Consider the following 72089-nt stretch of genomic DNA (forward strand, 5'->3'; position numbering starts at 1 on the left):
TAATAACAATGAAACAAATCAAGAAAAGAATAATAAAACAAAACAAAATAAAATTGACTTTATTTTGCCTATGATTATAAAAAGGGATTTTGATAATCTTAGAAATAGTAAACGGAAGTCATATATTTATTTTTTGTATCTTACTTGTCACAAAAATATGTATTTTTTAAATTGTCACAAACGCAAATTATTAACTTCAATAAATTAAGATATATTCTTCAATATAATGGATCATATGTTTCTTAAGACTGAAATAAAAGAATTTTTTGGAACACAAGACATATTTCATTCTGAATTAATACATAGCAAACTTCCAAATTATGGAATGAATCCATGAAAAAAATGGTTAAGAGGTCATTATCAATACGATTTATCTCAGATTACATCACCATGTAAGATTGTATAATAAACGGAGGTAAATCAACCATCTCAATCCCTGTCTAACTAGACGACTGACACAAAATAACCCTCTCCTACGAAGTAGGCTCTAGACTCGTGATCGGACATCCCTATCTAGTGGGTACCACATTCCAAAAAGTAATGTATAAAATAGGGAATAATAGATTTGTGCTCGACCTGTATCATCCCGCAAAATGATCCATTTCGGATAACTTAGTTAGTTTAACAAAATGTATATTGTTTCTTGTAATCTATATCTATATCTATATATACTTATAAAGTAAGCATTTTTCCTTTCATCACATTCATTTAAAACTTCCATGACTTTTCAATTTCTTTCTAATAATAGTTATAGTTGGTTAATAAGGTTAGATAAATGTCAAACCTAAAGTGTAATCATATATAAACTAAATTTCAATATTAAAATATCTTTACTTCTACTTATAAATTTATATTTTTTAACTTTAAACATATTTTACTTAATTTATTAGTTTTAATATATTCTTTGATGTAAACCACTATTATTTTTAATATACAATTTTGGAACAATTTGTATTATATCATCATTTCATTTCATTTCATTATCATTATCATATCATACTCTATTATAAAGGAAACATTTTTCCTTACACCACATTCATTTGAAACTCCCATGCATTTTTCTTTCACCACATTCATTTGAAACTCTCATAACTTTTCAATTTATTTCTAATAATAATAATTATATGTTGGTTAATAAGGTAAATAAATATCAAAACTAAAGTGTAATCATATGTAAACTAAATTTCAATATTAAAATAATATCTTGACTTCTACTTATAAAGTTATGTTTTTTAACTTTTGATATATTATACTTAATTTTTTAGTTTTAATATATTGTTTGATGTAAACCATTATCATTTTAAACATACAATTTTGGAACAATTTATATAAAATACTTAAATTATTAATTTAAGCATAATATTACATGATCAACTTAAATATAAATTTTAATTTAACTTATACAACCCAAAAGATATTTTGTAAATAGTTTAAAGTGATAAATTATAGTATGTCTTTCTAATAATGATTATAATTTGGTTAATAAGGTTAAATAAATATCAAACCTAAAGTGTAATCATAAATAAACTAAATTTCAATTTTAAAATAATATAATTACTTCCATTTTTAAAGTTACGTCTTTAACTTTTAACATTTTATACTTAATTTATTAGATTTAAAATGTTGTTGTATGTAAACAATTTTCAGTTTAAAGCTACAACTATTGAACAATTTGGACAAAATACTTAAATTATTAATTTAAATATAACATTACAGTGAAATTTAAATATAAATTTCAGTTCCACTTAGAAAACTAAATAATATTTTGTAATAGTTAAAAGTAATAAATTATAGTCATAAATGCAAAAACTAAATTGTAATATCAATTTAACTAAAATATTTCCTAAAGATATTTTTATAATCGTTAAAACTTTTTAAATAAGTAGTTTAAAATAACTTATAATAACAATAATTAAAAAATAACTCTATATAAATGATTATATTGTTACATTTAAAATCAAAAAAAATAATATTTGATGTTTTAAATAATTATAATGATAGAAATTAAAAAATTAAGCAAATAAATTTAAAAAAATTAATTAACAATAACATCAACTATAAATAACATTAAACCATATATTATATTTAATTTTATAATTCAAAATTTTCAATATATTATATCAATTTAATATACGAATTATTATATCAAATTTAACAACAATGTTATTGTTATATTTAAAAAAAAACAAATATTTGTAAAAACTTCAACTATACAGGTGTTCCTGCGCAACGCGCGGGCATTCGCCTAGTATTAATATATTTGTGGCCATGTTTATTGGTATTCTAGTTTCAATTCTATTACCTATTTTATTCCAAAGTATAACAACTTAATGGTACTTGTATTGAAAATTTTATTTCAATATTATACTAATGATCAGTAATAACTTATTGAAATAACCAAGTTTCTAATAATATTAGGCATGACTTAACAACAATATTAAGTGTAACGTCCCAAATTTCAAATACCAAAATAACTTAACATAGTCCCAAAACTTCCAAAAATCAAGATTCAAATACTAATGTAATTATTATTAATAATAGCGGAAGCAAATAGAAATTTAAGTAAACACTTGGTGCGCTACGTCTTCCTCAAAACTTGTCGCCTTCTTCAAGTCTGAACTTTATCCTTTCCATTCCCGCTGCCACTTGCTACGTTATTTCCTAGGTTGCGTGCATTTAAAGATTCTAATGGGTAAGCCTAGGGCCTAGTAAGTTCATGGTTTTCATGCATATTGACGTTAATAAAAAAATAATGCAACAATTTATCAAATATATTTCTTTTCATTTCTTTCCAACCTTGGTGACACACTAGAGAACTACTGTCATTTTCAGGGAACATGTCCCTCCGCCGGGCACAACAAATATGCTTACAGCTATATAAACAGAGCGTAAGCTCTCCGCCGCGTACTAACACCCTGTATGACGACTAATAATAAGACCGTGTAAATACACATGTTCCCTATATATATGTCACCCACCATTTTCACCCTTTTATATGAAATAATTCATAAAATTCACATAAATAATCATAACAATAACAACAATAACATGTAATTGCAAATAATTTGAAATCAACTTTTCATGCAAGCAACCATAAAATTCACACGAAACTCACCTTGTTGGTGTTTGGTCTTAACCAAAGCTTGTCACGCTACACACTCCCTACATTTAACTAACATATTTTCTAAGGCTCCCTTCTAGAAACACTCTCTATGTGCTCGTTTGATTCCACTATTCACTTATCTCGTTAGGCTAACCAATAACTATACAATTTTATTATTCATATGATTGATATTAATTTTTGATCCAAATAGTATATTGCATCATTATCGAACTACGAAAGCCTTCTCCTTTAAATTATCATTTTATAAAACATTAATATAAATATATGAAAAAAATTGTGTGTTTAAATTTATCAAACATTTGAAAACAATTTAGGAACTTAAATATCTTAAAGTTAAGTTCTTGTTATGATACCAAAAAAAAACAAGTCGCCAAACTACAGGACCCAACCAGCAACATCAGATTTCAATTTAAATTAAACACATGCACGTCATATAGTCTAATTTCAAAATCAAACAAATTAGAAAAATAGAAGGATTGAATATGTATTTTTTTTTTTTCATTTTGAAAGAATATATATACTGCTAATAATATGGACCAACTTTTAACCCGCCCCCCCCCCCCCCCCCCCCCCCAAAAAAAAAAAAAAAAAAGAAAAAAGAAAAAAAAAGAAAAGACCTGGTAAGATGTCTTCCTGACCCATTTTTTTTTTTTTCTGCCATTTTCATAAGTACAACGACTTCGAATTTTCTCAAAAAAAATAATTACCAAGTATAGATATAAAATAACCATATCTCCATTTCTTATCAATCATATATCCACAATTAAGCATAAAAAACAAAATCAAATTAAGATAAATAAAATCTTTTATTGCATCCAATTTGTTTCATTTAAAATCCTTATCAATTTATAGTATTATCAGCCAAATCGAGACCCTAAGTGGAACCAAAACACGTAGCACAACCATATAAGCCTACTATAGCAACTATAACAAGTTGAAACTGATGAATCATACCTTAATTTCAAGAGGCACTCCGAAAATCTTCAAAAACTTGAACACCCCGTTTCTCTCTCGATTCCTCGTCTTTTTTGTAATTCCCGTGGGTTTCTCACTCGATTTCACAAGCTATATATAATGCCTAATTCAAAAACTGAATGAGTCCTCTTGTTTGCTCGAATTTACAACCATATTGAAGAATGACGGTTTTTGCCATTAATCCTCATAATTCTCTACTAATTACTTCATTATTCCCTGATTTAATCATATTATTATAATGATGTAGTCTAATTACACATATATTTTTATATCTTAAATTTAAGTTATCACATTAAGCCTCAAACTTTTACGAATCATATCGTTTGTAAGTGATGACTTATATATATTTTACTATAATTCATATTTATATATACATATATGATTTGTAAGGCATTACGGCGAAACCACGATGAACTTAGAGCCATAACTCATATGTCATATGACAATGGATCCTTCTTATTTATTTCATTAATATTTTTAAGTTTAAAAATTTACAATTTAAAGTCTCATGACGAGCTACATCAAGATGATGAGACTTTAAACTAGTTTATAGATATTATCTTCATTATAGGTTTTTTTCAACGAATTATGATTAATTAATGCCTAATGCATTCTTCAACAAATCAAAAGCCATCACTGCATGGGATTATTATTATTAACGAAGATATATCAGTTATCATAGAATCAGTCAAATATATTTTCTTTGCAAAAAAATCTTAAAGAAAAATATTTTATACGTGTGTAAATGAATATAATCTTCTAATAAAAATATTTTATGAATTATGATGAGTAAACGTAACTACCGTATGATTCGTAGGTTTGGTCGGTTCATTATTTTATGATCTGCACATTTGTATCCAATTAATCAAACATACAACTTGTTACTTCTTTATTTCTTTATATCATCATCCTCCCGTTCACAGGAGACAGTATTTTTAATGATCTGTCCATTCTATGATTATAACATTTAATTTGATATATTCTATTTATATAAAATAATACAATATCTTTGGCTTTGCATTGTTTAAAAGTTAAACTCTTCAACTCTCAATTCTTTAATTGAAAAAATATATGAATGTGGAAGGTTTTCTCTTTAAATATCCGTCCTATATGTTAAAGACTGAAATCATAAAATAATGATTTCTTTTATTTATTTGTTTTACATAGATCATCAGATTGTTTTTCATAGCAAGATAATAAAATTGAAACTAGTAACATTGAAAAATGAGAAAAGTTGCTGGTTATTTTACTTTCTCAAGGTCTCACTATTGATTTGGAATTTATCGGAATAGGTTGAATTTTGAAGAGATATTTTGTAAAAAACCCTTTAAAATTTAAACATATAAAATATAAATATATATTAAATATTTGATAAAACTAAATAGTTATTTATTTATTTATTTTGGGAACGCCAAATAAAAATATATATTAAATTACTCAAAAATTATTACATCTATGTCTAGAGTGGACTTGAACCCTCGACCTCAAGAAATGATGACAACACCGGATACCGTTAAATTAGAAGCGCTTTAGTAAAAACTAAATAGTTTTTAAAAATTTAAATGTCAAAAGTTTATATCAAACTAATATAAGTTATACTGGACTTATATTATGAAACCAAAACTGAAATATATTTTTGGCTTTACTTATGTTAAATTTTATAGTGGTTCGATATAAACTTTTTATATTTAAACTTTAAAAAAGTTATCTAGTTTTATCAAAATTTAAATATATTCCTTAATTAATACTTAAACTTTTCAAAATAAAATTAAAAAAACGTTTGTTAGCTAATAATTAACTATACTAAAATAGTTAAACATATAAATAATATGATAATTAAATTCAATTAATTTTTTTTAAAGGAAAATAAAAATATTTATATGTTTAAAAGGTTTGTATTGTAGAAATAATAATGTATCATATTTTCTGGATTCATTGTATATATCAATCGCTCGTAAAGGAATTTTGAGGTGATCATAGTCACTATATGCTGATATTATTTCCATGCAATTTTTTTTAAAGGAGAATGAAAATATTTTATTTGATTAAAAGTTTTGTATTTCAGAAATAATAATATTATCATGTATATTTTTTAATATATATATATATATATATATATATATATATATATATATATATATATATATATATATATATATATATATATATATTTGTATAAGTTATTATATCTAAAACACAAACATAAACATTTTAAACATTTTAAATATAAATGTATTTGTCTAATTTATTATATAAATATATTTATTTTCATGAAAAATATGATACATTATTATTTCTGAAATACAAACCTTTTAAACATATAAAATATTATTGTTTTCCTTTTATAAAATTTAATTGAATTTAATTAATGTCATATTATTCATCTGTTTAACTATTTTAGAATAATTAACTATTAGCTAACAGATGTTTTTTAATTTTGCTTTGAAAATTTTAAGTATTAATTATGGAATATATTCAAATTTTGATAAAACTAGGTAACTTTTTTAAAATTTAAATAAAAAAAGTTTATATCGAACAAATATAAATTTTACCATACCTAAAGCTAAAAACATGTTTTAGTTTTGGTTTCATAATATAAATACCGTAAAACTTATATTAGTTTGATATAAACTTTTGACAATTAAATTTTTAAAAACCCTTTTGTTTAATCAAATTTTGAATATGTATTTATATTTTATACTTTTATAATCTTAAGGGTTTTTTGAAAAATGTAACGCCCCGTTCTTAAAGTATTTAATTATGAGTCCCTGAGATTTAAGAGAAAGGGTAGTGTTGGTCCTTTTATGGGAAATGAGTTTTATCCGAGAAGGTTTCGGACTGGTGTATGTTGTTAGAAGCATAGGGCTTGTCGCCACCCTCGTGTGAATGTAAAGTCTATTGGGAGCGGGTTTAGAGTAGAGGAGTTGCGGCGTTTTGAAGATGATAATTGATTATAGCTCTTAATGGAAAAGTGGAAAAAGGGGTTCCATGCAAGCCATGCATGTGTATTGGAGTTTGGCTGGGTACGCCCAACGTAAGCTGGACGTACGCCCAACGTAGTAAAGGAAAAACGCGGGGGGCAAAGGTGAGTACGCCCAGCATACTCTCAGAAACCCCAAAACCCTAATTTTAGGGTCAACCACTATATAAGGAACGTGTTGGTTCATACCCTAGCCTCCATAGACACTCTTTTACCCCCAGAAACCCTAGTAATCCGTATTCCCTCCATTGTTGGGTGTGTTTGGCCTTGGAAAGCTCATTTTGGCAAAAGAAAAGCTAGAAGAAGAAAGGAGAAGTTGTCAAAGAAGGATAAGAACGATTGGAGCTTGTAGATCTGGAGAGATATCATCATTTGGAGCTTATTTGAGGTATAAAGCTTCTTGCTTGTCAATTATTTTGCATAGATCTAAGTGTTGTGAAGTTTTAGCATCTTTCTTGTCCCAAAAGTCCTCATCTTGATTCATGCTTTGTGTTGGCCGAGATTATTTGTCCTTTCAGACCTTTGGAGAGGTCTTGAGTGAGAAAAATGAGGTCCCAAGGGTTGTAGTTGTTCCATGTGTGAGATATATAGGTCTTAATGGATTAAGAGCTTTTTGGACGTCCCAAGTGATAAAGTTTGAGACTTTATGAATCTTAGGCATATTTGGCCTAAGGATCTGAAGTTTGGGCTTAAGAACCTAAGTCATTAAGAAGTTATGTGGACTTAATGAGTGGCAGGGTTACGCCCCGCGTAACACATGAGTACGCCCCGCGTAGCAGGCCAGTGCCCCGATCCTCAACTGCGATTCAGCGTGTACGCCCCGCATACCAAGGAGGGTATGCCCAACGTACTCCCCCTGATTGGACTTTAATGTTGGGCCTTAGAGTTTGGGCCGTTTGTGGGTTGTTGGTTTATGGGCCATCAATGGAAATTATGGATAGAGTATTTTGGGCCCAATTATTTTTATGGACCTTGGATCTAGGCCTATTTGGTGAGGTGGGCCCAATTTGGTAAATTGGGCTAATATTGGACTTTGTATAAGATTTGGACTTTGGCCTTGGCCCGATAAGTGGATGTATGCTTGGCCTAATGTGTATTTGTGCTATGTTGGCTAGTTCGGGATTTGCGGTGAGTTGGTAATTCGAGAATCTGCTTCGTCAGTCCAGAGTATCGGAAATCGCGAGGTGAGTTATCCTCACTATATCAACAAGGTCTAAGGCACCAAGGCCGGCCCTTTATCGGATTGAGATCCGGGTATTTGTTGTTATGTTATTGCTTTGATATGTTTGCATCCTGGTAGCTAGGATGGTATATGTTAGAGATCTGGTTAAGATCGGTATCCTGATATGTAGGGTGATGCTATGCTAGTGACCGGTTAGGTCGGTATCCTGGTTAGGATGATGATATGTTATGTGACCTGTTCGATCGGCTTGTTGACTGTGAACTGTTATATGATTGTATGTTTATGTGCACATGGTTGTTTGGACTGGAGTTGGGTTGAAGCAGGTCCTGCTTTGTGCTGTTGGCCAAGATACCCAGGGCGGACCGGTTGTTTCGAAGGCCCAGCGAGCGGTCCGGATAGGCTGTAGGCCCCACGAGGGCGGACCAGACGTGCCGAGGCTCGGAGAGTGGACCAGGCCGACTGAAGGCCCGATGCGGGCGGACCAACCACACTGCAGACTCGAGGGACATGACTAGACTTGGAGGGTGGACCCGGTGGACTGAAGGCCCGATACGGCGGACCAGTCACACAGTAGACCCGATATGCATGGCTGTTTTGTGATCGGTTATGATATGACATGTTATACGTGTATGGTATATGTGGTTGGTATTTTGGGGGTATCTCACTAAGCTTTCGGGCTTACAGTTGTGGTTTAATGTTTTTCAGGTTCTTCAGGAGACCGTGGCAAGGCGAATGCGTGATCGTACCGCTCCTCGTGTTTATGTTTTATGACATGGTTCTGGGAATACTCTAATAATAAGTGTATTGAAAACCTTTTTGTAATAACATTATTAAAATGTGTTGTTTTTGAAAAGTTTAAATTTTGTTGAAATTTTTGGTCGTTACAAAAAATATTTGTAAACTTAAGGGTTTTTTCGCAAAAAAATAATTTATGGTAACCTAGAAACATGCTATAACAGGTAAAAATGGTAAAACCAACATAAACGAACAAAAAATCTGTCAAATGGTAAAACCGACATTTTCTGTCAAACTTAAGGTTTTTTATGACATTATCCCTTAATACTATTTCATTTTTGTAATAATTTTTTTGGTAACATCTTGTTAGTCGTTATAAATTATATGATAATTTTCCATAAAAGAAATAAGAAAGTTCGTCCTCTTTCACATCATATGGAGTTTTGTGATGTCTATAGCTTAAAAACCAATCAAAAGCTCCATTTGGTGGTCCATACATTTTAGCAAACATGTACCACAGATTTGTTTTTTGGTCTAGTTGTGTAATCATTCTAAAACCTTGAATTTCTATGGCTTTATGTCCCTAGTGTAATTTGTAAAGGACTAAAGGTAATATGAGGAAGCCTACGTTGTCCCTACGTATTAGCAAAACGGGTTTTCGGTACGAGTTCTTTTTCGTCCTTGATCAAATGATTATTGTAGCGTTTTTAATTTATTCACATTTAAATGAAGTATATTTGTGTGGTTATGTTTTTAATGAAAGAAAAAAATGTGTATTTCCTTTCTTCTTATTTTATTTTCTTTAGAATCTCTAAACACGTATCTAAACACATATCTATTATTCTACTTTTAAATTTATACATTTCATTCCTAATATGATTTGAACCTTCAACAGAAGAACACCTAAAAACCCTTTAGTTGAATTCCTTTTAACATGTAGCGTTTGTAATTAAGAAATACAATAATGAAAAAATAAAATTTGTATTATCTTGTTTATATTTCTATTAAGAAAATATGATAAATTTAGATATAGTCGTATAACCATAAAGTTATCCATTTTATATTTCAACGTAATAGATAAATAAAATTTGGAGGCGAATTGTACCGACTCTTTTTTGACCTAGGAGCAGCCCACAATGATTTTCTTGTTCTTGTCACCAAAATTTGACAATAAACCCATTTAAATTATTATTATTATCATCATCATTATATACATATAAATATTAAAAATAAAATAAATGTTTTTTTAATTCAATTAAACAACAAGATGTTTATATGTTGTTTTTAGTACAACTTTCTGTGTGAACGTTTTCACTGATTTAAGAAACAAATACATGATGTTTTCAAATATAATATGTATACCCGTATCACACAAGTTTTAAAATTTAATGTACGTAAGTTGGGTGCATACATACATACAACGCTATTTTTTTAAAACATAAATGTTTGTGGACTCAGTTTTTTTATATGATAATAATTAAATTTGAAACTCTTAGAACTTAATTGGACTAAAAGAATTTAAAAAATAAAAAAATAAAACAACGCAATATGTTCCAACCCTTGAGTTTGATTTAAAGCATTTATGAAGGGCTTTAAGGCCCAAGTCATAAAATCCATTCGGGCTATGTGGCCAGTGGCCTTGTTATAAAATAACAAAATAAGTAGGAACTAATAATTCAATATATGTGAACTGCGATCATTATACAAAGTTTTATAAAATTGTTATAACTTTTTTTTTTTAATACAAGCATTACATTCCCAAAATTCTAAATTAGGCCTCTTTAACTTATCTTAAATATTTCCATTCTAACAACTTCTACTTTATCTCATTTAGGGATGAGCATATGGACCGGTCGGAACCGATCCCGAAACTGGAACCGGTACCGGCACCGGAACCGGAACCCGATGGAACCGGTTGAACAGGGATCGATACTATAATTTCATCAAATTTTGGAACCCGGACCCGGTAAGAACCGGTCGTTGGAACCGGCCCAAAACCGGAAACCGAACCGGATAACTCGTTCAAATTTTGAAAGTTGCATAACTCATTCAATTTAACTTTTTTTTTTTACCTGAATCTTTTTCCTACATGTAGATTATGATTTGTAGTTAAGTTTAGACTATAAAAACGTTTGATTTTGTTAAAAAAATTGAATGAGTTACAAGTCCCGCAATGAATTGTGTCAAATCAGAATTTTTTTTAATGTTTTAGCAAATAAATGTAATATGACTTTGTTGTTCAAATGTGCATAACTCACTAAATTTTTACTTGTTTTGTCCAGAATATTTTTCCTACATGTAGATTAGGATTTGTAGTTAAGTTTAGACTATAAAAACGCTTGATTTGGTAAAAAAAAATGAATGAATTACAACTCCTGCTATGAAGGGTGTCAAATCAGAATTTTTTTTTTTTTTTTTTTTTTTTTTTTTTTTTTTTTTTTTTTATGTTTCAGCAATTAAATATAATATGAATTTGTTGTTCAAATGTGCATAACTCGTTCAATTTAACTTGTTTTCACCTGAATTTTTTTCCTACATGTAGATTAGGATTTATAGTTAAGTTTAGACGATAAAATTGCTTGATTTAGTTACAAATTGAATGAGTTACAAACCCCACAAGGAAGGGTGTCAAATCATAATATTTTTATGTTACATCAATTAAACGTAATCTGACTTTGTTGTTCAAATGTGCATAACTCACTCAATTTAAGTTTTTTGACCTGAATCTTTTTCCAACACTTAGTTTAGGTTTTCTAGTTAAGTTTAGATTATAAAAACATTTGATTTGGTTAAAAATTGAATGAGCTACAAGCCCCGCAAAGAAGCGTGTCAAATCAGACCGGTTCTAAAATTGAAAACCCAACCTGGAACAGGAACCGGTAGAACTGTCGGGCCGATTCGATCCTTGATTTTGGCCGAAGCCGGTTCCTGGTTCGGGCCGATTCGATCTGTTTGCTCATGCCTGATCTCATTAAAAACTTCCCTTCCATGTTTCTTTCTTTATATAATAATATCAAGGTACATATAGTATTTCGTAACTCATCCTTTTCTTAAAAATCCGATAAAAAATTATCCTAAAATTTTGATATTCGTATTTTCATATTCAAATATAAATTTTATAAAATTTCCGGTATCCGTAATCCGAAAATATGTTTTTTTAAATTATTTTTTAATAAAATTTATAACTTGAAATGGAAAGGTGGGACGACTAGAGATTTCGGGTTGCTCTCCTTTTTCAAAATTTAACTTCTTATATCCTATTCCCTTTTTTTATTTCATTCTACTAAGTATGACACTACAAATCGGAGATTTCTGATTACCAATACAATTATGACTTCTCCATCATTTTAGAGTGTGTTTGAGAAAGCTTAAAAAATGAGTTTTTTTTAGCTTATTATCGGTTCATAAACTCGAGTTTGCATCTAACATTTAGCTACCATTTGATAGGTAAGACTCGACGGGATAGAACATAACAAAGTCTTTTGAATTGCATTTGAAATACGTGTGATTTTCAGATATTAACCAAATCAAATGTCACTAAATCACTCAAATTTAGTCACATCCAAAGAGGTAGAACACACTGAAATAGAATATAAGGCTACCAAAATAACCTTATCCCACTTAACAACCATTCATGTCTCCTCATTTCGCCTTCCTTATTACCTACACCCCTCACAAAACACTGCACCAAAATTTCTCACAATGATGTTTCGTGATCAACACCTTGATTCCAACATTACAGTCAATTCTAAGAAAAAAACATAAAAAACCACATAGACACTTAGATGTAGTTGCAACCTTGAAAGGATTCGAAAACATCTATTTTTTGTCTTCTTTAATTTTCGCTCGACAGTCGACATCACTTGGCACCACCTTCACCATCGAGTGGGTTGCTTTGCACCGGCGATATTCAGGCATGGCCAAGAAGATCTATAAGTTGTTGAAGACTTGCTCTAAGCATTCACCTTTACGGGTTATTATAGATCTCGTCGAGAATGGAAAATGTAGAAGTTTTGGGTATTTTGTATTTAATTTAATGTAATTATTTCGGTCAAATATACAGTAAATTAATTCGACCGATGTCAAAATGAAGAGAATAATATTAATAATTTTAGTTAAAAAGTAAAATTAAGAATTCATTCGTACAAAAAAATTGTGAATTTATATTTTTAGCATCCAACGAATTAAATTAAGTTTTAATATATATATATATATATATATATATATATATATATATATATATATATATATATATATATATATATATATATATATATATATATATATATATAGGTTCAGGTTCATATGATACCATGCTAATTTTGTGATACCGTGAGATCAAATCTAAAAATAATTTTAAAATGCAAAATAAAAGGAAAAATCCAAAAAAAAAAATTTAATTATTATTTTTGGAACATTATTTAATTAAAAAAAATAAAAAAAATTCTGTTTTTTTTTTTTGAAAAATACGTGAAATATTCTAATAGAATATTACTTTAGACATATTCTAATATTATTTTTGGAATATTTAGAATATTCTACTAGATTTTCCAGATATGTAGAATATTCTAAATATTTTACTAAAACATGTAAAAAGTATATTTTTTTGCATTTATTTATTTATTTTTTGGTATTTTTTAATATTTTTTGGAAAATATATATTCATAAAATAATATTGGAGAAAAAATTTTCGAAAAATTTCAATTATTTTGTATTTTAAATATGTTTTTGTTTTATCTATTAAATGAGTGGTTAGGATTACGTCTCACGGTCTCACAAAATTACGCCGTCTCATATAAACTTAACCATATATATATATATATATATATATATATATATATATATATATATATATATATATATATATATATATATATATATCCACTTGAATATATATAACATATAGATGTTTGTATTTAGAATTTTTTTTTTTTTCCATTTTTCCTAATGAATTTGATAATCTTAATAAAAATACAACTTAAAAAATTAACTCAAAAATCGTAATAAAGAAGAAATAATAACAATTAAAGAAATAACAAAATTAATCCTTTCGTATATATTAACAAAAGTTAATACTCATCAAAACCTAGATCTTATATTTTAAAAGTGCATACCCATCAAGTGAGGATAAGAAACAATAATAGTGAGAGAAATAAAAGACATACTACGAGATCGAGCGATTCGTAAACATTGAATTAAGGATTCTGATCGGTGGATCTCAAATATTTCTTACAACTTTTGTACATTTTAGAATTATTGAAAATTTATAGTTTTGAATTAAGTATGAACATTTTAGAATAACTGAAATTTTATAATTTTGAATAGTTTTTTGTGTGTTCCTTCATTTTCATTATTGTTTCATCCTATTTTGTTTTTTTTTTTTCAAAAATATATATCAAAAATAATAATACAAATAAACAACTTTTTCTTAACCAAGTAAATCCACCTCATGCAAAATATATGTAGGGTATACAAGTGTATTCAATATTTATGGTATTTGTTCAAGTGCATGCAATATTAAATTTTAATATGTAATAATTTTTTCCAAAAAATGTAATACTCTTAGGTAGGACTTAAGGGTACGCATACCCTCGTCAAAATATACATTCATTCCTTCTCGTCGGAAATATATTTCAAAACCTAATTTTACTTGATGGATGCTGAAAATAATATTCACGTTTATCATTACTTTGTTAGTCATTTAATTAATACCTGCAAATTCGGATTAAACAAATAAGTTATTATACGCCATAATAATGACTTTTAAATAGAAAATTATTTAGAATGAATAATTTTAACTAGGTTATAGTAAGTGTGACAATTATTCAACACATATAAAGAACACTGAAATCTGACTTCTTATGAAGAAATTATGCTTTTGCGAAGTTTCACAATTAAACCGACATGACTCTGCGTATCGTTAAAAGTAAAATTTTGATAAATTACTTCTTAACCTATGTGATCTAAATGAAAGGCGTAGTAGTCGTTAAATTAAGAGTGTGCATGTAGAGAACGTCTAAATCTGATTTCATTAGAGGAAGTTATGATTTTCTAAGATTCAACGTAGCAGTGTACAACTTAGAAATTGAATTTTAGATCGGTTGATTTTTAGCTGAAACGATCTAAACAAGAATCGAAGATCTCGTTAATAGAAACCCAACAATATAAAGACCGTCGAGAACGGACGTCATACGAGAGAGTTATGAAATTTTAATTTACTTTAACAGTCTAAACAAGTTAAAAATATAACTTCAAAATCAAGTCAAAATTAGCTAACGAAATCTAACAAAAGTTGTAGATCTCGTCGATAGCTACACGTAGATATGAAACCCGTTGGAAACGGAGCTCGTATGAAGCAGTTATGAGTTTTCTATGATTTTATAACAATTCGCGCGTAGTCGCGCGTACAGACAAGATACACAGTGGACATCGACAACCCACTAGATAGCGACACGTGACACCACCCATCGAGTGACACGTCACCCTAGCTGACCAGATGCGCGGTGTGCTGGGGATAGGATGCCCAGCGCGCACCCCGCATCAGCCTATATAAACTTCCGATTTCAGCTCATTTTTCTCACATCCTTCCTCTGAATCCTCTGGAGATCATTTCTATTCCTTATTCCCTATAGTCCCTAGTTCCTGGTCACTTTATTGGGGACATGGATTGTCAGAGAGCCAAAGAATATGTTGGGTACAAAGTTCTCCATTATATGACTTGTGAATGCTTGGCTTGAGAAGACCCACTTATATATGTGGTTACTAAAGCCTTGTGACATAATTAGGGGGGGGGAGAGAGAGAGAGAGAGAGAGAGATAGAGAGAGATAGAGAAAGAGAGAAATAGGGAGAGAGAGAGAGAGAGAAAGAGAAAGAGAAAGTAGTTGTAGCACCTCTATAAATAGTGGTTTGCATATCACTATTAGGGTGTTCTTGAGATATGTAACATTGAGAGTGTGGGTGTGAGTTATTTATTTGTCTAGATCTAGATTATACTCTTTGCATCTCCTTACATAATGGAATACATCTCTTAGACACCCAAATCACCATGTACAGTGTGTTCTTGAAAATTCGACATGTCAAATCAAATGCCCATAACTATATAATTGTATCAGATCCTAACCACGAAGATCAAGCTATCAATTCATGGAACGATTCCCGATTTGACAACAATCAACGCAATATGAACGATTTATGGTGAGTCTCTTGATAATCTCTCGAAATCTTTCAGAATCATATTTTTGTAATCGTTTTTGATCATCTTGATTCCGTTGGATCTATTTGCTTTTCATTCTAAATTTTGTTGATCCAATTATTTTTTGTTCAACCCAATCTAATAACATTTTCATTCATACATCCATATCTTTTAGTCCAATTTTGTAATATGATTATTGTTCATTATGTCCAAATTTATATTCTTTTTGGCCCAAATTGAGTTTTCTACTGTTCACATACCATATTCTTCAAATCCTTATTGGTTATATTCAATATTGAGCCTAAATTTCTATACTATCGATTCAATTTTCACAACAGATATAGATCGTGTTCTTGTATCATCAATTCTAATCAGAACGTATTTTGATAACGTCATCTGTCGTTTCTCGTTATTTTTCACCTCGTAAGCTGATAATTGAGTAATTTGTAGTCAGTTTCATCATCTGAATCTCTCGTGCGTTAGATATTGAAGTCCCAATTTCTTTGAATCTCCGATTATGTTAGTGATTCAAGTTTGTTTATTCTTCATTGTTAAAATCAAATTGATTGAGCATTATTTTAAATTGGATTAAGTTCGATTGTGCTCTCAATTTAACTGATAATTACACTTTCTTATCTTTCATTGATTTGTTGATTGATGGATGTTTGGAGACTTTATAGATTGACTGGATGATTCAAAATTATGATGTGAATATTTTTCTAGAAATTATCTTATGAACGATGAAGAACTGTTGAAGAATCTATGATCATTGTTGAATCTCTGTGTGTAATCTGAAAAATCAATTGGAAAAATGGTTTTGTTGATTATTGAATTGATTGAAGGATCACAGCAAAGAGAAGTCAAAATCGAAACAAAAGTCTCACAGTTGACATTTGTTTCATATATGGATTAAGGAATCAAAAATTTGAATTCGTTAATGGGTTCGATGTCTCATTTGTATGCTTGAATGCTTGACACGAAATCAGTTCTATTCGAAATCAAATTTGTGATTCAATCCACTTTGGAGTCGAATGGTTATTATGTCACTGAGTTTGATGGTTGAAGTCGAATGTAACGATGGGTTTCACAATTTAGTCAAAGGGCTGATAATGAATGTGATATTGAGTCTGATATCGATGGGTATGAGGTTGAAGGTTTGAGGAAAAACATGGATGATGTGACATCCCCATTTTCACGGCCAGAAAAGACCGATTTTGTTTATGGTTTATAAAAATCAGAGTTCTTCTTTTAATAAAAATGTTGCGGAATTTGTTCCCAGAAAAAAACGATAAATTCGTTATTAAAATATTTTCGAAGAAACATATTTTATTCATTTCAAAACGTTTGGGATGTCATCGTTAATACAGAAACATAAGCATAAACAAAACTTACATTTATTTACACTAGTGATCTACATCTCTTTAAATCTCTCAGTGTAATGTGACTTCATATCAACACCTGTGATATAAATAAACTGAGTGGGTCAGGTTGGGAAACCTGGTGGGTACATAGGGTTTTCAATCCACAATAATATAATTATTATGTTTAAACAATCAAACAATCAACCCAATTACCCATCCCCATTATCTTCTTTAGTCTTAAGGATCTACCCTAAGAATCAGCTATTCCTCGTTTATTTATTCCTAAGGAATCGGCACGAAGTCCATCGTTACCAAGGGTTATAGATTATAACCGGTGAACACGTAGTCCAAAACATCTGCTAAACACTTAGTTAAAAAGCAACTAGTGAACATACTCAGTTCAAAATACCTAGTGAACACACTCAGTTCAAAAATACCTAGTGAACACACTCAGTTCAAAAATACCTAGTGAACACACTCAGTTCAAAAATACCCAATGAGCACCTAGTTCAAAAACACCTACAGGTTACGACCCTGCTAGCGTTCCACCTGACTGTCTAGTATCGTCCATGGTCATCATCTATACTCCACTAGATGACTGGATCACTGTCAACATTGATGTATTCCATCGTGTTATCAACAACTACTTCATCTACCCATGTTTTACCCTACACATTTTGTAGATATAAAATACATATACAGTTTAAATCATTTAAAACATGTATAAAAATCTTTCACCCAGCATAGGCAGCAAGTATTCAGACAATATGCACACATAGCACGTAATTTATATTAAAATACTTCATATCTATGTGTAAGATGAAAAGGACTATGCACTCACCTGAAAGGTGGTGACTCAGCACTCAGACAGCGTTTCGATACTCTCAAAACAATTTCCTTCGATAAAACCTAGTATCAATACCACTAGGGTTTAGTCTAATGATAACCGCGACAAATTAATAGTCTGACTATTATTATATTATATAAGCGTTAAATAACACTCAATATAACTCATAATAATAGCCCAAATAATTATTTTAAGGACCTAATAACATTCCTATAAGTATTCGAAAGCTATATTAAAAATTGCGTAAGCGTAGCTCACTTACAACGAATTTTATCAAAAACCGGAACTTTATTTGGAGCAGCGTTTCGAAACCGAAAGACACTTTTTCTCGGGACTCTGGGAGCCTCGGGGCTTCCCTCGGGAGCTAAGGGGTTTAACTAGGGCTTAGGGGGGTTTAGAAACCCTAGAGAGAGAAAGAAATCTATAGAGAAAGGAAATGGTGTGTGAAATTCGGAGGAGTTCGGGCCCCTTTTATAGGCGCCAGTAGCCTCGGTTACGCTGGGCGTACACCTTGGATAAGGTTGCCAGCCGAAGCCAGCTGTCTCGCACCGTCGGATGGATCAGACCGAAGTTAAGCGAGGCGTAACTTCTTCGTACACGGGGCGTAATAGCGAGGGTGGTGTGTCACTCATCTGAAGCGGGTACCGAGCCAGCGGTGGAGGATTTAGATTGTGCCACGTCATCGATTCTTCATCAGTTCTCGCAGTTTCATGCTTCAACTTTAAAAATTCGTAACTTTCGTGTATAAGCTCCGTTTTCGACGTTCTTTATATCCACGCGAAGGCGGGAACGTACTCTACAACTTTCGTTTAGACTCCGTCGGCTAATTTTGACTCGATTTTAAATTTTATATTATTAACAGGCCGGGACAGGATTGGTCCGTTAAATTCTCATAACTTCTTCATCCGATGTCCGTTTTCGCCCATCTTTTTCTTGTTACGCTACTATTAACGAGATCTTCGATTCTCGTTTAGGTTGTGTCGGCTAAAAATCATCCGATCTAACATTCGAATTTCGGGTTGTACACTGCTAATCCGAAACATCGAAAAATCATAACTTCTTCATACGAAGTCAGATTTGGGCGTTCTTTTTATCGATGTTCTTAGTTTAACATATTATACGAAATTCGTTTAGATTGATAAGGCTAAATCTTGCTCTATCGTAAATCCACTATTTACGCTTCCCGGAATCGTGTCTGCTCCGTCGCGAAACTTCAACGGGTCATAACTTCTTCGTTATAACTCGGATTTCGGAGTTCTTTATATGTACGGAAACCTTGTAACATATACTACAACTTGGATAAGATTATTTATTCTATATAATCTTTTGTCTAAAAGTCGTTTTCGACCCTTATTGCCTCTAAATTGACTAGCCCGGATCTGCGGGCGTTACAGATGATAACGGAATAAAATAGGTTTGCGTATCGAAAGATATGTTTCGACTTGAGCAGTCGGAATAATGGTTGTAATTGAAACTTATGTTTCGACGGGTTGAGTGATTGCAAAAAGGCTTGGAATCGAAAGTTGGTATTTCTATTTCAGGTCGAAAGAAGATGAGATTTCGACTGTTGTTATGTGTTCCGTTCGTTAGTTCATTGTATCTTGCTTCTAATTAAGCAGGAGACCTTGAGTAAGAGTTATGCCCACTTGGACCCTGGTTATCATCCATAATCTGTAAGTGAGCTACACTTACTCTGCCCTTACGTAATTTGTAATTATAGTCATATTTGTTGTTATGAACCTATAATGAAGATTCATCAGTGATTCCAAGTCATATACTGATTGATCTACTTATAGGAGTTGTTTAAAATGTTTATATCAGCTTGGTTGTTGGATTTCAGAAAGACTATATGTCAAATTGGTCTTGCCCCCTAACTATCCTGCCTGACTGATCCTTATTTGATAGAATTATTAGTATTTATTAGAATGATTGATAGGTCTAGATTGTCTCTACTCGCGTAGAATATTATACTAAGACATGGTCATAATGATACCAGGTCACGTCAAAAGAAATGTCAGTTGCTAGAAGCGAAACTCTGCCCGAATTTCAAGTTAACACTTTAACAAGTGAGTGCATGGTTACTTTCAATCTTACGCATAGATATAAGTATTCTAAATGCTTAATTGCTAAATGCGCTATCTTTGTTGTTTAATGTAGTACAAATATGATTACTACTTAATTTATTGGTATGTTTGACATACTTAATAATATGATTAGGTAGTGAGAGATTGTGCAAAATAATAAATGAGAGGTTGTGATAGGGTTGTGTGAAATAGTGGTTGCGATAGGTTAGAGAAAGAGACATGTGAGATAATAAGTCGTGTCTGTCGTGTCTATCTCAAGTACTTTGTACTGTCATGGTAAACCCAAGTACTTTTTTATTGTCATGCTAAACCTATGTACTTTTGTACTGCGATGCTAACCCAAGTACTTTTGTACTGCGGTGCTATACCCAAGTACTTTGTATTGTCGTGCCTGTCGTGATTATACAAAAACTACTCATGTACTGTCGTGTTGCCGCGAGTATTATCATATCATCGTACCTAATCATCTAGAAATTATAGTTATCCGCTAATAAAGATCATTTAGGAAAGATCCCTTAAGATCATAATAAAATTAGTAAATGAGAGTGATATGAAATGGGGGTAATTAGGTTATTTGAATGTTGATGGTTATATAATTAAAAATTATAATATCGTGAGTTGAAAACCCTATATATTAACCTGAGCCACTCAACGTGTTTGTATCAAAGGAAACAATAATGATGATGCCATAGAGATTTGAGGAACACTAGACTATATTAAGATGTTGTAAGTCTTCGTTTATAGTTACGTTGCTTGTATCACTTATAGGACATCACAAGATTTTAATAAATCAATGAAAAACATTCATTTGGTAATATTTTATGGAACAAATTCTACATATATAAATAAAAACTCTGATTTTAAAATAAACATAAATTGCTAACCGTGAAAATAAGAATATCACAAATATATAATAAAAATTTCCCAAAACACGATACTGTTAGGTAGAACCAATGGGTATACAATTGCATACCATATTCAAAAACATACATCCGTTCCTTCTCGTTGGAAATATTTATCAAAACCTAACTTTATTTGATGGACGCTAAAAATAACATTCACCTTCATCATTATTTTGTTCGCCATTTACAATCTTTCACACTAATTCCTGCCACACTGGTCCGGTCCGAGAGCGTAACTAGTCCGACTCGATTTAAATGCTCACCCTACATGTATCTGTTACAAATGTATTCAGTTTAACAAGATAGTGAAGGTTCTCTAAATTGTGTCCATAACATGATTGACAATTCAAAAATACAAAATTTCTTAATGTTCTTTTTCTTTAACAGAAGTAGTGGTAAAATATTATAATTCCGGGGAGCAAATAGAGTAATGACACAGATTTGGGCCATAACTTAATACCCTATGTTTTCTTTTGGGCCAAAACAATCTAGTCTCCATGATCCGATTAGGACAAGGCGGGTAAACCATAATTCAGAAAAAGGAAACGCAGAAACTCGGGAAGATGAGGAGACAATCGTTGCTCAACGGCTTTGCGATGAAGATGACGAGGGGACAATCGGCATTCTCAACTCTCAACGACGCCCTTTAGGATTTCTGACTCTGGAATTAGGGTTAGGAGAGTTCGAACGCTCAACATTCTGTGTATGTCATAACTCTGAGTTTTTCTGATTCTGTGATTAGAAATAAGTTAACCTGATTTATTGATTAGGACTGTCCAAAAACACATTACACATTCACCAAAACCGATGGGTACGGATCACGTTGGCCATGCATTACACTAATAAAAGCTTTCCATTTGTAGTGTGTATTGTCACAATTTTATGTTCGAAAATGCTGCAGATTTTTCGGGGATCACAATAAATATTTCTTGGTTTCGTCTTCTTTGGTTTTTTTCCCTTTCGGGTTTTGCACTTTCATGTTCTTGTATTTGTGTTCTTTATTGTTTCCTTTTGGATATCTTTTAACAGCGAGCGCTTGATCCATGAAGAAATTCTAATCCGACTACGCAATATCGATTCGTAATTCGTTGGCTTCTGTTTTATGATTTGATTTCGGAAGAATTTTGGATTTTGCAATTTCGGAATCATAATTGTCTTTCCTTTTCTGGGTTTTTTAGATTTACGTTATTCGAGTTCATATGTAAAGAAATCATCCACAAATTACACAATTTTGATCTTTGAATCATAATTCCCTTCTCATCACCTAAACTCTGTCATTCCACAAACTATCTCCACATCATGAGCTTTTAAATCATAACGTTCGTCATTTTTTTTTATCAGATTATGCAATTTTGAATCATAATTGTTGGAATCGTAGACAAAATTGTGTGATCTGATACGAGAGTGTAGATGGGTATAATCAGCGCCATTGCTGGGGCTTTCGGTTTTGGAATTGGGATCACACTTGGACTTGTGATTGGTTATTTTCTCTTCATCTTCATCCAATCATCTGATGTTGAGGTCAGTTATATTTAATAAATAATAATCTTCCCTCTTTCTTCTGAATCGATTAAGATTTTGATGTTTATACAACATTAATTCGTTTGCGTTTCCTCCTCAAGAATCCTGAAATTAAGCCTTTGGTGGATCAAGACGAACCAACTCTTCAAAGAATGTTCCCTGAAATACCCATTTGGGTGAAAAATCCCGACCATGATCGTGTAACTTCTTGCTTCTTCATTATTTCGTTTTTTATATCTCGTTTATTTTGTATGATTTTAATAATGATTCATTATTTATCCATAGGTTGATTGGCTTAACAAGTTTCTTGAATTAATGTGGCCATATCTAGACAAGGTATAACATAACATGTTAAACCCCAAATTATTATTAAGAACATAATATTTCCAATGTTTTTGTAGGCAATTTGCAAAACCGTTTTGGCAACAGTTGAACCAATGATCAAAGAACAAACTCCACAATACAAAATCGATGAAGTTGAATTCGATTCACTTACATTAGGCAGCTTACCTCCTACTTTTCAAGGTTAAACTTTTTTACATAATTACATCTTTTGATACTTAAGTTGTTACTTTTTTACATGTTTACGATGTTAGTTTCTTTAATTCAGGAATGAAAGTTTATACTACAGATGAAAAAGAGATAATTATGGAACCATCGTTCAAATGGGCAGCAAATCCTAACATTCATGTAGGTGTTAAGGCCTTTGGGCTAAGACCCACTATTCAGATTGTTGATTTGCAAGTATTTGCATCTCCAAGAATCACTTTAAAGCCATTGGTTCCAACTTTTCCATGTTTTTGTAAAATTCTGGTTTCTCTAATGGACAAGGTTAGCGATTTTCAAGATTGGATTCTAAAAAATGTATATATGTATGCAACTTTAGTATTTCAAAGTTCAAAACATTACGTAATGTTTATATATCTTTTACACAGCCTCATGTTGATTTTGGAGTAAAATTAATCGGGGCAGATCTAATGTCGATTCCTGGTTTGTATGGGTTCGTTCAGGTGTGTTTGTTTGTTAAAACGAAAATGGGGTTAAAGATTTTGGGTTTTTACTGGTGAAATTTGTTTTTCTCTTCAGGAACTCATCAAAGATCAGGTAGCGAACATGTATTTATGGCCGAAAGTTCTTGAGGTAGCAATTTTGGATCCTACAAAGTAAGGATTTGATTTTGATCTTATTCCATTTTCGTTTGCAAAAATAAAGAATTCTTCATGTTCGAAAATGGCAGAGCTATGAAGCGACCTGTTGGGATGCTAAACGTGAAAGTTGTAAAAGCAATGAAGCTTAAAAAGAAAGATCTTTTGGGTGCTTCTGATCCTTATGCGAAGTTGACACTAACAGATGATAAGTTGCCATCGAAGAAGACGACTGTAAAACACAAGAACTTGAATCCTGAATGGAATGAAGAATTCAATCTAGTTGTGAAAGATCCTGAAGTTCAAGCTCTAGAAATCATGGTGTTCGATTGGGAATCGGTAGGGAAGCATGATAAAATGGGGATGAATCGTGTACCTTTGAAAGATCTAACTCCCGAAGAACCAAAAACCCTAACTCTCGATCTACTCAAGAACATGGATCCCAAAGATTCGCATAACGATAAATCAAGAGGTCAAATCGTGGTTGAAGTCATGTACAAACCCTTCGGAGAAGACCAGATGCCGACTGACGTTGAAGAAGTTAGTGCGATGCAGAAAGCTCCGGTGGGAACTCCGGAGGGCGGCGGCTTGCTTGTTGTTATAATCCATGAAGGCGAAGATCTCGAAGGAAAACATCATACAAATCCTTCCGTTCGTGTGCTTTTCCATGGCGAAGAAAAAAGAACTAAGGTTTGTTTCCCCAATTCAAAATTGACGCTAATTGCTTCTTGAATTGCGTGTTTTTTTTACAGTTTTTTTTGGGTGATTTACAGCCGATGAAGAAGACTCGAGATCCGAGATGGGAAGAAGAGTTTACATTTACGTTAGAAGAGCCACCGACGAATGAGAAAATGCATATCGAAGTCGTTAGTACTTCGAAACGGATGGGATTAATTCATCCGAAGGTAAGATCATCAATGGATTTTTGTAAACATTGTATGATTTAGGGTTTTAATTCTTCTGTTTTTTCAGGAATCTTTGGGTTATGTCGATATAAGCCTTGCGGATGTTGTGAACAACAAACGGATCAACGAGAAATATCATCTGATCGATTCCAAGAATGGGCGGCTTCAGGTGGAATTGCACTGGAGAACTTCCGGCTAGATTGCCGCCGGTAATGGTGACTCACGGCGACGAAAGTTATTGATATTCATAGGGTTTAAATAAAGACGATGAAAATGAAATAGTATACCATGCTATCTTGAAATTTGAAAACCGAAATATATATATGATATAGGAGATTAAATCTTGACCGTTGGTTAGTTTTGATATTTTTAACGATACTAGTGGATGTAAAACGGCTAGGTGATCTTAATTTATAAATTAAAATTAACAAAATTACACGTGCTTTGCAAAAGGCAACTTTAAAATGATATTTTTATTATTTTTTTTATTTTTTTAAAGCAAATTAGTATGAAAATATTAATTATGAAAAATATTATCATATTAAATTCAAAATATATTTATTATGGAGATTATTAATGTATTTTATATTTAATTATGATAATATTCTTTACAATTAATATATTATATATTTAATTATTATAATATTTGTAATTAATTAATGTTTTTTTTATGTGTTTTTAGGATATATATATATATATATATATATATATATATATATATATATATATATATATATATATATATATATATATATATCTTCTATTCTAATAAAACAATCCTTATAATCCTATGTGGCATCTTCTCGTGCTAAAGAAATTTCAAAGTAAACTACCTGATTTGCCCTCAACTTTTAAAACCTCTAATATCTTTATTCCTACGTGGCATCCGTTTATTCCCCAAATCTCTCATTTATTTTGGAAACTTGGTTCATTTTCTTTGATTAGATCGTCAACAACATGCCCCTTTAATATGTTTATGTTCCTTTATGTGATTCGGTTTCTGATTTTAAAGTTCTCGGCATAAAATTAGGGTTTTACCGAAATTGATTTCAATCTACATCTCAAGAAATCAACAACCATGTTGCAGCTTTTTATGGATTACGAATACACCTCTCTATCTCATTCCTTCTCTTATCTACCAGAGAATTGATATGGTTCAAGTTTTCCTGAGGGTTAGTTACAATTAAATTTAGAATAATTATACAAATGGTCCTTATGGTTTAGAATATTTCTCCAAATCTACCAATCCTTAATCGATTATCAATCTCAAAGAAAACTTAAAATTAGAATAGTTAAAGGTTAATTTAATAAGTGGAAATCATCTCTAATTCAAAACTTATTTCGATTCTTTCAACATAACATTAATAGAATGAAAAGACATTAAAGTCACCGTCCATTAATACCAATCAAATCAAAGAAAGAAATTAAATCAAAATGAAATGAATAAACAATCGGCATAATTTGAATCAAGCATTAAAACCGCCATCCATGAAAACCACCGTCCATGAACCTTTATCGACTCCAAAACTATATAAAGAATTAAAACTAAACGGTTCTAGCACCACCCAAAACATTCCATGTTGCTATTTCTACACACTCTCTGCATCTCTTTGAAGACAAACACCGGACCATCGGACACAGTCGCCGGAACCACCACGGTGTTATGCATCACCGCTAAATACTCAACCATGTCTCTCTATATCTCTATGTTCACACCCATGTGCCACCACCCACAACTGCCTTTAATCTCCATACACTTGTGTTTTACCAACTTCAGACGCTAACCATAACAAAACACTAGATGTAAAATCCATAGCCCAATAATTAGAAGAGACTATGACTTTAATGAAGATCTAAGAATAGAAGGATAAAAGCATTTGGATAAAATTTCCAAGAGGTTAGATGCCTGTCAATAATATTGGCATTAATGATGTAATAAGTTTGGGAAAAGTGATATAGAAGTAGGTCTTACATCAAAACATATAAAGAAAATTTTGACAACACTAAGACCTTAATAGACTAACAAGTTCAAAGTCTTATCATAGACGGGAAATTAAAACTAGAACTTTTACATAGACCTAAGTTATATCCAAAAAAGAAAGTAGAGTAGGCTCTATCTGCGACGAGAACCATTGGAATGAGTCCTCGATTCTGTCAGACGGCTCTCCATGTCCAGCATGCGCCTTTCAAACGTTGCCTGACGAGCTTGAAGTCCCCTGACTTCATCTTGGGTTGCAGCAAGTTCTCTCTGCAGGGCCGCATTCTGGTTCTGAATTCTTCCATGAGTAGTTTCCAGATGGCGAATGCGAATTGTATTGACTCCCACATCGGCATCAACTTCCATGATCCGGTCGATGGCTGCCCTACCCTGCTCATCAATTCTAGCAACCCTGCGAACCAGGATAGGTAGGACTCTGTCTGCTGACCCTCCCTCGCTCAGATTGTAGAAACTTCTGTCTTCGTTGTAGGGTAAGGGTTGACCTTGCTTGTGACTCCATTGGTTCAAGTTTGTTGCCCACAGAGGTGTGGGGCCTTGAAAAGCCGAACGAGGGTTAGGATTTGGGATTGGAGCCACCAGATGTAGAATATTGACTTCTGGCTTGGAGTCAGAGTCCTTTGGAAAGTTCTCTACGAAGTCGTCATCCAATGGGATTGCCTGATTCTCTTTTGGCTATGCGTCGAGCCATCCACCATTGTCCTGGTTGGGAAAGTATGGGTCGCCAGGGGTATGGAATCCAACCATGTTATCTACGCGAGAATAGGGATAAAAGAGATAGTTAATAGACGTACTACTTAAGATAATTATAAGATAATCCTTACCAGTTACTTCAATACTCGCGTAGTGCATAGCAGTTATATGTAATCAAAACAGGATAAACCTTCGAATAAGTAACCCTAACTCCAAATCCACAACCAAACAAGGAACAGGAAATAAAGCAAAGATCACATATTCTAAGTCTATGACACTCTAGTCACATACAACCTTAGCGTATCCACTCAACAACTATTGACCTACTAGTAAAGACCTTTTAGTTCTTAAATACGTAATTATAGTAACACAAAATACTCCTATAGTATTTTAAGTTTATGTTCTGTTTTAAAGTTTTCATTGTGGTAGTGTTGGTAAGTTTTTAGAATTGTTGCCACACCACAACCATTCCTAGGCCATGCTAATTGTTGAGCGTGTCAAACCCAACAAATAAAGGGGTACAAATGACTCAAAAAACACTACTACTTTGCACTAAAAATGTAATACAAGGTAAGCAGGGTCGATCCATAGAGACACGGAACAAATGTTTATACCTTTTTGCAGAAGGTACAATAATGGTCACATAAATGGGGGGTTGGTATGCAATGATTTAAACAAGAGGATAAAGCGAATACTAAATGATCAATTAAATGAAAAAATTTAGGATTTGTGAGAACTCCAACTCTATGCAAGACAATTTAACAATGTGATTCCAAGGATGAAATGATATCTACTCAATTCCACATAAGTTGGTACTTGAAAGTGTTAACAAGTTCTAACACTTCCCATTAACCAAGTTGTCAAATTCAAAACAAGCTCTTTGAAAATAACCTAACCTTCTAATTTAAGTCTAAACAAGCTCTTACATAGAAATCAAAAGGTTGCAATAAGATTTATGTGAATGTTCCCAACAACACCCAATACTCCTCAAAAGCTCGGGAGTGTAAGAGTATGTGAATAAGATTTACACTAAATTCATTCAATGGAAATTGATTTAGTGTTTGTTACTTAGTCCAATTCACAAAACAATTATGGATTTTGCAATTAGATAACTTGAATGACCTAACCCTAATTCAAATGGCCAATAAGAATCACAATTATAATCAAACATTCAATTGAAACAAAATCAAATTCACTAGGTAGGAATTGGAAGAAAACATCAAATCACATGATTGAAATCACAACTAAAAAGTCAAGACATAAAGTTGGAGAAACTAGGGTTCTAGCTACTCATGACTAGAACAAGATCACAAATCTAGAAAATGAAATTAAAGTTTTTACAAAATGAAATCAAATGTTCCCAAGTGTTAATCAACTCCAAAATCCTCAAGAAAATCGCCTTCACTTCTCCAAAAGTCGACAACCTCAACAAAAAATTGGTTCCCCCCTTTAACAATGGTGAAAAATTGCTTTAAAACCCGCATTTACGTTTACACGGCCCACATAAATTAACACTGTCGTTTACACGCACGCGTAAACGCAAAAATACACTGCACAGAAATCTATGTTTACACGGGCGTGTAAATGCAAGGCTTCCATTTACACGGCCGTGTAAACGTGTGTAAAGCCAAAATCTTCATTTCTTTGATATCTTTCTCCTCGATGCTCCGCAAGTCCTGAAATTTTGTCCGCAAATCTAATTTACCTCCTCCAACAATATCCTACCTCCAAAAGTCCCTGAAATATCACAAAAATATGTGAATGAAATTGCCTCATGAAAAATCCCGTAAAATATGCAACATGCATGAGTTTAAACCTAAATGCAATGCAATTTTATGGAGTATAACTACAAAATGGATGCATGAAATGCATCTAACACTAAGCACTTCTCGGAAAGATATAGTTGATTAGGCTATATCATTTCCAGATCAGATTATATGTCCCCAAGCTTACTTGTGCTGTCCAACAACCGTAATACTTTTATTCTGTCCTATTATGACACTGATTTTTAGTATGAATGCAGGTATATATATACTTTGGTTAAATATTTTATTATTTAAAAGTATAAACTCTTGGTCAGAGTATTTAAATTCTGATGTGCTTATAGTTTGTATATCTTTTATGAGTTGATATACTAAATTCACTATAAACAATGCTCTGATACCAATCTGTCACACCCCTAAACCGAAATGGTGGAAACATTCAGGGGGCGGAGGACGTCATGTATAGTATCATAACAATGCATAATAGTAAATAAGAAACAACATCATCAATATCATTAATAGTATAATTCAATACAAGTGTGTTCCTTATGATAAGAATAAGACACCAAAAATGAATAATCAAAATGTAGATGAGTCTTGAAAGTGCTCCATCTTCTCAAAAACCTGGCCATCTATATCTGTCTACTGGTGACTTGAGAAGACAAGTTATTTTGAAAGAGTTGATCAACATTTAAGCTGGTGAGTTCATAAGTATTTTAGTGTCATTTGTTTGTATACGTTTGAAGAAAATGTTTGTAAATGTGTATTGTAAATATTTGTAAGTATTTGTTGTAAACATTTGTATCTCCTAGAAAATCCTATATTTTCTATTTGAAATGTAGTCTTCTATAAAGACCCAACAGTTCTGTATGTTTGTTCTGTTGTAAAAGTATGTGTTTTCCCGAGTATAACTATCATTACCAAAATATAGTTTACATTACCGTTTATGTGAGAAGATCACAATATGAATTTAATGGGAAAATGAATATGTATTGTAGTATTGTATATAGTAATTACTGTTGTACTAACTACCTTAAACCAATTATTTAATTAAGGTAAAATGTGATATGATTGTAACCATGCTTGATCGACTAGTAAAACAAGACACTCGAAGACGTCGAAATGGTATGACATTCGTCACCCGTAGACCTGTAGGTCCAACTAGAGCTAGCAGTAAGGTGTAGGACGGTCAGTCCAGTATAGATCTATACAAAAATTCACGCTCTCCCTCCAGGAGACTCTGGTTAAAAAATGTGATACATCAGTAGATTTCCATGCCATGAAGTAGTGGCTCACATTTATGTTATAGTATTCTTGTATCTGTATAGTATGTTCTCTCTGTTCTAGTGTATTGTATGTTCTCTTTGTATAGTGTATAGTATGTTCTCTTTGTATAGTGTATAGTATATTCCTCCTTGTTTCTCATTATAGTATGTTCCTTATGTTTCTTGTTATAGTATGATTGAACTGACTCATGTATGAACTGACTCTTGTATGTTTCATTGTACTAGAAATAGTGAGTAGTAGTCTCCTAAACTATACCTATTATAGTTTACTAGTAATGTTGTTTGAATGAATGAGTATATTTGTACAACTTTGTTACCCAAAGGCATTGAACTAATGTAAGAACTTTTATATCTATGCATATATACATAATATATAACTAAGATCCAAATGACATTCGGATAAACAACCGATACCCTAAGTCCACAACCAAACCAGGAACAGTAAATAAAGCGAGTTATCAGTCCTCAGCCCTTTCAATCTTATTTATATAACTATATTTGTATAGACATGATTTTGACAATATATAATTTTAAAAGACTTTGATAAAGAGTTTAGAATATAAAAGAGTTTGAAAAAATGTTTTGAAGTAGTTTGTTTGATAACACACTTTTGAAGTATTAGAAAGTCATTTGCTTGATAGTTATTAATCACATGTGATTGATATAATAACTATAATGTTTCAACTTGTATTCCCCCCCCCCCCCCCCCCCATAAAAGCATTTAAAACATTTAAAAGGTAACTTAGGGGTATGAACTCACCTGTAGTGAGTGATTTGAATGTAAGATCAATAAAAGATGTTGAGTGTCAAGTGAAGTCTCGAGCACAAACATATCCTATTAAGCATATAATGACACATATGTGTATATAATTAGTGTATATACAACTAATCATGAAAGGAACCCACTTTAGGGACTAGGAAACACTTATATTGAAGTGTTGCAATCACATGTGATTGCATTAAGGGGGTTTACGACCACATAAGGGTGTCCACAGCCAAGGAGTTCACGGCCAATGATTGTACGACCGTACACTCATGGAAGAAACTTACAAAGAGGTGATTGATACATGGGGAAACTAGTGTGACTAATGTACAACAGGGAGATGAACAAAGCATTCAATTTTGGAAGGTCTTGGGGTGTTTACGACCATTAAGATCTTATGAAGGGTTCACGGCTGTGAACCCTTGAAGATCTTGAACAAGGCCGTGAAATGTTGGTTCTATGGATGGGAAATCAAGGCCTAATTGTGCAATGAGGTAAGCAAGAAGTCAAAGGATGGGTTTCTTATGATTTGGAACCCTTTTTGGGTGTGTACGACCAATGAACCTATGAAGGGTTCATGGCCGTACACCCTTCAAGATCATGAAGGTGATGTTGAAACATGAAGAATCAAGGCTTGGATCTAGTGGTCTTTCAAGTATAACTAGTTTAATGTTGAAATACTTACATTTTTGGAGCTTTGGAGTGTTCACGATCGATGATAGTTAAGAGATAATGAGAGTGTTCACAACTGGGAAGAGAAGAAGTAAGGAGAAAAGAGGTTGTTCGCATATATATGGAAGGTGGTGTACGGTCGTGAACCCTGTGTACGGCCGTACACACCTTGTGAGTGGTTTTCCGGACCGATTCAATTCCTCCGACTTCAAGTAAACACATTCTAACACCCATTCATGCATTACACTAAGATTAGAAGCTCTCAAATAGTCCTTTACTATGGCTAAAAGGTATCAGGAACAAGTCTGACTTTGATTGAATTGAATTTGGTACAAGATAAAAATTTTGGGTTGTCACAAACGTTGAGACAGAGGTTGTGCGAGGCGCCTACCTTAGTTCTTTCAGATGGCGTGGAGGATTTTTTAGTGTACTATGATGCATCCATCTTGGGTTTGGGCACAATATTGATGCCGAGGGGGCACGTCATCACTTACGCCTTGTGGCAGCTGAAGCCTCACGAGGTGAACTACCCGATGCACGATCTAGAGTTGGGGGCGGTTGTTTTTACTCTCAAGATTTGGCGTCACTACCATTATAGGGTCTATTGTACCATATACACAGATCACAAGAGTTTGAGGTACCCCATGGATCAGCCGAATCTGAACATGAGGCAACTGATGGGTTTTAAGCATAAGAACAATCCTATGTGCTCATACAAACCCTAATGCTTGGATCTAGGTTTCTCTATTGTACATGCTTTGAATCCAAGACTAATAAACTTAGATCTAACATATTATGAACTGAATTAGGGTTTATAGAATTACCTTTGATTGTTATATAGCAATAACAATCAGTTCCTTGCTTGAATTGGCTTCAAAAGCTTAGTGCCTCAAGTGTTGCACCTCTAATGGAGTCACAAACACCTTATGCAACTTGGATGAAGAGGAGAAGAAAGGAGGCTGCCCAAAAACGACTAGAAACCCTAGAGAATTAGTTGTCCATGTTTTTGGAGCCTAAGGGGTCCTTTATATACTTGTGTGGGCTGCTAGGGTTTCAGTCAAAACCCTAATGGACAACTTAAACTCTAAGCAGCCCATGGAACCTTCTGGATAAGGCTATGGACGAAAATATGATGGGCTTCCATCATAATTTCGTTCACCCCTTATTCCTTTAGTATTCCTTAGCCCAATAACTCAATTATCTAATAATTGCAGTCCAGTCCCCTGAATTTAATTAATCTCTTTTAGCCACAAAAATTAATTATCAATTAATTCTTGACTAATATTAATTAAACAATATGATTTCTCCTTTAATATATTATTCTAATAATATATTAATAAATCATATTTAAACCTTTCTCTCCTTAAATCATCCTACATATTGCTATGGTGAAGGCAACCCAAAAGGACCATGCTCATAATCGGGTCAAGTACATACCAAAATAGTTATGGACTTAGACACTAATCCAACAGTCTCCCACTTGGATAAGTCTAATAACTATTTTCCGTATGACTTCAAAACCTGATCAACAATCGTAGCTTTCAAAAGCCGCTGTCAACTCTGATCTTATCAGATAGCGTGTCCTCTAGATAAGGGATTATATATTCCTCCATTCTCAAGATATCGTATAGACATAAGACATGAATTTCAATCATTCTCTCTATACTGTTTCCCGACTTCCGATTTATGACGACTGACAACAGACTACAATTGAACACATCAACTTAGTCCCGGCTTGGCCAAGCGCTTAGGTGTCATCATTAAATCATCGAGAGGCCCACATATATCGCTTTTATCCTACTTTGGGTAAAAGGAATGGATAAACTTCGACTCATATGCTCGCTTGCATTTACTGATCGAATCACACACAACAATAAGTTTTATAACACTAAGTTACTGGTGCGTTTACTTATTATCAATGTGTAACCGAACAACAAATAACAACTCACACGTCTCGGTTTCAAGAATATACAATATTATCGTCTCACTAATCACTCGTGATAAATCCATGAAGTGATCCAAGTGAGCGTGGGTTTAATCCAATACTCTAATCTTATCAAAGCATTCATGAACTCTGCAACAAACTTGTGCCATGCCTAAACACTTCAGACAATCTACAGACAGATTCATGACAGTCTTTATTCATACCTACTCCCAACGTATGACCGACTGTGGATGTTTGAATAACCTAGTTATTCTGGAAGTCAAAACATGCAAACTGAAACATAACAATAATACTTAATCTTATATGGCCCCAAACTTGTGAGAGTAAATAAAACACTTCTACTTATCCACCATATTGATTACTTATTATTTATCATTTAATGTTTCGGATAATCAACTTATTACTTGGATTACAACGACAATTGTCCCCTGCTCTAAGCATGCACACTTTGTTTCCTATGGTCCATGAACAATTGAAAACTTTTCCAATGATTCTCATTTCACAATTCCTCAATCCCCATCATTAGTGTAAGAACACAAGGTTCTTCCACTACTAGAATATGCTAGATTCTAACATTTTACGCAACGATCCTTTCGTAAAGTCATAGCACAAAAGTCACCAAGACTTGGCTAATGAGATTACAAAGTACTTACTTAGAAATTGTTACAAGACAATTCTATAGACGTGAAGTCTCACATTCAAAGTACATTCCTTTGAACATCCTTCTTGCATAAAAGTTTCTAATCTAGACATAGATTCTTAATATCCAACTCCCAATATGGAAACATTTCCACATTTGCCATACGACAACTCATTCTTAATAGAATCTTATCTATTCATAATAATGTCGATATGGTCCATCCAATACCATACTTCCAACTACTCACAAGCGACCAATCCTCAACGAACTTTGGATCGTCCTTTGATAGTTGTTTAATTATTTTAGTCAAAACCAATTCTAGTCCTTTTTCCCTCTTAATGCGCTAGACATTTAGAAAATTTTAGAATGGTCAAATATTATAACATTTGCAATCGATCCTATACCCGAAGCGTATGGGACACGATGCATAATGTCTTACATAAAGATATGATACTTTACCAATCTTTTGCCATAATATTTTATGTGTCATGTTCTCACAATTCGAACTATGAAGAGGGGTGCCGTAATCATAATCGAATTTTAAGAACACACAATGTATCCTTTGATTGAAAAAATATTAAAATTTCTCAATCTAAGCTTTAGATTTTGAAACGAAGTATAATATTCTCTCCCTTAATTATATTAAAACAACTTTTCAACCCATGCAACTTTGCAAATTGAATCTTTGTTTTTCTATAATTAATATTGCTAACTTGCAATACTCGCCATAATAATCATACAAGCATAACACTTATGCTCCCACTATCATGATGATTATTATCATATAAGCATAACACTTATGCTCCCACTAGCTTTGACATGTATTCAGAAAACAAATGAACTTCCAGAAAACAATGCCTATTGAATTTTTGAAATTCATATTTCTAATACCAAATGCTTCGATAAGCCTTTATCTAAGCTTCTTAAACTTATACACCTTTGCCTTAGATAGCTCATATGTGTGTTTAAACAATTTAGAACTTATGTTACTAAGTTCCAAATGTTCAAACTAAATTGCCAAATCTCATAATTCGAACTATGGAAAGGGATGCCGTAACCATAATCGAATTTTGAGAATACAATTTTCACAATCGCTATCTTCTTAAAATCTCTCTTAGTGAAAGCATTTTCTCACAGTCATTTTCATGAAGGAGGGAATCTTATGACACTTAGATTTTATGGTGTATGAGTTCCTATCCATGTGAATTTGCCAAAACCAAGGTCTGCAACAAATCCAAAATCATATGGACTGAACTTTCTTAATCTTGATTTCTTGCCCTATGGTAACACGAGTGCCCACCATGTCTTCCAAGTAGTTTAGTAACTTGTCCTTACATATCAATGTACTTTCCATCGACTAAGGCTCTAGTATGCATTCAAATGAGAACTCATAGAACTCACATACACAATTAACTTAATTGGAACGGCACAGAAAACAAAATAAAGTTAGCATGATAGGTTGTAAACCACAAGTCGTGTGCTAGTGATGATCGATAAGGTTTATTCTTGATTTGTTCTTGAAACCTTTCAGGACCATTAAGACTCCCACTGACTTTTTGACATATAAGATTCTCTTGTCAAGAAACATTTCTTGACAAAGCAAATATTCAAGAGTTAGTGTAGTTCTTATCAAGACAAAACACTTCACATAATTGGTCCTAGTTGGTCTTTGTCTTATCCAAGACAACACAACTTACCAATTTCAAATGTGAAAGAATAAGAAAATTTTTCAAGTTCCACATTTGATGAGTGTTATAAACCTACTTTTGTCACAATCTTGACTCCAAGACTTGATATTGGAACGAAGTATGATTGACTTATTGATTTAACCATTTCTACAATACTCGATTCCTCTTCTTAGACATGCAATTGCACTAAGACTCACTTAGAGGATCTATTGAGACATGGTGCTCAATCATAAAGACTTATCATAAAACACAATAAAATTTACTCTCCCTTCTTCTTAGAATAGAGAAACTTTTATCTTTCTGCCTACTTGATTCTGCTTTATTCGTTCTACTATTCATTGAAACTTTTTCAATCAACTCAGAATTACACTTAATCTTATAAGTATAACCATATTTACTAAACCTTAGTAAATCATGACGAATGTCTTTGTCACTCTTGTGGTGGACTTGATCAACCTTGTGTACTTGATCTCCTTGTCCTTCAATAGACACTTTGCCAAAGAATTAGTCTAAGTTTCCCAAATGTGAAAGTTTTTCATTCATCATACAATACACATTGCATGATTCCAAGTTTCTGTCCAATTGAAACTTGGGCGATGAGAAACTCTCCCTATTTGGTAAACTTTTGACATTTCCACAAATAACATAATTAAGAATCAAATCCATTTTGCTAATAATAGAAGCACACAAGCATCAATTTTTCATATATTTCATTGCAAGGATAAACAAATAAGATAAAAACCAAAATTTATTTTATTCATAAAAACAACGGAAAACATGTCCTTACAATGCAAAATTCAAATGAAAAACTATGTAATCATATACTCTTAACAAATCTATCATAACTTCCTAAGCTCAAAATCTGATCTTCGAATTCATGCGATCGAAATCCATTTCTTCGTGATCAGACTCATCTTGCTCTTCCATCAAACTTCCTCTCTTTTCTCTAAACCTGCAAAACATGCAAATGTAATCTTATCACATTATGAATAAAGAATAGGAATTTAAATGGAGTTAGATAGTGGATTTTATACCTGAAGTAGAGCCATACTTATTGACTCTCCTATCTCTTAGATTCTTCAGGTCCTTTGGGCAGCTTCGTATCCATTGTCCCTTTCCTTGGCAGCAGGAACAGGTGGTGTCCATGGAAGCATGGTTGGTTGAGTTATTAGACAAATATGCTCCATTACTTCGCCAAATCATCTCTGATTCGGCAGCAATAAGCATATAAGTCAAGTCAATGAGGGTTGCGTCAAGTTTCATCATATGATACTCTCTAATGAACTTATCATATGATTCAGGGAGTGACTGAAGAACCCAGTCCACAACCAACTTATTTGAGATAGACGCACCCAACATAATCAACCTATCAATGTGTGATTTCATCCCTAGGATGTGAGCACACACGGGTTTGCCATCTTGATGTTCCATTTCCAACAGGGATTCTGTGATCTTGAACCTTTCAAGTCTTCGATCATTAGGGCTAGGGAGAACAATGGGAGGAAGAGGAGGAAGTGAAATCAAGCTGATCCACAGTAATCCTTCACTTTGACTCAAGCTTTCACTTTCATTTGGAACACTTTTTCCTTGGGATTCGGGAATACCACGGTTAGAGTTAGACATCTACAAAACGGGAGAAACTTCAAGTTAAGTTGATTGAGTCCTTAATAAAACACCCAAATGAGTTATTAAGTCTAGGATCCAACACAATATTCTACAACCTAGAAAAGGGATGCCGTAATCTAGTTGCAAAATATTTGAAGGTAGGTAAATGACAATTTACCTATTTCCACCATGAAAAACGAAAGGAAGTTTAAGTTTTAAATGAATTGAAACTCCTAGATCTTTTGAGATTCATTGAACTTTTCAATGGCATGTTTAATCTCGATTATGCCATACTATTTGTGACTGGGATGCCGAGGATCACAAACAAGGTGTGAATAACCATACGAATCACATGGTGCGCCCAATGCTACTATCACCTAATCAATGTGCCGGTTAGCCACACACGCTCCATTGATCTATGATAAGCATCGAGCCACCTTTCGCCACCAATGTCATCCCCAAATTAGTGTGCCGGTTAACCACACACGCTCCACTAAGGTTTGACAAGGGTACGAAGTGTAATTCCATGGATTTGCATACAATTTCACATTTTTCCTAAAGTAACTATGATTTGGGAATTTGTAAAAGCATTTAGTTACTTTGTACTTCATTATACTTATAATGGAAGGTTTCTGTCCTATCCTACCCGTTTGGCTAACGACCCTCCACTAGTCAAGAGTGCGGTGGGTAAGAGTGGATACCCATTCAATCGCCATTTTATAGGCAATTTCCTTAAACACCCCTTATAGACCAGCTTCGTGAATGAGGCCTACTAATGGTAAGACCGACTGTTTACTCATACATATATATAATATTAGACTTTTAATGTTATATATAGTATAGGGTGTATTTTACACTTTTAAAATACTAGGTGGTTTAACTTAGTAAATTATACTTTTAATTTAATTAAATGTAAACCAAAAACTTTATGGGTTTATTAAATCACTTTTAATTATACACTTTAATTAATTAGCAAAACCATAAGGGTGTGATTTGAACTTTTCAAAATACTAGGGTTTTAGAATTTAACATTTCAAATTAAACTTTTAATTAACTTTTAAATTCCAAAAAACTTGAGGGCAAGTTTTGAAACATTTCAAAACATTAGGGTTTAGAATTTAAATATTTAAAAATTAAACTTTTTAATCAAAATTTAAATTCCAAAACTTGAGGGCAAGTTTTTGAAACTTTTCAAAACATAAGGGATCAAATAACAAATAACATAAATTAAACAATTAATTTCATAATTATCTATATTTGACCTAATCTTATTTTAGTCATTAGACAATTACCAAATAATTTGAAATAATCCATATTTATCATATAAACAACCAATATTTAAAAGATTTAATATTATCTATTGTTTTGGCATGGATAAACACTTAATTAGGATAAAATTCGGATTTTAACTTCATAAAACAAATTAAGCATCAAGTCCAAGTCAAAACAGCAGCCAAAACCCGAAAATCCCTCTGGCTGACCCCTGGACTCGCCGAGTTCATCCACTGACTCGCCGAGTCAGGTCGGGCAGAGGCCAAAAAATTCATTTTTCATCAAATAAAGCAGTAAAGCATCACATACAACTGAAACCAATCAAGGCTCTGATACCACTGATGGGTTTTAAGCATAAGAACAATCCTATGTGCTCATACAAACCCTAATGCTTGGATCTAGGTTTCTCTATTGTACATGCTTTGAATCCAAGACTAATAAACTTAGATCTAACATATTATGAACTGAATTAGGGTTTATAGAATTACCTTTGATTGTTATATAGCAATAACAATCAGTTCCTTGCTTGAATTGGCTTCAAAAGCTTAGTGCCTCAAGTGTTGCACCTCTAATGGAGTCACAAACACCTTATGCAACTTGGATGAAGAGGAGAAGAAAGGAGGCTGCCCAAAAACGACTAGAAAACCTAGAGAATTAGTTGTCCACGTTTTTGGAGCCTAAGGGGTCCTTTATATACTTGTGTGGGCTGCTAGGGTTTCAGTCAAAACCCTAATGGACAGCTTAAACTCTAAGCAGCCCATGGAACCTTCTGGATAAGGCTATGGACGAAAATATGATGGGCTTCCATCATAATTTCGTTCACCCCTTATTCCTTTAGTATTCCTTAGCCCAATAACTCAATTATCCAATAATTGCAGTCCAGTCCCCTGAATTTAATTAATCTCTTTTAGCCACAAAAATTAATTATCAATTAATTCTTGACTAATATTAATTAAACAATATGATTTCTCCTTTAACATATTATTCTAATAATATATTAATAAATCATATTTAAACCTTTCTCTCCTTAAATCATCCTACATATTGCTATGGTGAAGGCAACCCAAAAGGACCATGCTCATAATCGGGTCAAGTACATACCAAAATAGTTATGGACTTAGACACTAATCCAACAGCAACATCGGTGGCTAGATGTGGTGAAGGATTACGACTGTGAGATCCTCTACCACCCGGGGAAGGCTAACGGCATGGACGATGTGCTCAGTCATAAGGCAACCGCGATCAGAGACATTTGCTTGAGGATGAAAGTGGTGACCCCACTTTTAGAGCAGACCCGAGAGGCGCAAGTTGAGGGTATGAAGGAGGAGCACCGAAAGTGCGCTCGGATCATAGGCTACGTGGCCTCTCTTAACTATTACAGTCGTGGGTTGCTGACCCTGCATGGGAGGGTATGGATTCCATACTGGTGTGGAGTACGACAAATTTTGATGGATGAGGCCCAAAAGTCCAGATTTTCCATCCATCCCCGGGTGACGAAGACGTATAAAGATCTTCTCCCTGAGTACTGGTGGCCCTGCATGAAGCGGGATGTAGCATGGTACGTCGAGAGATGCCTGAACTGTAAGAAGGTCAAGGCGGAGTACCAGAGACCTCACGACAAGATGCAACCATTGGATATCCCTATGTGGAAGTGGGAGAACATTACTATGGATTTTATCACGAAGCTTCCCAGGACCGCATGGGGAGTGGAGTGGATTAGATTCAGATCATCATGGATCGATTAACCAAGAGTTCCCATTTCATTCCAATCCACGAGAGCATTCAAGACGAGAAACTGACCGACATTTACATCCGAGAGGTAGTAGCTCAAAACGGAGTGCGCTTTTCCATGATTTATGATCGAGGCATGCGATTTAGTTCTAGATTCTGGAAGAAATTTCATGACGAGTTGGGTACTCATTTGCACTTTAGCATGGCTTTTCATTCGCAGACGGATGTTCAGAGCGAGCGGACCATCCAACTCTGAAGGATATGTTGCGGGCATGCGTCCTTGACTTCGGTGGTAGCTGGGATAGCTACCTTCCCATGGCAGAGTTTTCCTATAACAACAGTTACCACGCGAGTAAAGACCATCCTCCCTTTGAGATGTTATGTGGGAGGAAGTGCAAAACCCCGATATGTTGGGGCGAGGTTGGACAGAGGGTCATGGGGAGTACCGAAGTGGTACTTAAGACGACAAAGAGGATCTAGCAGGTCCGGAGCAGGCTTCAAACTGCTCAAAGTCAGCAGAAAAGTTATGCCGACAAGCGCCGTTCAGACCTGGAGTTCCAAGTTGGAGGTATGGTCATTCTGAAGGTGTAACCTTGGAAAGGTGTCATCCGTTTAAGAAAATAGGGGAAGCTCGGCCCCAGGTACATCAGACCTTTTAGAGTTGCAGCTCGGGTGAGCAAGGTGGCGTACAAGCTGGATCTGCCTACCGATCTTAGTCAGATACATAGCACATTCCATGTCTCCCAGCTACGAAGGTGCTTAGTAGATGACTCTGTAGTGGTGCCTCTAGAGGATATTCAGGTGGACGATAGTTGAACTACATTGAGCGGCCAGTAGCTATTATCGACAGGAAGACGAAGGCGCTGAGAAACAAGGAAGTTGAACTGGTGAAGGTGCAGTGGCAACACCGTAAGGGCTCAGAATGGACGTGTGAACCAGAAGACAAAATAGGTTAAGTCACAAATGACCTGGATCTACATGCAAGTGTTTGAAGGTCACAAAGTTGGGTTAAGGACCAAAAATCATGTTTTGACCCTAACCATGCATGCAAGCACATAAAGTTTGTCACTTTACGGACTAGGATGTCTTAAAGGACCTGGATCTATATTATAGATGTGAAGACATAATGGGTTAAGTCACAAATGAAGCCCCAAGAAAGTTGGTCGGTACGCCATGCGTACGCCCTAGTTATCTAAGCGTACTGGGTCAACTTCCTGTTTGGTCAAGGCCAACGTACATTGGGCGTACGTGCTAGGTAAACCGTGCGTACGCATGCAAAGTGGTGAACTTGGGCCTTTGGGCCTTAGAAGTCTGGGCCTGGATAGTTGGGCCCCATGGCCCACCGTGGAGCAGAGTTTGTGGGCCTAAAACTGGGACTTAGGTGCTGTTTGTTTTTTCTAAGGCAAAATATCTGCAGCCTACGAACCATATCTGTAGACCTCTCCATTAGAAGAGGTGGACCAAACGTCTGTAGTTTAAAAAAAGAAGACTGTTTGTTTTTTTAGCAGCTGCAGGCTACTAAAATAAACTAAAATCTAAATAAACTGATTTTTTTAAACTATAAAGTGATTTTTAATATATTTATAAATTTGTTATAAATAATTAACAAATCTTAGTCAACTTTTTGTATTATTGTATAAAAAGTGAAAATAAAAATGGTACAAATTAATGTATATATTTTATAAAAACTAACAACTTTGGTTGCAAATGTATGCCTAAACATTGTAATTACGAATCAAATAATTTGATGTATAAATGAGTGGAAATAAACTTCAATTTTTTCAATTAAGTCAATTAGAAACGTGCCATAAATATGTTTTCTAAGAAATTAACGATGATTTATTAAATAATGTTTTATAAAATTTGGCACAAAAAATATAAGAATATATTATTATTTTTTTCATATTTATATAAACAACTTCAACGACCATTATTGTAATAAACTTTTATTTATAAATTTGTCAAAAATATAATGCTTGTGTCGTCGAACTTTTTTTTAAAGTATTGTAGTTTTTTTTTTCAAATTGTTTATCACTAATAAAGTTGGAATAAATATAAAATAAAAAAAAACTAAAAAATAAAAATAAAGTATATGTGTTTTTTTAAGCTAGAAGATGTCTAAAGATGTTAGAAGACTCTGGTCTACATCTGCGCCAAAAAGAGAGCGCATAGACATTTTTGGGTCTGCAATCTTCAAAAAAATAAACAGTCTGCGAAGGCTAATGTCTACGCGTGCAGATAGAAGAGGCCAGGAAGATCTGCAGACAAAAAACAAACACCACCTTAGAGTATTAGGCCTTTTGGGCCATATTGGGCCACTCGAGATTATTTATTTTGGGCTAAGGATTTATTGGGCTTGTGAAAAGGCCCATTTGAAGAGTGGGGCCCAATTTAGAAAATTAGGCCATTAGTGGGCTAATAGTGGGTTGGGAAAGATAAGATGGAAATGGGCCTTGGTTATGGTCCAAATTAGACCAAGGGGTAAAATGGTCATTTTACCCTAAGAAGTATTATGGATTTTGACTAAGTGTTGTTATGATAATGATAGTCGGGGAGTCATCGGAGCAACTGTTAGAGATTCCTTCCAGTGATATTCGACATTCAGCTTTACGAGGTGAGTTACCTTCCGGTAGAAGTGGGTCTAAGGCACCCAGGCTGGCCCCCTAGTAAGATTTATAGTAGAGATGATTGTCTTTGTGGTAATTATCTGGTATGTTGCTATCGGTTATGATTATGTGCTAGTATGTTATGATGTTATGTGATATGTGATAGGAGGGGTAGGATAGTCCCCAGTACTGGTTGATAGGCCTGAAGGGGTATGCCAGCACCTAGATGTGCTAGGCAGTATATGATTATATATATTTGTGCACTAGGATGCTATGTGGTAAAGTAAGGGGTGAAATAGTCCTCGGTACCGGTCGAAAGGACCGAAGGGGTAGGCCAGCACCCTGATATGCTAGGCAAGGTACCGATCGAAAGGGCCGAAGGGGTATGCTAGTACCCTGATATGCTAGGCTAGGTACCGATCGATAGGATCGAAGGGGTAGGCTAGCACCCTGATATGCTAGGCAGTTACTGGCTGAAAGAGACCAAAGGGGTAGATCGGTACCCGGGTATGATAGATGTGACAACCGTCAAAATTCGAGTCGGTTCTAGATTTGACTAAACTTAGTTTCACGTATAGGCACGACACATACTAGACTTAGTAACTAGAAGCTAAGTTATAACCTACTACAAACTTGGAAACAAGTAGAATCGAAGGGTAATGTACTTAAATTTCACATGGTTATGTGAATTCTACCACCACTTAACTGTAGAGACTATCCATATTCGGGTCACTCTTTGACTCGAACACCTTTTCGTGAATCATATACACACATCATGCACTTGACTTAAAAGTAGAAATTAGGTCAAAGTCTCATAGAAATTTAAGTCAAAGTTGAAACTATGACTACTATACTTGGTTCTTCAAGTTCACTTGAATCTCAGAACCACTACATATAAATGCCAATAAATCGACAAAAAGGAATTAAAAACATTATTTATAACTATAAAATAGTTATAATACCATAAGATAATTTGAAGTCTCAAGATTCAATTTATTTTGATATTCAAAGTTTATTAAAGTCCAAAACCCTAAAAGCCATAAAAGCTCATATTTATAAACTTTAACCTTAAAAATTCTATAAAAGTAATTATGAAACTTATAATTTGATCTTATAATAATTAAAATTATGAAAATGCATTGAAGGAAAATAAAATTTAAGTCATTAACAATCACCCTTAATTTGTAAGTCAATAATCAAGGTTTCATGAGCAAAAACTTGGTTAGGGTGTATGTTTTATAAGAAGTTTGATTTTTTTATAAAAGAATTGAATTTTTTTATAAAATTAAAAGAGAAGGAGGGTATAATACTCTCAAAACCGTCCACCTTCTTCCCAAGGCACTTCCCCTCTTCCCAAAACACATAATCACTTCTTCTCTCTCACACTCCATCTCCTTCACTTCTCTCTCTCTCTCTCTCTCATTTCTCTCTCACACTCTCACACATATTTTATCTCTTCCTCTATCTATGAACCACAAAATTTTCTAGAAAATATGTTCAAGAACACACCTCAAACTAGAAATGTTCATCATCTTGTGGTGTTCTTGAAGGTAAAATCGATTTCTACTTCACTTTTCCTTCAAGTTTTGTTATTTTTCTTACACTTTCTTCAATTTCTACTCCCTTCTATTGTAAAATCATGAACACTTGAACCTACTCATGGTTTTGATGATGATGGTGGTAGGATTTCATCTAAAAACAACATGCATGTTGTAGATGGTGAAGTCCACCTAAGTCAAAATTAAGGAAATGTACTTTTCTACATGTTTTGGTGGAAAAACACCACATGCATCCAAAGTTTTCTTTCAAAAACGAATTTTGAATATTTCAAACTCATGAATGGTCTTCAAAACAACATGCATGTGATGATCTTCAAGCTTAGATGCCAGATGATCAAAGTTTGTTGTTAAAAGCTTTTAAATATATTCATAAAGGATTTATTCTCAAATAAATACCTAAAACTCTTTTCTGATCAAATTCGATTTTTGCAAGAATACCACTAATAAAATAAGATGATCTGTAAATTTTTAGAAAATAATTCATTTTTCTCGAATTATTATAATTATTTCAATAAAATAAGGCAATAAATCATATAAAATACTTTCTGAGGTCTATAAATCCTAGATAAATTTGTGGATGACCTCTATGGTAAATAATGACATTTCGTTATGTTTCATCAATTTTTGTTACTATTTATTGTGGTTTTGAATTTTCTTTTTGTTTTGCCCCAATAAATCATAAAACCACTTTAAAAATGTGAAAAGGGTATCTAATAATTTTTGCAACTCCTACTCTATGTGTAAGACTCAAAAAAATATTCTCAGAATTTTTCATAATGCGTTCCTATTTTTTCATGATTTTTGTATTTATAAAGGACTAAAAACAGAAAAAGTAGTTATACTAATCCAAAATTCATGAAAATTTACCAAACGACCTTATAATATATTATAATTGTAAATTCAAATTTTGATGATTTTTCTATTCCGTATGCTATTTTATTCTATTTTCTAAGATTAAATACATTTAAATCCATAAAATCAAACTCCATTAGATAAAAACCACCTTTGGTATTTTTTCCAGATTATTTGCACTATAAATGAAGTTTACAAAAATTTTGGTAATTTAATTTAACTGTTTAATAAATATTCTCCAATTAATGATTATTTAAGAGGATAAAACAAAGAAAAATAACAAGACTAATTGAAAAATATCTTTTATATTTTTCCCAGCTTCTATATGTATAATAAAAGTGTTAAAAAGAGTTTGGAAAATTTTGGAAACTGTTTTCTATTTATTTCAATTTTTATTAGAATAAATGCATAAAAAATCATAATAATGGGTTAAACAGTTTAGAAATTAATTTTTATATTTTTCCCAGCTTAAGTATGTCTAATGATAGTATTATAAAAATTTTGGAAATTTTTATCATTTGGATTATGTTTTTCACGAATTTATATTGTTATGAAGGCATAAAAGTTTGGAAAAATAGTTAATCACATCAAGAATTCAAGGGAAATTTTTTGGAAGACCTCTACTGTGTTTGTAATGAAAAAGAAAAGTTTGAGAATTTTTGGAAACTGTTTGATGATATTTTGGATTTTTAGGAGCTTAAAACACCTTTAAATGTATTAAATACCCTCAATTAATATTACAAAAATCAAGAAAATAATATCCAAAATTATCTTAATCACATGAGTTATAAAATTTCACCATTTTAGAAAATGTTTGTAACTTATCAATATTAAATTTTGACACAATATTGACATAATTTTATTGTAGTGGCAAGTATACTAGTATTAGCTTTCTATTACAGACTCATTAGTGTGTAACATCATGTAGGAATCGGTAGTGGTACAAGTATAATGTAGTTCAAGGAACCATTTGCATCATCTCAATGTATTACGAGTATTCACCACTCCCTTGTTTTCGGTTTTTAAATGTTTTGGGGTGGAAAAACATGTCCTAAACTATTTATATTCGTTGTATTTATTTTGACTCATATAAACTTGGTTGCTATATTTTGCATATTGTGAGTATTCACGCATTCCTATATTTTCGGTTTTGATGTTTTGGGGTGGAAAACCATGTCCGAAAAACTGTTTATTGTTCGTTATATTTAAATTGATTTGTATCAAAATTGATTGTTGTACTTTGCTATACTTCTCTATGTATTTCTATGCAACATGAAACATGTGACATTATCGTCTTAAGTCCCTTCCCTTACACTTTAATCCAACCATTAACTCTTTGAGCCAATGGTCATTATGGATGGCGCTATTAGGAATTGACAACTCCTCACTCGTCCGATTGCTTGACTGCATGATACCATATAAGCTATGGAACAATAAGCATAGATATTGATAGGGCATCAATCATAGGCTTGGTTGGGAACTCATTGTTTGCTCATACACATACAAACTCGTTACTTATTATAGCAATAAACTTTATATCTCATTATAACAACGAACTTTTGTTACTTAATACTTATTTACTTGTTTTAGCAACGAACTTGGTTGCTCCTTATAGTAACAAACTTGTTTTCTCCTTGTAGCAACGAACTTGATTGCTCATTATAGCAATGAAACTTTTTTACTCATTTTAGTAACAAACTTTATTTCCCATGAGAATATGAACGTTGCATCTCATTTGGGCAATATACTTTATCTCTCATGATGACAACTAACTTTGTTTATGCAAACTTATTACTCATTTTTGCAATATTTTTTATTTATGGAAACTTTATTACTTGCTTTAGCAATGAACTTCTATTCATGAAAACTTATTTACTTATTTTAGCAATGAACATTTGTTTATGGAAACTGTTATCAATATTCAGATTATCATGAATTTCAAAATATATTATGTTATAAACTTGCGAGTACTCACCAACTATTTTTATAGTTGACGCTCGTTTTACATGTTTTTTCAGGAATCATCGAGTAAGTGGCACTGAAGGACACTTTGCTTTCAGGAGCATTCGCATGTGTTGTATTTCAGTTACATTGTAATTTCATTTAAAAAATTGTTCAAACTCATTGTAAATTTGTAATGATTTTAATACTATGGTTGGTGTTGTCTTTTAACTTTTGCTATAAAACCCTTTGTAGTGCTACGCACCGTATTTCTGCTTTAGCGGGGTGTGACAATAGACAGTATGTATGTTTTATGGTATGTGGTATGATGGGGGAACTCACTAAGCTTTGTACTTACGATTTTTAGTTTTTGTTTCAGGCCCGTCTTCTTCAAAAAGGATGTTAAGATATGTCTATAAAACCAAATTTGTAGTTGATTTGTCAAGCTTAATTTCACGCAAAAATGCTATTAAGATATGTCCAAACACACACACACACACACACACACACACATATATATATATATATATATATATATATATATATATATATATATATATATATAGGCCTAGGTTATTCTATTCTAACTAATTATTGTGCGGATATCGTATACTGTGAGAATTATTAAGAGAATAAGTTGTTTAACAATGCGAATACATTCAACCTTACAAAAATTGTGTCATTTTCATGCATTTTCGCTAATTATTATTATTATTTTTTTGTTGTGACACATCGTGTTTCACTCATTTTCATTCTGACAGAATACAACCAAAATAAACATTCTGACAACATTCTGATAAAAATGAGAATAATAATAATAAATGTATAATAACCTTATAGATGATTTAATTAGTGAGAATATGTGTTAATGACAATAATTATGTAAGATTGAACATATTTATATTATAAAACAACATATTTTTCTTTATCATTCTCATAACATACGATATCCGCACAATATTTAGTTAGAACACTTGAACCTAGCTTTCTCTCTCTCTCTCTCTCTCTATATATATATATATATATATATATATATATATATATATATATATATATTTATAACTAAGACTTTACATAACATAATTACAAAAAATGGATATACATCAAGAAATTTAAAAGCTTAAAAAATGTCTTATTGAACCTTTAGATCCATTTCCTTTGTTGTATTCATCCTCATATATTGTGACTTCTTCATACAACTTTAAACCAAACTTATTTTACCTACTTATTGTGACCTCAACCCAAGAGTCTTGTGTTCAAACTATAATCAAATTCATTTACTTGAATCGACAACCGTCAACATTATCTCACTGCAATCACCATCATCAACACAAAATATACATAACAAATACTTGGTGAAAAAATTAAAATACATATATGAAACGTCTAGGAAAACCAAGATGATGTTGTAACTTCGCGATTTATCATTTTCTACAAGTCCAGTTCTTCACAATTTCTTTTCAAATTCATCCTTTTCCATATATTATATTTCCAAACCTTCATGCAAATTAACAATAGTAACTAAATTTATTTATTTCTATCTCCAAAGTTAAAACTATAATAGTTTTAGTCTATGAAAGAATAATGGAGAGTAGAGAAATATTCTTACTCCTCATTGTACCAAAATAATTGCAGTTGTAAAGAGACATATTCAACGACTATTGTCAAGGATAAAACATCCGTAAATTATTTGAAAAAAAAGTCAAAAAGATTTAAGGTAAAAGATTTGTACAATATTATAAAATGAACCATACCTATCTTCAATACCAGAACATAAACTACTCATAATTTGGTATGATATGAGCAAATAAGATGATTTTAGTAGCTTTATCTTGGTTAATAAAAAAGATAACAGGTAAAAGGAATTACTTGAATGGAGATTTATTCTTCTAATGGTTTTAGGAGACATGTTGGAAATGGTAGCCCTGTAAGACGAAAACAACAATAAGGAAATTAAATTATCTCTTCCCATGCCTGAAACTTTGTTGTCGTTATATATAAAGGGTATATGGTATTCAATAAGCAAGTTTGAATGGAAAGTGCATATATGAAAGTAGAAAACATACTCATTTATGGTAAATTACAACACATGTATGACTCCTTACCAACAATTACAAGAATGATCAATCTTCATTCTCCTTACCACCATCAGAATCTACAAACGTAGCAGAGTAAGTCATGTTTTTATCATAAGATAATTGCTTACCCATTTTATTACATTAGTACAACTCCAACACTTTTATCCCATCAAGACCATGACAACATTTTATAAAGTATAAAATCTATATTATTAGATCTATCATCATTTGAAGACACTTATATATATATATATATATATATATATATATATATATATATATATATATATATATATATATATATATATGGGATAAGGAATATACATTACAGATCCACCTAGTCTTAGGTACTAAACCTCTAAAATATGTCATTTTAACTTAGTAAATATACCTGATTTGGTTTTCACTTGTTAAATATACCATCTTCGATAACATTTCTTTCATCCATTATCGTTTTACCATATGTGTTTTATTTCCTCTATTATCGTTTATTACTTAACCCTAGTGAACATTACTTTTTTTCATTGCCACAAAGGTCGAAAATAATCAGTATTCTTGCTTCCTTATCAAAACTATTGCATCGATCTTAAATCTACATCTTCAAGTGTTAATAATGAGTCCCCTAACCACAATCTTTATATTGTAAAACGACGTATTTTCATAAGGTTTAGTACTTAAGCTCAGGTGTGGCTGTAGAGTATATTCACATTTCCATATATATATATATATATATATATATATATATATATATATATATATATCATTTTATAAAATATCATTTATGCACTTAAGTTATTTGCTATATAATACTTTTTAATTTCAAAAGGTTTAATAGATTATCTCTAACTCTCTATGTGTCACGAGCTTCACAACCATCACTTCATTTTATCAACTTTATTACTTTTTTTGGTCAAGAAAAGCCACTTGCATCCGCATTGATCAGTTGAAAAATAGTGAACCATGATGGGAAACAAAGTCTTTCTGTAACATCCGGATTCCCAGGTATATTATTTTTATTCATTTATTTTGGGATTTGTTAAGGGACTCGGAGAGTTGGTTCTTAGACTCGCCGAGTAGGGTCGCGGATTCTCATCCGGGTTCATGACCGGACTCGGCGAGTCCATGAGTGGACTCGGTGAGTCCACGCTGTTTAATGAAACCCTAATTTCCTGGGATTGGCACCTAATTAAAGGCCCTTATGGCCGTCATTTGCGGCTACCAAACCCCAGAAAGAGACCCTAAGAGATCTAGAGCGTTTGTGAGGGAAGAGAGGCCACTTTTATCGTTTTGTTGGTGTGATTGCATAAAGGAGGTGACCAAGGCAAGAGGAGGTTGAAGGAGGAGCGGATCTTGTGATTTCAGAGTTCAGAGACTTCATCTTGAGGTATTTATTCAGTCCTTCTTCGGTTTTGGTGTTGATTCTTAGAGTTAGGGTTTTCTAACCCCTTTATGCTTTGGATCTGGACTCAAAGAGGTCCAGAGAACTTAACCCTTGGAGCTTTATGAGTTATTTTGGGAGCCATGAACTTAGGAGTTTATTTTTGGGGTTAAATCACCAAGTAGGACCATCTAGATGTTATATGAGTGTCAAGGTCTGAACTTTACGTGATTATCACGATTGGGAAGGTCAGATCTATGGGTTTAAGGATCAGATTTGACCTCAGGAGGTCAATGGAGTTTTTGCATGGCATGAACTCGCCGAGTCCAAAGATCAGACTCGACGAGTAGGGTTAGGGTTTCCCGTAAATCACTCAGCGAGTAAACTCACCGAGTTGGGGGAATAACTCAGTGAGTCAGAGAGGAATTAGAGGACTGGAGTTCAAGACGGAACTCGCCGAGTTGATCTTGAGACTCGGCGAGTTAAGTCGGGGTAGCCCCGCGATTCATGCCAGGTGTGACTCGTCGAGCAATGGGAGGGACTCGACATGCCAAGTGAGACTAGGGAGTTAGTGGACATGTGTAGACTCGCCGTGTTGCCCAAGTGCACTCGACGAGTCAGGTCAAAGTTTGACCATTAACTTTGGTTGACTTTTAGGGTTTGGTCAACAATGAGGGCCTTTGAGCCAAAGGAGGGGTAAAATGGTCTTTTACCCTTCTGAGGGTGCCTAGAGAAGGGTTGAGTCTAGTCCTGAGAGTTATATTTATGAGAGTATTACTTTTTGTGATTTGGTGGAGGCTAGATAGTATTTCTACCGAGTTAGAGATTTACCGAGACATCTGAGGTGAGTCTTCTCACTATACTTTAACTTGAGTGGTAATTAGAGTCATGTGACCGAGTTACTGTATGCTTTTATGTGATGTGTTGCACTGTATTATTTCTATGTGATTTATGTCATGTGTATATCAGAGTATTTCAGAGTTAGAACCGGAAGGTTCACAGAGCTAGGACCAGAGGGTTCACAGAGTTAGGGACCACGGGCCCACAGAGTTATAACCTCGAGTGGCTAGTATGTGTTATGTATGGTATTTTGAGTAACTCACCAAGCTTTATGCTTACAGTGTTATGTGTTATGTGTTACAGGTACCAATGATGATCGCAGGAAGGCATCAGCATGATTCGTTCACACGCATGGGTTTTATGTATTTTGATCTTGGGAAACATTTTGTGAAACAAAGTTATGATGCAATGGGATTTTGTTAATAAATGTGTTTGGAAAAATGTGTTTAAAAATGCAAAAAATTGTTTTAAATTTTACAGTGTTACAATTTGGTATCAGAGCCTTGGTTTGAGGGATTCAGATGCATCTTTGGGCGTATCTGAACTCAAACTGAGGATTTGAGGAAAAATTTGATAATAAAGTAATTTAAAAAAAAACCAGTAAAAAGAGTTTTGAGACAAATAGAACGGAACCGTGTGTACGATCAGCCAGTGCCCAAACGGTGATTTCCCAAAATACCCTTACAATAAGTTTTAAAAGAAACGTTATGCTATGCTATACGATGAATTATATTTTGCATGCTAGAGTAAGACTAGGTATTCTTATTAGGACTAGAGTGGCCTGATATATGATGCCTTAGTCTAGGGGTTGTGCTACTAGGGATGCTTGAGAGTGTTTAGATAGCAGCAAGGAGCTTATGAGAGATGTGCTAGTGAGTAGCACATGATTAGAGAGAATAGCATACTTGGGATTTGGGACTCTGGGAGGAGGACTTGGTGTGAATGCTGAGTCGGTGTGGTCGGTAGTATTGGGCCCGTACTACCGAAGGTACCGGGTCAGTGCGCAACCCAAGTAAGAATCCTTAGGGTACCAGAGATCAAGTAGGGTTGGGATATCGAGTGTGTGTGCATTCGAGCAAATTACTGATATCTTATGTTGTATTTCAGAGAGGCATCATGGTAGGGACATGCCACAGATTAGGGACCAGTGGAGGGGGTGTGAGCGACGAGGAGCTCCGCCAGATGAATCATGATGAGGTGGCTGCTGCCATCTGCGATGAGGTTCCAGAGATATTCGGGTCTATCAAGACCACCCTGATAGAGACATTCGATGAGAGATATGCTACTCTTTCTGATGCTGCTGTTGTTGCAGCCACTGCAGCTGTAGCTGCGGCTAGACCGCAGGGTGGTGATGCGTTGCTGTTCTGGGAATTCAGCAACACAAAACCACCGGAGTTTGATGGGACCTAGGACCCGATTGTAGCGATGAGGTGGATATCATACATAGAGGGATGTTTCTTTACTTGCTCATCTCCTGAGAATTTGAGAGTCCGGTTTGCGCTGAACCAGCTTCGGAAGTTTGTGACGGCGCATTATTCGCCTGCTGAGCTTGCTGCAGTGACTTGGGAGAGGTTTACTGCTATGTTTCGAGATGAGTATGTTCCCCAGGTGGAGAGGGAGCATTTGACCCAGGAGTTTCTGACCCTCAAACAGGGTACTGATTCTGTCACAGTGATTACAAGGATGTTCCATGAGCGGGCGATGTTTTGCCCAGAGCACGTGTGCTCCGAGCAGGCACGTATGAGCCGCTATCTGAGTATTTTGAGGAGGGATATATGGGATTTCGTGGCGAAATCGATGTATCGGACATTTGCTGAGCTTCAGGAAAATTCCCGGAAGAGGGAGATAGAGCTGGAGACCCAGGCTAGGGAGGAGGCTGAGTCTCAGGCGAGGGATCGGCGACCGACACAGTCTCAGCCGGCAGCGAAGCGGGCCAAGCCTGCTGATTTGCAATCTGGGAGTCAGAAGGGCCACACTTGTGGCAAGTGCGGCAAGAGCCACGAGGGGGTGTGCAGAGCGGGGTCTTGCTACAAATGTGGCAAGGAGAGGCATATGGCCAAGGATTGCCCCAAGGGGTTTGTAGTATGCTTTCACTGCAACCAGACCGGACACCGCAAGGCAGAGTGTCCACAGTTACGAGGGATTACCCAGGAAGCACTTCAGGGATCTGCCCCTGCTGCTATCAGAGCAATTGAGAGCCGGCCAGTGAAGGCCGAGGTATCGAGGGCACGAGGGAGAGCCTTCCAGTTGACTGCGGAGGAGGTCCGTGCAGCGTCCGATGTCGTGGCTGATATGTATTCTTTCATATATTTACTTTTATGTTGAGATATTGTGCTTATATTATGATATGTGTAGGTACTTTTCTTGTGAATTATATACGTACCTTGGTCTTATTTGACTCGGGTGCAAGTCGGTCTTTTGTATCTTTGGCTTTTAGTCAGCACATCAGTATTATTCGAGAGGCGTTGAGTCGACCTCTGAGAGTTTCCATAGCTGACGAGAGAGTGGTGTATACCACCGAGGTGATCTGAGGGTGTGTACGCGAGATTTTCTGCATTGAGTTTCCGATTGATCTAGTTCCTATTGTGATGGGAGATGTCTGTGTCATCGTGGGCATGGATTGGTTGAGCAAGTTTGGAGCGGTTATCGACTGTGAGAGACAGTTGGTGACCATACGAGACCCTAGTGGGGGAGTTATTACCTTGTACGGCGAGGGTACGCGTTCTGGGTCGGCATTTTGTTCAGCCGCTAGAGCAAGCTACTGAGAGCCAGCCAGTGAAGGCCAAGGTATCGAAGGCGCGAGGGAGAGCCTTCCAGTTGACTGCGGAGGAGGTTCGTGCAGCGCTCGATGTCGTGGCTGTTATGTATTCTTTCATATATTCACTTTTATGTTGAGATATTGTGCTGATATTATGATATGTGTAGGTACTTTTCTTGTGAATTATGTACGTACCTTGGTGTTATTTGACTCAGGTGCAAGTCGGTCTTTTGTATCTTTGGCTTTTAGTCAGCACATCAGTATTAGTCGAGAGGCGTTGAGTCGACCTCTGAGATTTTCCATAGCTGACGAGAGAGCGGTGTATGACACCGAGGTGATCCGAGGGTGTGTACTCGAGATTTTTGACGTTGAGTTTCCGATTGATCTAGTTTCTATTGCGATGGGAGATGTCTGTGTCATCGTGGGCATGGACTGGTTGAGCACATTTGGAGCGGTTATCGACTACGAGAGACAGTTGGTGACCATACAAAACCCTAGTGGGGGAGTTCGTACCGTGTACGGTGAGGGTACGCGTTCTGGGTCGGCATTTTGTTCAGCCGCTAGAGCGAGGCAGAGTCTACAGCAGGGCTGTAGGGGGTTTGTAGCATATGTGATGGATACGAGGATTGATTCAGAGAGACTGAGGTCAGTAGATGAGGTTCCGATAGTGTGTGAGTTCCCGGATGTATTTCCGGAAGAGTTACCGGGTGTGCCTCCCGAGAGGCAGGTCGAGTTCAACATCGATTTGGTTCTGGGGTCTGCGCCTATCGCCAAGGTACCTTATCGCCTTGCACCTCCAGAGATGCATGAGTTATCCTCGCAGCTTCAGGAGCTGCTAGGGAAGGGGTTCATTCGGCCGAGCAGTTTGCCATGGGGAGTGCCTATCCTTCTTGTTAAGAAAAATTATGGTTCACACCGGATGTGCATTGATTACAGGGAATTCAACAAGCTGACAGTCAAGAACCGTCACCCGTTGCCGAGGATCGATGATTTGTTTGATCAGTTGCAGGGAGCATCTTGGTTCTCCAAGATCGATTTGAGGTCGGGATATCATCAGGTGAGGGTGCGAGATGAGGACATCTAGAAGACAACATCAGGACTCGTTACGGGCATTACGAGTTCGTGGTGATGCCTTTCGGGCTCACCAATGCGCCGACGGTGTTCATGGATCTCATGAACATAGTATGTAGGCCGATGTTGGATCACTCGGTGATCGTGTTCATTGACGACATATTGGTGTATTCGAGATCCAGAGAACAACATGAGGAACATTTGAGAGAGATCCTCATAGTTTTGAGATCGGAGAGGCTTTACGCCAAATTCTCCAAGTGTGATTTTAGGTTATGAGAGGTCCAGTTTCTAGGGCATCTCGTTAACCAGAAAGGGATATTGTTCGACCCGGCCAAGATTGAGGCGGTGATGAGTTAGGAAGTGCCAAGGTCACCTACAGAGATAAGAAGTTTCCTAGGATTGGCAGGCTATTATCAGAGATTTATCAGGGATTTCTCCAAGATCACCGTGCCACTCACCAAGTTGACCCGGAAGGGTGTTGCTTTCTCATGGGCCCCAGAGCAGTAGGCCTCCTTCGAGACACTTTGCCAAAGTTTATGCGAAGCCCCGGTGTTAGCCCTTATGGAGGGAATGGAGGACTTCGTGGTATATTGGGACACGTTGATATTAGGATTGGGAGCGGTGCTTATGTAGAGGGGGCACGTGATAGTATACGCATCGAGGCAGCTGATGCCTCATGAGATAAGGTATCCCACCCACAATCTAGAGTTGGGAGCAGTAGTGTTCGCCCTCAAGATCTGGCGTCACTATCTGTATGGGGTCCGGTGTACCATATACACAGATCACAAGAGCCTGAAGTACTTGATGGATTAGCCCAACTTGAATATGCGGCAGAGGAGATGGTTGGACGTGGTAAAGGATTATGATTGCGAGATCCTATACCACCCGGGTAAGGCTAATGTGGTAGCCGATGCCCTAAGTCGTAGGGCGGAAAGCGCCCCAATGCGGGATGTTTGCATGAGATTGACAGTAATGACTCCGGTGTTGGACACCATTCAAGGGGCCCATGCTGAGGATGTGAGACCAAAAAACCAGAAGAGGGAGCGAGTTATCGGGCAGGTATTGGAGCTCGTTACCGATAGTTGGGGTTTATAACATTTCAGGGTCGGATTTGGGTACCGTTTGTGGGCGGAACGCGTACCATTTTGATGGAAGAGGCACATTGATCGAAGTTCTCGATCCATCCCGGGGCCACTAAGATGTATTTGGACCTAAAGAAGGAGTATTGGTGGCCCTGTATGAAGAGGGATGACGCGTGGTTCGTTGAGAGGTACCTAACCTGTCATAGGGTTAATGCCGAGCACCAGAGACCGCATGGTAAGTTGCAGCCGTTAGAGGTTCCCGAGTGGAAGTGGGAGCAGATTACTATGGATTTTATCACCAAATTGCCGAGGACTGCGAGGGGCGTTGATGCAATTTGGGTGACTGTAGACATGTTGACGAAGAGCGCTCACTTCCTTGCTATTAGCGAGAGCTCTTCTGAGGAGAGGTTGGCAGAGTTGTATGTGAGAGAGGTGGTATCGCGGCATGGAGTACCGATCTCGATTGTCTTAGATCGAGATGTGCATTTCACTTCCAGATTCTGGAAGAAATATCATGAGGAGTTGGGTACGAGGTTGAATTTTAGTACCGCATATCACCCACAGACTGACGGGCAGAGCGAGCGGACAATTCAGACGCTCGAGGACATGCTCCGAGCATGTGTGTTGGATTTTGGCGGGAGTTGGGACACATATTTGCCCTTGGAAGAGTTTTCCTACAACAACAGCCATCATTCGAGCATTGGTGTGCCACCCTTTGAGCTGTTGTATGGGAGGAGGTGTCGGACCCCCATTTGCTGGGGAGAGGTAGGGCAACGTGTGATGGGTAGTATAGAAATTGTGCTTCAGACGACTAAGCAGATTCAACAGGTTAGACATAGGTTGTTGACCGCTCAGAGTCGTCAGAGGAGTTATGCGGACAGGCGCTGGTCCGAGCTCGAGTTCTAGGTCGGCGAGTTTGTGCTTTTGAAGGTCTCTCCTTGGAAAGGAGTGATCCGATTCAGGAAGAGGGGCAAGTTGGGGCCTCGATATATTGGACCTTTCAGGGTGATCGCGAGAGTAGGCAGGGTAGCCTACCGTTTGGAGCTACCTGCGGAGTTGGGACAGATTCATGACACTTTCCACATGTCGCAGTTGAGAAAGTGTATAGCCGACAAGTCGGCAGTGGTACCATTAGAGGATATTCAGGTGGATGTGGGCCTAAACTATGTTGAGAGACCGGTGGCAATTAAAGATCGGAAGATCAAGGTTCTGAGGAAGAAGGAATTGCCTATGGTGCAGGTACAATAGCATCATAGGAAAGGGTCAGAGCTGACTTGGGCGCCGGAGCGCGAGATGCGTGAGCAGCATCCAGAGTTGTTTGCAGAGTGCGACTTTGAGGGCGAAGTCTGATTCTATTGGGGAGAATTGTAACATCCGGATTCCCAGGTATATTATTTTTATTCATTTATTTTGGGATTTGTTGAGGGACTCGGCGAGTTGGTGCTTAGACTCGCCGAGTAGGGTCGCGGATTCTCATCCGGGTTCATGACCGGACTCGGCGAGTCCATGAGTGGACTCGGCAAGTCCACGCTATTTAATGAAACCCTAATTTCCCAGGTTTGGCACCTATTTAAAGGCCCTTAGGGACGTCATTTGTGGCTACCAAACCCCAGAGAGAGACCCTAAGAGATCTAGAGCGTTTGTGAGGGAGGAGAGGCCACTTTTGATCATTTTGTTGGTGTGATTGCAAAAAGGAGGTGACCAAGGCAAGAGGAGGTTGAAGGAGGAGCGGATCTTGTGATTTCAAAGTTCAAAGACTTCATCTTGAGGTATTTATTCAGTCCTTCTTCGGTTTTGGTGTTGATTCTTAGAGTTAGGGTTTTCTAACCCCTTTAGAGAATGGATATGTGGAGCAATTGGTCCCTTCTCGAATTTATGATTTGGATCTGGACTCAAAGAGGTCCAGAGACCTTAACCCTTGGAACTTTATTAGTTATTTTGGGATCCATGAACTTAGGAGTTTATTTTTGGGGTTAAATCACCAAGTAGGACCATCTAGATGTTATATGAGTGTCAAGGTCTGAACTTTACGTGATTATCATGCTTGGGAAGGTTAGATCTATGGGTTTAAGGAACAGACCTGACCTCAGGAGGTCAATGGAGTTTTTGCATGGCATGAACTTGTCGAGTCCAAAGATCAGACTGGGCGAGTAGGGTTAGGGTTTCCCGTAAATCACTCAGCAAGTAGACTCACCGAGTTGGGGGAATAACTCATTGAGTCAGAGAGGAATTAGAGGACTGGAGTTCAAGACGGAATTCGCTGAGTTGATTTTGAGACTCAACGAGTTGAGTCGGGGTAGCCCCATGATTCATGCCAGGTGTGACTCGCCGAGCAAGGGGAGGGACTCGACATGCCAAGTGAGACTAGGGAGTTAGTGGACACATGTGGACTCGCCGAGTTACCTAAGTGCACCCGACGAGTCGGGTCAAAGTTTGACCATTGACTTTGGTTGACTTTTAGGGTTTGATCAACAATGAGGGCCTTTGAGCCAAAGGATGGGTAAAATGGTCTTTTACCCTTCTGAGGGTGCCTAGAGAAGGGTTGAGTCTAGTCCTGGGAGTTATATTTATGAGAGTATTACTTTATGTGATTAGTTGGAGGCTAGATCGTATTTTTACCGAGTCAGAGATTTACCAAGACATCTGAGGTGAGTCTTCTCACTATACTTTACCTTGAGTGGTAATTAGAGTCATGTGACAGAGTTACTGTATGCTATTATGTGATGTGTTGCACTGCATTATTTCTATGTGATTTATGTCATGTGTATACCAGAGTATTTCAGAGTTAGAACCAGAAGGTTCACAAAGCTAGGACCAGAGGTTCCACAGAGTTAGGGCCCACGGGCCCACAGAGTTATAGCCTCGAGTGGCTAGTATGTGTTATGTATGGTATTTTGGGGAACTCACTATGCTTTATGCTCACAATGTTATGTGTTATGTGTTACAGGTACCAGTGATGATCGCGGGAAGGCGCCGGCATGATTCGTACACACGCATAAGTTTTATGTATTTTGATCTTGGGAAACATTTTGTGAAACAAAGTTATGATGCAATGGGATTTTGTTAATAAATGTGTTTGAAAAAATGTGTTTAAAAATGCGAAAAATTGTTTGAAATTTTACGGTGTTACACTTTCATTTTATATAAATTGTTTTATTTTATTTAAATTGGTTCGGTAAATAGAAACCGACCTAACTATGATGATAGAAAGGGTCGAACACTGAGCTAGCTTTTGAGATTTTAGAAAATATTTTTCAAAACCATGATTATAAAAAGTAGCTAAATATATTTCTAAAAAATTAATACCATATTAGATCGCATATCCCATCACGCATATGCACATATTAGATCACAAACAGCTTATATCACACACACAAACAGTAACATACAACCGTTATAAAGTAAGTTGCTATTTCAACATAGTACGTTGCAATTTACATAGAATTTATAGAAAGTGAAATGCTATTTCTGAAAAAAGTTAAAAAAAAAATATGCTTTACTCTCAAGAAAAATATTACAAATACACCATGAAATAAAAAAAAAGGTGGTAGAATAGTTGATGAACATCTGACATTAATTTGAACTTTCTAATTTGAAACTTACAATGATTATTTCACCTAAGAATCAGTTGAGAAGAAAACCTGCCAAATATTTAACAATATAAGAAAACATGAGCAAAACACATATTTTTCACCCTTTCATTTTTTTTTTCAGATGTTGGTCTATTTACAAGTCATGGTTACGAGGTTAACTCTTAACTTTATGCCTCTGTACCCATCTCCTCTTTTATTTATTTATTTATTTATTTATTTTTTTATGAAATTACAACAATGCCAGTAGTGATCTATGCCCCATCTTATCTTTATCCGGATCACAAAAGGAGTCAGTTACATTTGCATGTCATTTGAACTCGATTTAGTTAATTCTGTAAAAAACTAAGATATGATTCCGAAAAGAATCATTCAAAATCAAAAAAGAAAGAAGAATAAGATTCTATCTAATATTAAATAATTATTAGACCTTGATATAGAACCTTGTTGAACAAAAAAAAAATGTATTAAGATATAATGGATATGCTTTGGGACGGAAGGATTCAAACCTCCAAATAGTGGGACCAAAACCCGTTGCCTTACCACTTGGCTACGTCCCATTTATATTTTTATTGGATATTAATACTAATAAAGAATAATATTGGTATATAAGTAAAAAAAATGGCTAAAAATGCAGGTACACGTGATCCTGTCAAGAACGAACCAAGGAAAAACTCACCTTTCTAACAAACCAGTGAAGCAATGTGACATCCCCAAAATCACGGCCAGAAAAGACCGATTTTTATTTATGCTTTTAAAATAAATTCAGAGTAAATCCTTTTGATTTGAAAGAGTTGCGGAATTTGTTCCCAAAAAAAGCATGATAAAACAATGTTTACCAAAGAATTTCATAAAAAAAATGTATTTTTCATTATATAATCAAAACTCGGGGTGTCATGTTCCGATACAGACCATTAAGCATAAACAATAACATTACAAGTCATTCAACAAATATATACATATACAGACTTGTAAACAAAACAACTTGATGGTTCATCCATCTTACGCCCTTGCGCCACTTCCTGTAATACAAATAAAACTGAGTGGGTCAGGCTTGGGAGCCCGGTGAGCATATAGGGTTTTCAACCCACAATAAATAAATTATATTTAATTTCACCAACCAATCACTATCCCGATTACCCATTCCCGTTATCCTCACTTTACGTCCCTAAAACAACATCTATCTCAAGGGTCCTAATCTAGGATTTTCATTAGGACGGACATTACTGCTAAGGGGTTTCCTCAACAATAGATATCCTAAAGGCAACCATGAGGGGGATAGAGTACACCGGTGAACACATCGTTCACAACACCTACAGGTTATGAACCTGCTAGCGTTTCACGAGACTGTCTAGAAGGATTCTGTGGTCGTTATCCATACTCCGCTGAATAACTAGGTCAACAACAACAACATCGAGGCCTCTCATCTGTTTATTACACACCAACTATCTACCCATGTTCTACCCAACATATTAGTAGATAAAAATATATATTTATATACATAGTTTAAAAACTTGTATAGCATTTTCATCCAATACATACTTCACATAACAGATGAGGCATACCCACATAACACGTATTTTATAGAAAACAAATCAGATCTATGAGATTGGAGAGAGTGAATATACATTCACGCACATAACAAACAAAACATAACACATATTTCGTATAAAATACTTCATAATTATGCGTTTAGAAGAAAGTAACTACACACTCACTTGATCAGAAGTTGATCGGACAGCACTACGGCTTGTAGAAGTAGTAATCCTCAGCAGATCTGGAAGATCTCTACAAAAATCGAACTTCTCGCGGGCAGAGCTTCGGCTCGGAAACCGCACTTTTCGGGATCTTCGGGATCTCGGGACTTGCTTCGGGACTCAGGAATATTACTGGGGCTTCGGGGGTAAAAACGCAGAGCTTCAGCACGAAACGGAGGAGAAATGAGCAATTATGCCCGGACCCCTCGCATCATATTTATAGGAGGCTGGAACCTCCTCGTACGCGGGGCGTATGCCTGTACGCGGGGCGTACAGGGCTCCGAAATCGTCACTGCATGCGTCATCCGAAGTGTCCACACTTCTTGCTGTACGCGGGGCGTACTCGAGTACGCTGGGCGTACTCCGGATGAGTCCGGTGACTCGTCTTCGGATAAGGCCGGGGTTTAATAATTAATTTTAATTATTAATTATTTAATAAACTTCGAAATTCATATCTCCTTCATACGAACTCCATTTTTGACGTTATTTATATCCACGCGAAGGTGAGACTACGCTCTACAATTTTCGTTTAGACTCCGTCGGCTAATTTTGACTTTATTTTTATTATTTATTTTTAATAGGCCGGGACAGAATATTTCGTTATAAATTCATAACTTCTTCGTTTGACGTCCGTTCTCGCCTAACTTTTTATCGCTTTGATACTAACAACGAGATCTTCGATTCTCGTTTAGATCACCAAGGCTAAATATCGCTCTAACGTAAATTTCACTTTTTACGTTAATCAGCGTTGCCGGTTCTGTTGCGAAACTTCGACATGTCGTAACTTCCTCGTTATAACTCGGATTTTGGTATTCTTTATATCTTCGGAAACCTTGTTTCAACTACTACAACATTATCTAAAGATATCAAGTTTATTTTACACTTAAATTTTGACGCTTCTTTTTATTCTTAATTAATCGAACCACATAATTAAGCAATTAAGCACAAAACACATAATACTCAAATAATACACTTCTATTATTTCAAAACGGGTTACAAAGGTTAACCTAGACTATCACATTGCTAAAAATGGCAAGCCTAGAAACACAGGCGTTATAATTCTCTCCACCTTAGAATGATTCCGTCCCTGGAATCATACATCAACAAACAAATGCGGATAGCAACCCATCATGTCACTCTCCGTCTCCCAGGTGAGATTCGGCCCATTCGAGTGTTTCCATCGGACAAGCACCAACTCGACCATCTTGCATCGCAACTTCTTAGTCTTTCGGTCAACAATTGCCTCTGGTTCTTCAATCAACCTTTTGTTCTCATTGATTCTTAACTCCGAAAGTGGAATCATGTCGGGAACTTCCCCCGTGAACTTTCGTAAATAACACACATGAAAAGTGTTATGAATTCCATTTAGTTCTTCTGGTAGTTCGAGCTTGTAAGCTAGGTTCCCAATCCTCTGAAGAACTTTAAACGGTCCAATAAACCTTGGACTTAGTTTTCCTCTTTTTCCAAATCTTATAAGTCCCTTCCACGGCGAGACTTTAAGGAAAACCGAATCCCCAACTTCAAAAGTCATCGGTCTTCGCTTTTTGTCAGCATAGCTCTTTTGACGATCCTGAGCCGCTAACATTCTTTCCCTAATTATTTTCAACTTTTCAGCAGTTTGATGAACCATCTCCGGTCCCATAAACTGCTTTTCCCCAGCCTCAAGCCAACAAGATGGAGTACGACACTTTTGTCCATACAAAGCTTGGTAAGGTGCCATCTTAATGCTCGAGTGAAAACTATTATTATAGGAAAATTCTACTAATGGTAAATGTTCATCCCAATTACTTAGGAATTCCAAGGTACATGCTCTCAGCATATCTTCAAGTGTTTGTATCGTTCTTTCACTCTGACCACCAGTCTGCGGATGGTAAGCTGTACTTAAACATAACTTGGTACCCATTTCCTCTTGTAGACATTTCCAAAACCTTGAGGTGAAACGACTATCACGATCCGACACAATTGCAAGCGGAACACCGTGAAGTCTCACAATTTCCTTCACATAAGAATTCACAAGCTTTTCCATAGACCATTTCTCCCTGGCTGCTATGAAATGCGCACTCTTAGTGAATCGATCAACGACCACCCAAATCATGTTGTGACCATTCTTTGTTCTGGGCAGTTTAGTGACAAAATCCATAGCAATGTATTCCCACTTACCCATAGGCACAGGTAAAGGTTCTAAACTCCCATACGGTTTCTGATGTTGTGTCTTGACTCTAGCACAAGTCACACACTCTGCCACATACTTTGCAACGTCAAGCTTCATCGTCGGTCACCAGTAGTAGGGTTTCAGGTCCCTATACATTTTAGTGCTACCGGGATGAATCGAGTACATGGTCTTGTGAGCTTCTTCCATCAGAAGATCTCTGACTCCTCCTATCTTAGGTATCCAAATCCGATCTTGGAACACCTTCAATCCATGACCGTTTGTACCAAACACTAACGTTTTGCCCAAACGTTCCTCCTTCCGGTCATTCTTCTTAGAAGCTTCGCTTTGAGCTTTCTTTATACTTTCTAAAATAGTCGAGACAACTTCAATTCTCAACGCTCTTGGCCTTTTCCTTTCAAGATTGACTTTCCGACTGAGAGCATCAGCAACAACATTAGCTTTACCGGGATGGTAAAGTATCTCACAGTCGTAGTCCTTGAGTAATTCCAGCCAGCGTCGTTGCCTCATATTCAATTCCTTCTGATTAAAGAGATATTGGAGACTCTTATGATCAGTGAAAAGTTTGCACTTTGTGCCATAGAGGTAATGCCTCCATATTTTCAGAGCGAAAACTACCGCTGCTAACTCCAAATCATGAGTTGGGTAGTTCTTTTCATGCTCTTTCAGTTGTCGAGACGCATATGCTATCACCATTTCTCTTTGGGTCAAAACACAACCCAATCCAACCCCAGACGCATCGCTATAAACAACGAAGTCTTCAACTCCATCGGGTAGAGAAAGTATCGATGCCTTGCATAGTTTCTTCTTTAGCTTCTCGAATGCTTCTTTATGCTTCTCACTCCAAGCATAAGTAGCTTCTTTGTGGGTCAAAGCTGTCAATGGAGTAGCAATCGAAGAAAAGCCTTGGATAAACCTTCGGTAATATTTGGCTAATCCTAAAATGCTTCGGATCTCCGTGGGACTTTTCGGTTGTTCCCACTTCATTACAGTTTCAATCTTTGCTGGATCAACCATTATCCCTTCTTGGTTGACCACGTGACCCAAGAATTGGACTTCACGAATCCAAAAATCACATTTGGAGAACTTAGCATACAGCTTCTCCTTCTTCAAGACTTCTAACACTTCTCGCAAGTGTCTGCCATGCTCCTCCTGGCTTTTTGAGTAAATCAGAATGTCGTCTATGAACACTATTATGGATTTATCAAGGAACGGATTACAAACCCTATTCATTAAATCCATGAATGCTGCCGGAGCATTGGTTAGTCCAAACGACATAACCAAGAACTCGTAGTGTCCATATCTAGTTCTGAATGCGGTCTTCTCGATATCTTGCTCTCTTAATTTTAGCTGATGATATCCTGACCTAAGATCGATCTTCGAGAAATAGCTCGAACCTTGCAATTGATCAAACAGGTCATCAATCCTTGGCAACATATATCTATTCTTTATTGTTGCCTTGTTCAGCTCTCGGTAATCAATGCACATTCTCATGCTTCCATCTTTCTTCTTCACGAATAACACCGGAGCTCCCCAGGGTGATGAACTAGGTCTAATGAAACCTTTGTCCAATAACTCCTGAAGTTGCATCATCATCTCCTTCATCTCCGTCGGTGCTAATCGATAAGGTGCTTTTGCAATTGGCGTTGTTCCTGGTAACAAGTCAATACGGAATTCCACTTGTCGATCAGGCGGTAATCCAGAAAGATCTTCGGGAAATACTTCCGGATAATCATACACCACAGGAATACTCTGCATCACATTCTTCTCCTTCTTAGCATCAATCACGAATGCTAAATATGATGTACATCCCTTGGTCAAACACTTTCTGGCTTTCATTAGAGAGATGATTCCAGAATTTACCCTACGTTTATCTCCATATACCATAAACGATTCCTTCCCTGGTGGGTTCACCTTCACTATCTTCTTCTTGCACAAAATTTCGGCATCATTAGCGCTAAGCCAATCCATTCCCAAAACTATATCGAAACCATTAAGTTCGATAGGTAATAATTTTTTGTGAAACTTATTCACATTAAGGTCGATTAAGATGTTTTTCATACGATGGCTAACAGGTACAAACTTGCCACTAGCAACTTCGACTAATAAAGCATTATCTAGTCTATCAATAGGCAAAGCTAGTTTTCTACCAAATTCATGCGATATAAAGGAGTAGTTGGCTCCAGAATCAAATAAAATTTGGGCAGGCAAATTGTTAACGAGAAAGGTACTTGAGGCGACATCAGCTTCATCTTTTGTAGCTTCCAGTGTCATTTGGAATGCCTCGCCTTTGGCTTTGGCGGAATGATGGGTCTAGCTGCCTCCTTCTTCTTCGGGCAGTCCCTCGACATGTGTCCCTCCTCACCACAACCATAACAAACTTTCTTAGCGAGGGTACATTAATTGGCGTAGTGACCTGGCTTTCCACACTTGTAGCATGTAGCCACTACCTCAAATTTTCCATGATGCTTCTTCTTACATTTTTCGCACCATTTCGCTTCGCCTCCACTTCCCCTCGAACTAGACTTTGAGAACTTGTTTTTCTTATTGGACCCTGAAGTTCCATCGAACTTCCTCTTTTCACCAACTTCTATCCTTTCCAGACCCTTTTCCTTCTATTGGGCCTCCACATTCTTAGCTGCACGAACAACCGTTTTTAGAGTAGTTGCCATCTTGACTATCGGACCAAAGTCGGCAGGCAGCCCATTAGCAAACCTCTCAATTTTAATTTCTGTAAAATTAAAATCATATCAGTAAACCCTTAAACTATAATTCATTTGAAATAACAAAAATGCCAAACTCAATAAACCCGAACATCGATCAAATTGTAGAAATCAGTCGGAGGTAGCAAGGAAAGAAAAGCCAAATGCTATCAAATTGTAGGAAATCAGATGGAGGTCAAATGAGAGATGAAAGCATGTAATCGACTATATGATTTGAATCGATTAGACAAAAGTAAAATCCTAAAACTAAAAACCTAATTGAGTTTGTTACCTGGGATAATCTTCAAATGTGCTCTATTACTTCAAATCGTTTAAAAAAACTTGCAATAAAAGAAGCAAGCATTGGAATAACATAGTAGTAGAAGTCGAAGTACAAATCAAGGGATTTGTCATATGTGTTCTTTCTCGAAGCCATGGTTTCAGAGAGAAAATTAAAGACAAGGAGCTGTTGTGTAGCCATTTAAAATAGGGAAATCCATAATTCCATATCATTTCCTTGATTTTATGCAATTAAAGAGTATATATATCATTTCCCTGATTTTATGCAATTATAGAGCATATAGTATAGGATTTATGGTAACTGTTTTAATTTTATTTGAAATCTAAATGCAAAATAATCAGATAGTAATTTCTTTAGCGGGAAAGGAGACATGTGATTAGAGTGATGTCAACAATTTGATCTAAGGGTGTAAAACCTATAAAGCAAACACAATGAATTGTCATGCTTCTTGAATGTGATGTTATAAGGTTTCTCTTTTAATATATATAGTGATTGGTTCATAATAATATCCGAAATTTTTGACGTTTGAAGTTAATAGTTTCCGAGATTTCAACATATAATATATTTGGAAAACATTTTTGAATGAAAATTGAGCATAAATTTAAAGTTTACATTAATAAGGAACCAATTTTGTAGTCATAAGTTTGGAAAGAATTCAAGTATCATTCTCATTTAATTCCTGCATTTAATTTCCTAATATAATTGATGGAAATTAGTTTGGAAAACATTTTTGAATGAAAATGGAGCACAAATTTAAGGTTTACATTAATAAGGAACCAATTTTGTAGTTTTAAGATTGCAAATAATTCAAATATCATTCTCATTTAGTTTCCCAATATAACAGGTGAAAATTAATATTGGTAACAGAATCTGATGTTGGAAACTTTAAAATCATTAAGGAACCACGTAAAGCTTCAAAACAAATGTGTTGACTTTTTGTTTGATCAAACTGACGTAAACAAATTGATCTAAGGGTGTAAAACCTATAAAAAAAACAATCAACGATCCTGATTGTTTTAGATGATGTCATAAGGTTTCTCTTTTAATAATATTTAGAGATTATGTAACCAACGATAGTTTTATTTTGTTTATTTTGGAAAATATAAATGATGAAAATAATATTTATACAATTCGAAAATTTTCAATTCATTTGTATTTTAAAAATGTTTTTTTATCTACAAAATGAGTGGCTAGGATTGCGTCTCACAATCTCACAAAAATAGGCTGTCTCACATGAACCTAACTATATATATATATATATATATATATATATATATATATATATATATATATATATATATATATATATATATATATATATAGGTTCATGTATTCTAACTAAATATTGTGTGGATGTAAGGATAAGTGTGGACCAATCATAATTAAATAAATCAATAAGGGTAATTTAGTAATTTGATTAATAACTTCCACAAATACTTCCTATAATCATGGGAGTAAATTGACTTTTAACCTAATTTCTCCCCATTTATATCTACAGTCGTTCCCCTCCTTATCTAAAAACCAAATCGATGCCGCTTTACTCGATCTGCAAAATTGGAATCGACTACAAAATCGATATGGAGTTCTACAAAAATCGGAAGCTCATATGTGATTCGAGCACTTCTCCGGTAATCCCATGGAAAGATCCAAATGTCGCCGCAACCGGAAGAAACAGTATCACTTCGACGTCAGATGACTAGTGGCAAGAAAAACGTCGATGAATAGATGCTGGACTACGTGCTTCAAAAGGTCGTCGGGGAGCTTTCTCCCACCTAGAAACGGAAAGTGGCTTTTCTGGTTAAAGCTTTTGAAACGGTGGCTACGGCACAGGACGGTAACCAAGAACAAGGGTTGACTCGTGAACAATCGCGTGTTGATTCAAACACCGATTGTGAAATTAATTCATCGCCAAACGTCGTATTGGGTTCGTTTTCCGAGAAGAAAGGTGAATCTATTTTCCGATTTGGAGATAGAGAAACGCATTAAAATGTGATTCCTAATATAGTTTTGGTATAACTTGCGAAGAAGACAGATCGTGAATCTCTAGATTCAGTTATCGAGGAGCTCGTTAATCTCAGTATGCAGAGGTATAAAACCTTTTTTATTTCTTGTAATAAGTACATGTGATTCCTAATCTAGTTTCTTAATCTGATTCAGAATTTCTATAGTGATTTTTAGTATATGTTAAAGGAGGGCAACGTGGGTTTCAAGATAACATGTGTGGCTGCAGTCACGTGACAACCCGAACCTTTTTCCGTCAACGTTAGCTCAATTTCGATAATAAATTTTGAATTTTATTTAGTTCCGTCAAATTTTTTTATGGTGGTTCTGAAAATCAATTAAGTTACATAATTAAATTTTATATACGAGTCGGAACCAAAATCGCGCGGAGTTACTTCGAAAATCAGCGAATATCGGCCCGACTGGTGTTCACTGCCGTAATCCTGATCATGGCCGTAATCCCATTCACGGTCGTAAACCCGAAAATTCCCCCATTCTCTCTGTAGCCTCTCAACCGCAAACGCAAAATACCCCCTCTTTCTTCCGAAAATCATAAGAAATCACCTTTAGGTGTTGTTGTCTAGCCTTTAGAACGCGTTTTTCATCAAATCCGGTGTTGTTGTTCGTGAGTTCACGGCTGCGAACACTTCAAATCTTCAAAGGCCGAAATCAGTTCACGACCGTGAACCCTTCAAACCTTCATATTTTCTTCAAGAAACAGTTTACAACTGTAAATTCAAGAGGCTGTTCATGGCCGAGAAAAGTTCACGGCCGCAAACCTTCCCAATTCGTGAACTTGGCTGAAAACCCGCTTTCTCCGAATCAATTGAGTCCCGGTAACATTCCTAAACCAAAAGCAAGTGTTTTTCCAACACTATAATGATGGGTTCGCTAATAAAATGCATATATATATATATATATATATATATATATATATATATATATAATTGATATTAGTCCCGTTAAGTGCCACGTACATCAACCCGATGGTCTTCAATGCTAGTTTCGTTGTCCGACACTTTCATGTAACTAGGTGTGAGTTCATACCCCTATGCTTTCACTATTTTAAACATTTTCAGAGGAATACAAGCCAAACACTAATGATTTTGTGAACTTATACAAAATAATTTTAACATGTTTAAAACTGATGCAATTGATATAACCAAGCGATTTCCACATTTTAAAAAATATTCAGATATTTATCCCTTTTGTAATATGTTGATCATAAGGGACGTTTCAATTTACAATCATAATTGCATAGTTTTCAGATCAATACACGAACCAAGTATATAACATGCATGCAAACTATAATAGGTATAGTTTGGGATTTCAATACGCGGTTTTACATTAACAGGTATATAAACTATGACAGATTTAGTTTATGATCTTCAATGCTATATTTCGGATAACAGGAACACAATACTAAATAATTATTTAAGTATAATTATTACTATACAAAGTATACAAACGGATTCAAATACAAGAGAACAATTCAGAACTACATGTAAACTAGTTAATACAGGATTGTGATACATATTTTCAATTGCACTCTTCGGGTACAGAATAAATCCTATAATTTAGTGTAACCAGCGTCTCTTGGAGGGAGAGCGTGAGATTTGTGAATAGATCTATTCGAACTAACAATCCCACACCTAAACAGCTAGCTACAGTTAGGAAGGCATGCCTGGGGTGACAAATATCATACCGTCCGATGCCTGAAGAACGTCGTAGAGGTCATCAGTCATATCAAACATGGTTATACGACTAACAATAGTATAAACTAACCTTTTTTTATGGGATTTCATTCTTCATTAGTTTTTTTAAAATTAATAGAACTACTATACATTATTGGAAGATTCCAGGGATACAATACATTGTTTTATTTTAAGTAATAAAACTACCATATATACTGGTGGTAAGCAGGGGTTTTCAAATAGAACATTCCATACATTACTGGTGATTTCCAGAGTTTTCATACAAAGGGGTTTCATTCAAAATATCGATATATAATACAACTGGTAGTAACCAGGCATGCAAATTAATACTTTATGGAACACAGTAACAAACACATATGTTAGAAAATATTAGATTTTCTTGGGAAGCATACAAACACTTTTATACAGATTCAATGACATGTTTTCATTACAAAAACAACCTTATGAACTCACCAGCTTAATGCTGATACTCTTTCAAAATCTCTTGTATTCTCAGGAAATCAGTAGACAGGTACCCCGACAAGCTATTGAGAAGACGGAGTGTATAGAGACATGTCTTTTACTTTTTGCTATACTTTTGATGATTACAAACTATGTATCAAACCGATGTAAAATATATATTTTTTCAATGTAATGGTTGTGTTTAATTTGATTACTATGATAATTGTTGTGATACTGT

General features: G+C 35.1%; 1 protein-coding gene across 1 annotated transcript; it reads left to right on the top strand.

Annotated features, from left to right (window-relative positions):
- The first annotated feature begins 22281 nt into the window (after positions 1–22281).
- On the top strand, positions 22282–25299 carry LOC145013238 (synaptotagmin-2-like). The gene is made up of 10 exons (XM_078972047.1): positions 22282–22905; positions 23007–23105; positions 23191–23241; positions 23307–23430; positions 23516–23736; positions 23841–23915; positions 23992–24068; positions 24143–24740; positions 24824–24955; positions 25023–25299. Exons 1-10 carry the CDS (start codon positions 22795–22797, stop codon positions 25152–25154), a joined length of 1620 nt encoding a protein of 539 aa, XP_078828173.1. The 5' UTR covers positions 22282–22794; the 3' UTR covers positions 25155–25299.
- The last annotated feature ends 46790 nt before the right edge of the window (positions 25300–72089 follow it).

This window comes from Lactuca saligna, chromosome 8 (assembly GCF_052625555.1).
Source record: "Lactuca saligna cultivar CGN05327 chromosome 8, ASM5262555v1, whole genome shotgun sequence".
In the NCBI taxonomy this organism is placed as follows: domain Eukaryota; kingdom Viridiplantae; phylum Streptophyta; class Magnoliopsida; order Asterales; family Asteraceae; genus Lactuca; species Lactuca saligna.

What these genes read in the sequence shown, in the direction of transcription:
- LOC145013238 (XM_078972047.1), top strand. Translation starts at nt 22,795, where the DNA reads ATGGGTATAATCAGCGCCATTGCTGGGGCTTTCGGTTTTGGAATTGGG. An exon ending in CTTACCTCCTACTTTTCAAG is followed by an intron (nt 23,431 to 23,515) that starts GTTAAACTTTTT and finishes TCTTTAATTCAG; the next exon opens with GAATGAAAGTTTATACTACA. An exon ending in TGGGATTAATTCATCCGAAG is followed by an intron (nt 24,956 to 25,022) that starts GTAAGATCATCA and finishes CTGTTTTTTCAG; the next exon opens with GAATCTTTGGGTTATGTCGA.